General features: G+C 38.9%; 1 protein-coding gene across 1 annotated transcript; it reads right to left on the bottom strand.

Moving 5' to 3' along the window:
- Window positions 1-9445: 9445 nt before the first annotated feature.
- Window positions 9446-47226, bottom strand: Alkbh8 (alkB homolog 8, tRNA methyltransferase). Its single transcript, XM_027415214.2, has 12 exons — window positions 47077-47226; window positions 43900-44035; window positions 39774-40011; window positions 38646-38777; window positions 37265-37360; window positions 31550-31654; window positions 29893-29963; window positions 27671-27777; window positions 24290-24441; window positions 22315-22571; window positions 14291-14440; window positions 9446-10725 (listed from the first exon to the last, which is right to left on the bottom strand). Exons 2-12 carry the CDS (start codon window positions 44026-44028, stop codon window positions 10177-10179), a joined length of 1986 nt encoding a protein of 661 aa, XP_027271015.1. The 5' UTR covers window positions 44029-44035; window positions 47077-47226; the 3' UTR covers window positions 9446-10176.
- Between the last annotated feature and the right edge of the window lie 13722 nt (window positions 47227-60948).

The raw sequence follows: 60948 nt of genomic DNA, 5'->3' as shown, positions 1-60948 counted from the left end.
GGTATCCAGGGTCCCAGGCCACGACTTCGGTCACCCCAATCACCAGGCGGATTGGAGAGCTTGATGCAAACTGCACGAGGCTTTACTGTAATTTAACGAGCTAACCTCATGTTAGCTCGGGTCTTTCACCCACCCGCCATGGTGGATGGCTAGAAAAGACAGCTCCTAGGGCCTCTCAAGAGATCCTATAGGGCAGCGTAAGGGGAGTGTCTAGGGGTACGCACAGGCTCACTATTGGTGTGCCTCCAGGCTTGGAGGGCTTGCCCTGTGTTGATTGGTCAACTGGTTGTTATGGCCCATAGGCCCTCCCAGGGTGGTTGCTATGCTTTGTGCATCATTGCTGTGCACTTGTCCGTAAAGCACACCCAGGGTCGTAAAGCATAGCGCCACCAGCTAACTTCTGATTGGTTCCTTGTCACGGCATCTGACTTTCTAGTGACTAACTAACTTCTGATGGGTTCCTTGTCACAAGACAGGCATCTGACTTCTAAGTGACCAAGGCAAGCTTATGGCAAGCATGTGTTCGGCTGTTATGGCTGCCGAAAGTGGAGCTGGTCCCTTCATCTTAATGTTACTTGGGCTAGATTACTGTGACTAAACTACTATTTGTCTCTGTATTATTTCTTTTTAACCTCTGTCTCTGTAATAAACAAATTTGATGGAACTTGTAGATTACTAGAGAAACAATATAAGGGCATCCATTGTGTAGAGTATCAAGTCAGTCAATAAACTGTCCTACTGTTACAGGCTCAAAACAAATGTTGGGAAAAGAAACATAATCAATGTACTTAGTTTATCAGGTGGCAAGATCTATGATGAGGTAAAGATGTTACAAACAATTTTTTTATAAGTTTTCAAGGGGATCTTTATGTTTTCTTGAATTTTTCCTTCCTCCTGATCACTTACACTTTGCTGAGTGTAACCCACTGGAAGAAAGAAGAGGGGGTTAAAGTCAAAAGGAAAGGTTGATCCAAGTTTTCTTGCTACCTAACCTGATGTGGCTCTATTTATAGATTGTCAAAACCTTTACAAAAACAAAGAAAAGAAGAAAGGAAAAAAAGTAAGTGTGGATGTGAAAAAAAAACCAAAAATATAAGATGCCCTTTCACAAAAAATCTCTACTTTTGAAAAAAAGCAAGTGAAGGTTTCATTAATTAGTAAGACAGTAATTAATAAGAAATTAAAGAATGTCTACTCTTTTAGTCTCTAGAAAAGTAATTTTTTTTTTTTTTAGAAAATAAAAGATATGTTGGACTTGGCAGCACATATACAAAAATTCAAACAATACGGTCAAGATTATCATAGCCCTTGAGCAGGGATGGCACTCAAACCAGGAAGCATAATGAACTAAGGCCTCCCACAGGGCCTGCTCTCCAAAGTAGGTATTCAAAGTTCTCCCTTCAGATGCCTCGGGGTTTATTGATTACTCCCTTCCTTAAACTCTGTAACACATACAGTCTGCACCTCAGAATTTCAGGCTATGGATTGATTGTGTCCTTAATTGTTCATTATCACTCCATGTGTTTTGGTTTCACCAAGTTTTTCTGATGGCTGCTCCCAAACAGTACATGTCATTTTCCTCCTGCCTCAAGCTTCACCCCTCTTTAATTTTCTGCAATGCTGCCCAAGTGAGTTGCATAAAACCTAAAGATCTCTGACCTTAACTGAGCTCTGTAACTTCTAATTTTTAGCAATGGATCCTGTAAATAATATCCCATTCCTTTATTACTGTTGGTAGAACTATAACTGTTGGCTTCAATAGAGAAGAGCATGAAAGGATGTGGATTTGAAACAAGAAAAATTAATGTAGCAGTAGAAAAGGTAATGGAGACTATGCTCTACTTTAAAATTCAATTTAAACTAGTCACAGAGCCCTGGATGATGTAGTGTTTGGTCCTCTCTTCGAAGAATGTTACATATGCAAGTGTAGATTTCCTTATAAATGAAAAATCTGTTTGCCACCAGTTACACAACAACTCTCTTTATAAATGTATTGCCTTATTCACATTTATAATGCTTTGAAGGATACAATGACCAAGTCAATTCTTATAAAAGAAGACATTTAATTGGAGGACTGTCTGAAGGACCAAAAATTCAAATTAATAAAAGTTTATAAAGGAAAATTTAATCCCTTAAATCAGGAGTGCTAAGACTGACAACGCCTGATCACCTGCTCTCAGAGAAGCACCACCACTCCAGTTAACATTCCTTTGCTAATTGCTGGTTGTAAAGGTGCCCAGCTGGTTGTAAAGATTCCCCAGCCCAGGGAATAACTGACAGATTTCCCCCCCACCCCAACCCCATGCCCTGTCTTATCTCAGTCGAATGTATCTCCCTTAAAATGTATAGTTACTGATTAACTCTGTACTTTGTATGACCTTAAATAATTACAGAAACTCTGTAATTTGTGGCCTTCAACTGAAGGACCCCAGCCTAAGATGTTTTCTTTGCAGATTGCAGTTGGCCACCTGAAATGAGCTAATCAGAACTGTTATCCTTGCTCACCCCAGACCCCATCCGTTTGCAGTTTTTGCCTTTAAGAAGCCCCTAGCCTTAAGTTGGGGCCCAGCTCCTCTGCTCCTGTGCTGGGCCCTGAGGCACCAGTTACTGAATAACAAAGCCTCTTGCTGTTTGCATCAAGTTCTCTTCTCTGCCTGGTGTCTGAGGGGGGGGGGGTCACCGCTCCCAAGTGTTCACCCCGGGGTCCCACCCCAAGGGGGTCTTTCATGTCCACAGTTTCAGAGGGTAAGTTCAATATCATCTTGAAAAGGAATATGGCATAATGCATGCTAAGGTAGTAGTAACTGAGAGCTATATCTTTGTGTGTGTGTGTGTGTGTGTGTGTGTGTGTGTGTGTGTTACTAAAAAATCAAGCCATATCAGTTACCTATTTCCCTGCTGCCCACATGATTTGGAGTCTCTTAGCTTGTGTGTCTGTCTCAGTCTAATGGTTCCTAAAGAGGTTTGTGATCACAATTATTTCACTGTGTTCTGTTTATTTTCACACAGAGTGCACATCCAAATTTAAAGCAACTGTTGGTGTTGTTGGCAGATGCATTATCTGGAAGATAAGCTTGGGGCAGCACCATAGGAGACCCATGCCTGGTATCACAGAGGAGAAGAAAAAAAAAAAAGGATAAATCAAAACTGCATTTGGACTGAAGAATGGCAGCCCTAGGAAACAGAGTATAGGAACCACAGAGAAGTTCTACACATTAATGTGGGGAAATTGTGGGCCCCCTTTATTCTCTCACAACACATCCAACTCATCAGAAATTCTTGGCTTTCTATGTCCAAATCCATAACCCAAAGCATACTGTTCTCCTTATGTCCAATGCTAAAACATTGATGACTAGCGAACACTCACCTTTCATGGGATTTTTTAAAAGTTTCCTGACTGGCCCCTCTACTTTCACTCTTATCCCTTTACTGTCTAATCTTCACACAGCAGCCAGAATTCCCTTCAAAGTGAAGCTCAGAATGTCAATTGTTTCAAAGAGCTTGCAATCTCAGAATGATAGCCATCGATGTTTTGGCATATCCTACATTGTCCCTGAGCTTATCCCCAATTACAGGCAACCCTCAGTATCCATTCCTCAGTATCCATTCTCTCTCCTCTCTCTCTCTCTCTCTCTCTCTCTCTCTCTCTCTCTCTCTCTCTCTCTCTCTCTCTCTCTCTGTGTGTGTGTGTGTGTGTGTGTGTGTGTGTGTTTGATGGAGGTGGGGGGAAAGGCTGGTTCCAGGACCTTCAAAAGAGGTCAAAATCCAAATATACACAAGTCCATTATAAAAAGTAAAATTTGAATGTAACTTCTACTTGTAATACTTAACACAATATACATATGCTATGTATGTACGTGTTACACTGTTTCATTAATATATTAGATGTGTTCTCTAGAGTAATGTAACCAACAATAATATATATTTATTATAAAATGGGTATTTGTTAGATTGGTTTTTCTTGATAGGTGCTGGATGGATTAACTGACCATCTGCATACTGGAAAGGCAGAAAAACCATTAATTAGTTGCTCAGTCCATGAAGCAGACACAGCAATCCCTGGAGATTCACAAATTCAATCCACATTGGAAAGCAAAAGAAGCTGTCAGCAAGGAAGGCAACAGCAGTAACAGACACAAAGAAACAGGAAGGCATGTAGGTGAAACTGATTTTTCCTCAGACCTTGTTACATCTGGGCTGCCTACAGGAAGGTGCTGTCCATTCTGAGAATGTGTTCCCCCCATGACATGTACTCACAGACATAACCAAAAGTCTGTCTCTCAGTGATTCTAAATCCCTTCAAGACAGCAAGCACAACCAAACATTCATGGCTGCAGGAGGTATACTACAAGAGAATGAGTGTGCTTCCTCAGCCCAGATAAAATTATTCCTAATGTTTTTGGTCTACAGTTGGTTGAATCTGTGAACACATTTCTGTTTCAGCGACAGGTCTTCCTTATAGTTCATCATTTTGGCCTTTGCCTTAGAATTTTATACAGTATTTTTCCTCTATCAGAGGAAATTTTTCCTCTATTTCCCCATGTAAGTACATAATTAACTTCTCAACCTCAGTCACATTTAAATGTCATCTTAAAGAGAACCATCCACACCTTTTTAGAAGTTAAAATCTACCAGCTCTCTCACACTCTTAACTTCTTTATCTGCTCCACATCTTCTTTTCTCTATGAAGAAAAAAAAATGCCACTTCAGAACATGATGTACATTTATTGATTATGCTTATTGATTATGGTCTATTCTGAAATAGTTCATTGAGTATAATACACCACTCCCTCCAACAAGAACTATGCCCAAGGTGCAACAGGCAATCAGTAACAATGACAGAATCATAGAAGTACATTAACGAATGTCCATGCCAAATTGACTACACTCAAAAATCAGTGAGGAAAGATGGAAACTACATGGCTTCCAGGTGAACTGGTAGGGTAGGCAAAGAGGATGGAGCAAGCTGGTATTTACTATCTACTATGTAATAAGTACAATGTTTGAACTTATCATGCTCTCTCATGTAATGAATCCATCCAAAGAAAGTACAAGTGAGTATTATAATTTTCTCTCAGGTATATATTTGCCAAATTTTCACAGCTACTATGTGGTGATGTTCAGTTTTAAATACATCTAGCTTGAAAATATTGTCATAAAAATGTGTACTACATACTTTTTGTTGCAGTGATAAAATACCATGAAAAAAAAGGAATTTATGGGTGAGTTTATTTTGTCCTACAGTTTATTATGGCAGCAGGTGGCTGTAGTAGGGAGCTAAGGTATCATATCTCAGACACAAAAGAAGAGAGAATAAGCAGGAAATGGAGCAATAAATCCTTAAAGCCCTCTTCCAAACTTCCTCCAGCAAGGTTCCATAATGTAACTATTCCATAAGCCCCACCCCTACGCAAATAGCACCACCAACCTGGGACTAAGGAGTTAAATACATGTACATGTGTGGTGGGACATTTCTCTTTCAGACCACAAGACCTAACTAGACAAATTTACTTCAGGTCAGACATAGGCATGAAGGAGTGTATGAAGTCAGAAGCTAAAAAAGCAAAGAATGCTCACACCTGATACCAGATAATGACAACTTATATTTTCAAAACTTCAGTTAAAATTCTTCAAGTGTGTAAAACATGAATCAAATTGAATAGTACCATTATTGTTTCTTAGCCCTTTATCTCACAAGGTTCTGATTTGAACAGGCTACATCTAAAATCATAGTTTTAAAATTATATGCAGACAGCCAATATTTCTAATCAAATTATTGCTCCTCTCATCTCTCAGATACTTTCATTCAAAAGCTGATATACAGTAAAAGAATGATGATACACAATACATCACAGTATCTTGATATTCTCTTACGACTTGAAATCATTTTCTTCATTAACTAAAGAAAAAAATTCTTCAGGGATAGTTATAGTTTATATTTTCTCTTGCTTTATAACAATTTTTTTGTTTGTTTTTTTGTTTTTTCGAGACAGGGTTTCTCTGTGACTTTGGAGTCCTGTCCTGAAACTAGCTCTTGTAGGCCAGGCTGGTCTCAAACTCACAGAGATCCACCTGCCTCTGCCTCCTAGTGCTGGGATTAAAGGCGTGCGCCACCACCGCCCAGCATTATAACAATTGTTTTATGAAGAAATTAAAAAGTTGTTTACTAGAGACTTCAGGAGAAGGCTACCAAGACTTTCACACTAGCAGGTTTTTAGTCTCAAGGAAATGCCAGTCACAAAGGTAGAGGTAGGCAGCCTGAAGCTGCTGGAAGTAACAACAACAACAACAACAAAACAAAACAAAACAAAACAAAAAAACCCTATGAACACTTCTTATTCTATTGGTAGAAAACGTGCAGCAAGTTGCATTTAGGTCCTACAGAGACAATGGACTTACATTTTACTATACTCTTGACTGACACCCAAGGATGCCATTTCAAAGAAGAACTGATAAAAATGACACATAGAAGATATTTCTTTTGTTTTTCTGTTTTACAGGGTCTCACTACGTAACCATAGTCAGTTTTGACCTCTGTGGCTCAGACTTCTGAGAAGATGACACTATAAGTATGACCTTATGCCTGTCTTTAAGTTTCTTTCTAAAATATCGAAGACTAAAGAAATATTCAAATTAGCCTAAAGAGTCAATATATTCTAAGAAATTTTCTTCTTATGGTCAATCAGCATGGCTAACTTGTTTACCTCCAAACTTAAATTCACAAACAAAATATTCAAACTTTGATTTAGGACCAGCTAATGATGGAGGATGTCCTTCTGTATGCTGTGAATATGTCTCTCTTATTAGTTGATGAATAAAACACTGATTGGCCATTAGCTAGGCAGGAGTATAAGCAGGGCTACCAGATTAGGAGAATTCTGGGAAAAGAAAGGCAGAAAGGGGCCACCAGAGACACCATGTAGCCACTGAAGGAGTAATATGGGTAAGCCACATCCTCATGGCAGCCAAGGTAGCAGGAAGACTGGGCATCACCAGTAATCCTAAAACCATGTGCAAAGATATAGATTAAAAGATATGGGTTAATAATTAAGAGAAAGCTAGCCAATAAGAAGCCTAAGCCATCGGCCAAACAGTTTACTATTGATGTAAGCCTCTGTGTGTTTATTTGGGATTACAGGGCTGCAGGTCCTGGTGGGACAGGAACTCCATCTTTAAGTTAACATCTTTTTCTCTCTTTCTCATTTCTCCCTCCGTCCCTCCGTCCATCCCTCCCTTCTTCCATTCCTTGTTTTTTTGAGACAGGGTTTCTCTGTGTAGCTCTTGCTGTCCTGGAACTTGCTCTGTGGACCAGAATGCACTCAAACTTACAGAGATCCTCCTGCCTCTGCCTCCTGAGTGTTGGGATTAGAGGTATGAGCCAACACCACCTAGCTTTATATCTGTTTTTTAAAATGTATTTAGTCAAATCTGATGACACATGCATTTAATTACAGCATTTGACAGAGGAGGTCAGATCTCTATGGGTTTGAGACCAGCCTGATCATTTTAGCTAGTTTCATGATAGCCAGAATTACAAAGTGAGATCCCATCTCAAATATATAAAATAGTATGTATGCGTGTGTGTGTGTGTGTGTGTGTGTGTGTGTGTGTGTGTGTGTGTGTGTATGCGTATGTCTGTGTGTGTGTGGATACAAAGGTCAGAAGGCAACTTGTGGGAATCTGCTTTCATCTTCTATCATGTGGGTCCTGGGAACTGAACTCGGTATTAGGATTGGTGGCAAACGACTGTATCAACTAAGCATCTTACTGGTCCATATGTTCCTTTAATAGAGTAGTTCTCAACCTGCCTAATGATTCAGTTTTTAAATACCGTCCCTCATGTTGTAGTGACCCCCAACCATAAATTTATTTTCATTGCTACTTTGTAACTGCAATTTTGCTACTGTTTTGAATACTAAAGTAAATATCTGATATTTCTGATAGTCTTAGGGGACTCTTGTGAAAGTGTGGTTTGGTTGCTAAGGAGTCATGACCCACAGGTTAAAATCCTCTGCTTTAATATACAAGCAACATCTTAATTTTTCAATATATATATATATATATATATATATATATATATATCAAATTACACTTAGGCTACTGTGGTGGTACCTATAATCCCAGGTCTGGAGAGGTGAAAGCAGGAAAATCAGGTATATAGCAAGATTGAAGCCAACCTGGACTACCTGAGATCATCTCTAAAAAATACAAAAGAAAAAGAAGATTGTATATGCAAATAGAAGTCTCATTTGAAAGGGCCCTACTATAATTTTTTAATTATAAACATTTTTTAAACAAGTGATGGTCTTAAAACATGTACGTTATTTTTTCTTCCTTTTTTATTTAAATTAGAAACAAGCTTGTTTTACAAGTCAATTCCAGTTCCCTCTCCCTCCCCTCTTCTCCTACCTCCCACCAACTCCTATCCCATCCCCTTTCTGCTCCCCAGGGAGGGTGAGGCCTTCCATGTGGGATCTACAAAGTCTGTCATCATTTGCAGCAGGGCCTAGGCCCTCCCCTATGTGTCTAGGCTGAGAGAGTATCCCTCTGGGGAATGGGCTTCCAAAGCCCACTCGTATACTAGGGATAATACTGATCCACTGCCAGAGGCTCCATAGTTTGCCCAGGCCTCCTAACTGACACCCATGTGCAGGGGGCCTGGGTTGGTCCTATGCTGGTTTCCCAGCTATCAGACTGGTGTACATGAGCTCCCCTTTGTTCAGGTCAGCTGTTTCTGTAGGTTTCTCCAGTCTGGTCTTGACCCATTTGCTCATCACTTCTCCCTCTCTGCAACTGGATTCCAAGAGTTCAGCTCAGTGTTTAGCTGTGGGTGTCTACTTCTGCTTCCATCAGCTACTGGTTGAAGGCTCTAGGGTAGCATATAAGGTAGTCATCAATCTCATTATCAGGGAAGGGCGTTTAAGGTAGCCTCTCCACTCTTGCTTAGATTGTTAGTTGGGGTTATCCTTGTAGATCTCTGGACATTCCCTAGTGCCAGATTTCTCTTTAAACCTATAGGCTCCTCTATTACTCTATTAAAAATAAAGAGTACTTTTCTTTACTTTTAATTATGTTTTTTGAGTATAAAAATCATAAAAGTTTCTCCCTGGTCAGCTCACTCTGGCTAGATATTGATCCATCTTGTCAATACTTTCCAAGAACATGCTTTTGGTTTCATTTACTAGATAAAAATACCTCCATTCTTCCTGGATTGTGACAAAATATAAATAAGGAAAAATAGCCAATTGTGACTGAAAGAGCAAAGTCTGGTATGGCTGATAATATTTTAACTTTTGCAACTTAATTGTTAAAGGGAATTACTTCAGTTGTCTTCAGAGCTTAGACCAACAGATCAGAAATAGTAATTCCTTGTAATAAATAAGTCAGAATAGGTTAATATACCTTTCAGCCTGCAATTTACTTTTTTTTTACATGACATTTATGATTACCATGAACACAATATTTATTTATTTGTTTTGTCAACCTCCCTTTCTTGAAGGTAAGCATCCTAGGCATAAGGGTTTTGCTCTGCTGGTGTATGTGTTTGTGGTAATGGATATTAAATCCAGGGCTTCAATTAGAAACACACACTCTTTCAAAGAGCTACACCTCAACCTCCTTGTTCACAACTCCAATCCTAGTACATAATAGTAAACAATAGGCAATTCATGATTATCTGTTCAATGATGTTTCTCTGAAATCTCATAATCATCTGTCTAAAGTTTTACTGGGCATCCACAATGTTCTAGAAAGACGCAGTGAGAAAGTTACCATAATTTTTTTGGGAACAAGCAGTTGTAGATAAACTTCAGATAATTTCATTAAAAGGTTATATAATTGCTTCATTATGATCCTACATGGTTTAGGATCTTTATAAACACTTTATAGCAAAAGCTTATCTTCAAAATTCGGTACCCTTACACAGAGATCACAGACCTTTCACAAGTTAATGCTAATCACTTTTAAACACCATACTTGGAAGGCATGTAAGAGGAACACACATTTATGAAGTAAGCCAACAGTAGCAGACAGAATGTTACCTCAGTAAACTCTGCTCTTAGCTCTCCTTTGGTAATGTCCCCCCAAGTTTCCTTATTGATTAAAAGGATAATTTAGCCTCCTTCTAAAAAACAGATAGGCATTTTTTCTTTATACTTGATATGTTCAGATAAATGATCAGACCTTTTGAAGAACAACACACCAATTCCCTTGATCATAGTAGCTCTTCAGAATGCTAACATCACCCAGAGCCTGGCAGGAAGCCTCCAATTCTCCATCACAGAATACATGGTAGTAACGATGAAACACAGGACTTGGGTCAGGGCATCCTGCTAAGCCAAATGGCTCAACAGCTTTGTCTTTTCCAGGGTTTCCCTTGAGGTGCCAAGGAACCAGCACATCTTGGGAATGAAAACAAGTCCTGTTTGTATGAACAGGAAGCTCAACTTTCCTTGGCTTACATCCTTCCTCCTTGATGTTAACAGTGGAGGGGACAGATGATGCTAGGTCTTCACTGCCTCCATCAGGCATTTGATTTTCTAGCAGTTCTTCAGTCGATGTATCACTGTTTATCTCCTTTTTATCTTCATGGCTAGTTTTGCTCCCTCGAAGGTATGAGGACTTCTGATTTTTATATTCTTGTTCCATTGCCCAGACATATATGAGGGCCTGCCCTCCAGGTCTCAGGAGACGGGTAAGTTCTTGGAGAGCTGCCACTCTACGCTCCTAAAAGAAAATTTAAAATGAAATGGCCATCATTTATTAATCCAAGAAGACAGAGGCAGTGGAAAATATAATTAAATTTAGGACTGTTTGGAGGTGCCTCAAACTATACATAATATATTGCCTAAGGCACTGGCAAGCAAGCCTGAAAGCTAGATCTGAATAAAGTTAATTTACAGAGTGGGGAAATAGATTACAAGAGAAGAAAAAAAGATTCCCTGACCTGAAGACACCAAGAGCTGACTAAAAGGAAGTCAAAGAAGCTGGAATGTAGGGGACAGAATCACAGACAGACAAAGGAGGAAATGCAGGGAAATGCCTCCAATGCAAAGTCCTCCTAAGGCATCTTTCAGTTCCCAAGCTGCATGAGCACTGGGTGAAACTCAAGAACCTCAGCAGAGGTTGGAAAGCAAAGCAAAGGCTTCAGAAATCAAACAATGCTGGATACAGAAGATGACCTTAAGATGTTCAAGGTACATTGGCCCAGATATAAACCAAACTTACCTCAAAACCATAAGGAAGGGTAGAAATAATAGCTAAAAACTGGCCACAATAGAGCAGAAAGCCAATGCTTAAAGAATTAAATTAAAATCAGCTTATATGGACTTGTTGATCTTAATTTACTGCTCTATGGAAGAGGACAGAAGAATCTATACTATTAAATATAAAATGTCCAGAATGCAATAATAGTAATAATAATAATAATAATAATAATAATAATAATAATAATAATAATAATAAATGTGAGGAATATTAAAAGCAATCATGACCAAAGTGCAAAAGCCAGAGGCAAAGACAGACTAGAAAAATAAACCCCAAGCCAGGAGAAGGCACCAGGTGTCAATCTCTACCCCTTTCCACCATGCTCCCTTTAGACAAATGGTCCCTTGAAATTAAAGCTAGCTAGACTGCCTGTTAAACTGCCAGCCAGGAACCCCCAAATCCTCCTATCTCTGTCACCCTCAGCACTGGAGTTACAGGTGTGTGTGTGTGTGTGTGTGTGTGTGTGTGTGTGTGTGTGTGTGTGTGTGTGTGTGTACCATGCCTAGCTCTTTATGTGGGTGCTAGGATCTTAACGCTGGTCTTCATGCTTGCACAGAAAGTTTTCTGAACTACTGAATTACCTCTCTAGCACCAGGAGTATTATAGTATAAATAAAAGAAAGGGTATATAACTACTGACTCAAGAAGGGGGGGGGAGAGAGAGAGAGAGAGAGAGAGAGAGAGAGAGAAGAGAGAGAGAGAGAGAGAGAGAGAGAGACTGAGAGAGAGAGAGAGAACAATTTAAGAAATCCTTTCTCTTTTTTATCTGGATTCTTTGTACCTATCACTTCAAGAAATAGAAGGAAGTAGCAAAATCACATTAGTTTCAGACAGGCTGCCTGTCAAGGTCTGTTTTCAATTGAATACGTACGTATTCTCAGAAAATTTACCCTCAGTCTTTACAGACAGAAAAGGAGATATCTACTATTATTTTCATTAGACTTAGACACTTTCCTAACACCAGTTAATCATGAGGTATGGTCTTTGTCTATGCAGAGATACTCTGTTCACTACTCTCCGTCCTTATATAAAAGATGTAAAATTATATACTAAAACTTTCCAAATCCACACAGTGTTTCAAAAAGGGAACTGTTTCTACATTTGATTATTGAATTCAAGTTCAGTGAGTAGGCTCCATAGTAATTCCATCACTCAGGTATTTTAGTTTTTATATGGATTAAAACCAATATAACACAGTTAATAATGAGTTACTATTGATCTCATAAATTGTTTTCTAAGTTTCTCACATTTCTTCCAGTTGATTTGCTACTTGCTATAGTTTCTATTAATGCAAATAAAAACCAAGTGATGTACTACTTGGAAATGAGACTGGGTTTCCACAATTGTTTTCATCTTAATGTTTTATAGTTATTTTCCTTTATTTTCTACATATGAGACAAAGTTCAGCTAATCCAAATTAAAAATACTAGTTCTCTTATGTTATAGAAAAGCACAGTTATTTAAACCCAATGTAATTAAGAATTAAACATTGTATATCTTAGGATAGGGAGATGGCACAATAGGTAAAAGCTCTTGCCACTACCTGATGACCTGAATTCAATTCCCGGAACCCATATATTGGAAGGAGAAAATTCACTCTCAAAATTGTTCTCTGACCTACATATCAATCTACACCCCTGACATGCCTACTCGCACACGCTAAAGTAAATAAATTCATATAAAGTTAAAGATTTTATATATCATCATTCCAGTTACTTTGCAATGACTTAGATTATAAATTAATGTTAAAACAACTAGTGACATGTGTCTGGTCAAGAAAAAAAAACAAGAAAAGCCTTATTTTTCATTAAAAATTCAGTTTTCATTAAAAAAATGAATAACTAAAACCTCAAAGACTTTAAAATAACTAAGCTAATATGTCCACACAACTAGAAAAGAATTTCAATGAAGATATAAAATAAAATTTAGAATAGTACAAAACACATGAATTTAATAGTAAATTAGATATATTTCCACAGAGAATTACTGAGCTATAATTCAGGCCAGCATAAATTACCAACAATGAAGCAGAAATTAAAGAAAGGATAGCAAAATGGAGAAAGTATTATCAACTTAGAGTTCAAAATACAGTCAAAACAATATTTTTAAATAAACAGTTTGATTACACAAGAAGAGGATATGCTGCCAATATCTAAACACTTAATTCCTAAATAAATAAATATTTAAAGAAAAATAGCAAAGAGAATTAAAACAAAAGAAAGCTATTCTTTTAGAAACCTTTAAACATGCTTTAAAGAAGGAAGGCTAGAAAGAGTAAATATTGAAAAGTTCAAATAAATATCAAAAACTTAAAACAACAAAAATAATATAAAATAATACCACAATGGAAGTTAGAGAAGCTAAGTGTTATTCTGTTATCTTACATTGCTAAAAGGGCTAAGGAAAACAATACAAGGTAGATGTCATGGGTACATATTCAGCACCACCATGACCAGCAAACTAAGGGAAGAGGAAAAACTACATTAAGGCTATGAGGTAGTCTTTTTCACTGTGGTAAAATGCCTGAGGAAAACAATATTAGACAGAGATGTATTTTAGTTCACAGACTTTGAGTCCATGGCCATTTGACTACTTCTTCCTAGGGCTATGATGGACTCATCAGAGAAGGGGACATCCTGGTAGAGCTTCTCACCTGATGGCAGTCAGGTAGCAGAGAGAGGAAGGGAACCAGGAAGAAATATGCCATTCAAAGTCACTCTACTGGTAAGCTACTTACTTCAAATCAGGCCCCACCTCCTCATAGTCTATATAGCATAAAGTAATCAATGAATTAACACATTGATAGAGTTAGCACCCTCATGACACGGTCAATCAGTTTCCAAGAGAGCCACTAGCTTGGGTCCAAGCCTTCAACACAAGAAACCTTTTTATTTATTTTTGGAGGATACTATTACAGAAACTAGAAAAATAAAAAAATTAAAGAAAGGTTTATTTTTGACTCTCACACACAAACATTTCCTGCCACTACAGTTACAAGCTTTTACAGAGAGAAAAGCAATACTCACCACAGTTGAAAAATGGTGAATGACAGCAATGGAGATGCAAGCATCAAAACACCCACTTCGGAATGGAACTGACAGTGCATCACAGACTAAGGCCTGAAACTGCCTCTCTCTACAAATGTCTACAAGGTTCTGGCTACGATCACACCCAATCTGTGATAGGGAAAAAAAATATAACATTTAGCTTACATATCACAATAGGTTTATTTCATACCTTAGACTAATCACACAAGCTTCATATAAACAAGCGGAAAACACATTGCAAGTCATAATAGTACAGAGTCACGACTGTAGTCAGGAAAATCAGTCATTACCAAACAAAAAATAGCAAATAAAAAAGAGAATTTAGGCCAGATATGGTGGCACACACCATTAATCCAAGCATACTGGAGGCAGAGGCAGGCAAATCTCTAGGAATTCAAGACCAGCCAGTGTGACACAGTGAAACCCTGCTTGTTGTTGTGGTTGTTTTTTTTGGTGTTTAATTGTTGTTAAAGATTATTTCAATTTTTAAGGCTATTAAGACTTTTTCTGTTAAATCCCTAGCCTTACAAATAAAAAAGTGGCCAATTCACCGTTTTTAAAATTATGCTTGTTTAAACCTTTCTGTAAATGAAAACCATCCTGAAGGCAGCAAGCAGAGCAAACATTTCTACCTCCCCACACAGATAAAGCACATTGAGCCCCATGACCACCTCTAATTCTGTGAAAACGTCTAAGGGCTTCCCATTTTCAGTATGGCTTTGTTGTTTCTGTATAAGCTTTCCTGTTTAGCACCATATATATATTTATATATATGTATATAAACACTCAGCTATACATTTACACAATGGAGTACTACTCAGTGGAAAAAAAAAACAATGGAATCTTGAAATTCACAGGAAATGGATGGCACTAGAAGAAACCATCATGAGTGAGGTAACCCACTCACAAAAAGACAAACATGGTATGTACTCACTCATATATGGATTTTAGACATGGAACAGGGCATTGCCAGCCTACAATGCCACTGCCAGAGAGTCTGGGAAACTGGGGGGGGGAACCCTAAGAGAGACAAGCATGGTACCCCAGAGAAGGGGAATGGGACAAGATCTCCTGAGTTGATCTGGAGCATGGCGGGGGGGGGGGGGAGCTGAGAGAAAGACAAGGGGAGAAGAAATGGGAGACGAGGAAATGGGGGGGCAGGAAGGTTGAGTCAGAGGAGGAATAGAGGAGAGCAGGATGAGAGATATCATAACAGAGGGAGCCATTATAGGTTTGAGGAGAGTCTGGCACTAGGGAGATTTCCAGACATCTACAAGGATGACACTAACTGACAATCTAAGCAATAATTGAGAGGCTACCCTAAATGCCCTTCCCCTATAATGACACTGATGACTGCCTTATATGGCCTTCATCCAGTGGCTGATGGAAGCAGAGGCAGAAACCCACAGCTAAACACTGAACTGGACTCCTGGAACCCAGTTGCAGAGAGGGAGGAATGATGAGCAAAGGGGTCAAGACCAGGCTGGTGAAACCCAGAGAGACAGCTGACCTGAACAAGGGAGAGCTCATGGACCCCAGACTGATGGCTGAGAGGCCAGCATGGGACTGATCCAGACCCCCTGAACATGGGTGTCATTGAGGAGGCCTTGGCAATCTATGGGGCCTCCGGTAGTAGAACAGTATTTATCCCTGGTGCACAAATAGACTTTGGGAGTCTGTCCATTCCACATGGAGGGATGCTCTCTCAGCCTGGACACATGGGGGTGGCCTAGGCCCTGCCTGGGATGATATGACAGACTTGGGAGATTCCCCATGGAGGGCCTCACCCTCTCTGGGGAACAGAAGTGGGATGGGGTGGGGGCTTGGTGGGGTTGGTGGGGAGTGGAGGAGGAGGGGAGGGAGAGGGAGCTGGGATTGGCATGTGAAGCAAGCTTGTTGCTAATTTAAATAAACAAAACAACAACAAAAAAGATAAAAATAAGATTGCATCTAATTTAAATTTTAAAAAAGGGGGAAATAAACACTCAGCTACTAATGCACAATGTATATACACGTGTATAAACATGCATATCTATATAGATGTAACTGTGATGTGCACATGTAAGATACAGAAGACATAGAAAGGACTCAAGAAATGCTAACCAACCATTTAATAATTATTCCCAGACATTTCTTTATAATCCAACCCAATAATGAGCTATGACTTTCACTTTGTAAAAACTTGTAACTAGCCTTTATTCCCAGCACTCAGAAGGCAGAGGCTAGTGGATCTCTGTGAGTTCCAGGCCAGCCTGGTCTGTCTACAAACTGAGTACCAGTACAGCCAGAGCTGTTACACAGCAAAACCCTGTCTCAAAACACAAAAACAAAACAAAACAAAACCCCAAACAAAAAAATAAAAAATAAAAACCTCATAACTAAAGTGGCAGATTTAATCCAAAAACAGTGGCCAGTTTGAGCTCGTATTTACTCATTTCTTTTTTCATCATAATGAACAAACATTGATTTGAAAGTCTACTGTAGTCCTTCTGACAATAACAAATATGAATTTTCTCATCAAAACAATTCTTGGTTGAGTTAAACCACACTGACATCCCTGTTATATTTATTAAGTGTTCTTGATTCCCAATTGGTATTAAATGATATCTATATTCTATCTTTAGAGCTGCTTTAGTTTATGAAGTGTGATAAAGATTCCCAATTAGAGATAAAGTATAGTGATCTTTCCTAGGCATAATTCAATAAGGGAATGTTCCAAGGAGCTCTAATAGCAGCACTGGCACCATTCCTAACTCTTCCCTTTGTTTAACATCCATGCCTGGATGATCATACTTTTTATTTTCATCTACATTCCATACAACTCAGCCAGTAAGCACAAACTCAGAATGGAAACACCATTCAACTAATACAGAGAATTTTATGCTGCCCCATTTCCTTACACTTAATTCAGTTCTTTCTGAATTACAATCAGAAGCCATAAGTATGCCTAGTTGTGACTGAAGACTGAATCTTACTAAAAGTCAATAGAAAGATATCCAACTTTTAAAGTAGGGCTCAATGCTTATTCCGAAAAAGTTGCTAAGAACAAAGAAGAAAAGCAGAGTAATAGCCAAAATAAGAGGAAATGTCTCTCTCCTGTTGTCAGATGCTTTTGACAGTCTGGACATAGCATACCTTTTCACTAATGAGAAAACACAGGCAATGGGTCACACAAATCCCACTGATGGATTTTTTTGTTTTGTTTTTCTGGAGTCTTCCACAAACCATAGTTACATATCATGTTGTTTTATTTTTCTCTTCCTTTTATAAATATCAAGGATAGTATCATGTGTTTGAAATTCTTCATAAAAATTCCATACAATGTCCACAACACAGCAGAAAGATGGCCTATTTATAAGCAAAAACATGAGCTTAAGAACTCTTGAAAAGCTACTTATTTAATTGTGTTGGATGGAGATCAATGACATAAAAATCCACATTAGCCTTAAAAATATTTTCTTTGCTCTCTTTATGTATTTGTTATATGCATATATGTGTTCATGTTCATGTGCAGACTTGCTGCCATGCATGTGTGTTAATCCTTGAGCTCCACCTTGACTGACTCAGAATTTCTTGTTTTACTGGCATGTACACCAAGCTAGCTGACCCACAACCTTCCAAGAATTCTCCTGTCTCTACCTCTCATCTCATCAGAGGAGAGCATGAACTACCTGCTACCACATCTGGATTTGGTTTGTTCTGATTCCAAATCAGACCTGCTTGCTTGTATGACAAGTACTTTATCCATAGAATATCTCCCTGGCTGAAAGTTCTTAATTTTTAAAAATTTCAAAGAAAAATAAAACAAACTAAAATCCTCAACATGGGACTGTGGAAGTAGAAGTAAAACATAAAAGCAATCATTTAAATAAAGTTCCATTTTCAACTATTAAGCTATCAAAAACATAACTTTTAGAGCAAGCAAGTAATTGTTTACTTTAGCAGCTGAGACAGGGAAAAAAGAAAGACAGAGGGGGGAGGGAGGGGGAAAAGGAGGGAGGGAGAGAGGGAGGAAGGAAGGAAGGAAGTAAGCATACCCTCCAGAGGGAAAAGTGGACTGCACTGAGCAGGACTTCCCAACAGTTTGTAAACAAAATGTCTCATAGTGATGTCAGTGTGATAAAAATCTCTCCTTAGATAATGCTGTTGACAGTGCAAACTGGCATTTAAAAAGCAATTAGTCACATTATCTTTAATTATTATCATAAAAATGTCTACAACTTTTAGCTTAATAACCATTCTTCTAAAATGCATTTTTTAAAATAACATAAAATCTAGAAAAAGCTCACCAAGCCAAAAGCCACTGACCTGTTTGGAATTCCCCCAGGAAGATTCTCTGTAACATATTTTCTGTTACTTAGATTTCCACGATAGAGATGATGAAATTTCATGGCAAAGAAAGTTAGTGACGTGTCCAGAATAGACCACAGATTTAAAAACCTGATTGTCTTATCCACCAAATCTATATTTTTTTTTCTTGACACAATGTTGTTCCACATACATTTTGCATACAGTGAGAACTTTTTGTGTGTTTTTTATTACAGCATACATATTCAACAGGAAATCTACTCCTAACAAAACTAAGTGCACAATCGCTATTTTCATGCATGCATGCACATACTGCTGGAGGTGGAACCTAGAACCCAGAGCTCACACACTCGAAAGCACTGTTCCACTGAGCTAAGCCCCAGTCCTTTCGTCTCTTATAAGAGCACTAAACGTTTGAAAACAACCATTTACAGAGAAATGTCACCTAATATAAATAGTCTAAACTCTAGAAACTTTAAGAGACAATTAATGTAAAAATGAGAATAAGTGATGTGCATTATCAAATTACATAATATTTAAGGAAAAACAGTAAGAAATTATGCTTATTATAAACTGGTTTACTAGAGTAATAGGAATACAGGTAGGTGGATATCTTTCAGAAATATTCTGAATAGGGGCTGTGTTTTTCTTAAAAATACAAAATATTTGGGCTGCAAAAATGGTTCAGCATTTAAGAGCACTTACAACTCTTGCAGAGGACATGGATTTGATCTGCAGCACCCAATCATGGTGGCTAATTATCTGCTACATAACTCCAGTTCCTGGGAATCCAATTCCCATTACTGGGATTTGATAGCAACAGGTTTGCACACAGTACATATACATATACACAGGCAAAGCACAGACATACATAAAATAAGTAAATACCTTTTTAAAATAAATATATTTGCATATATACACACAATTTTTAAAACTATAAAGAAAATATTATAGCTAGAGAGATGATTCAGAGGTTAAGAGCACATAATACTCTTACAGAGGATGTGAATTCAGTTCCCAGCACCCTCATCAGATGGCTCAGAGATTCAATGTCTGAAAAGATTTGGTAGTGTTCCTTTACTTTCTATTTTGTAGAACAAAGTTATGAAGAATTAGTATGAGATTTTCCTTGAAAGTTTGATAGAATTCAACAGTGAATCTATCTGGTCCTGGGTGTTTCTTTCAGAGAAGACTTTTGATTATAGCTTTGAGTTTATCGACTGTAGTGAGTCTACAAAATCTTCTGGCACTAATTTGGTATGCATCTAGAAATTCTATTTTTTCTAGGCTTGCCAGTTCTTTAAATTATCAATTTTCATAGTAATTTCTTATAATATTCTGTATTTCATTGGAATATGTGGTAATGACACTCATAATTTCCATTTTTATAAATTGGTGTCACCTCCCTCTTTCTTTTTGTCAGAAAGCAGAGCCTATTCTGATACTTTTGAAGAAGCTTTTAGGAAGTTAACACCCTGCAAGCATGGTGAAACATGCATTTAATCCTAGCACTCAGGAGGCAGAGAGATCTCTGTGAATTTGAAGCCAGCCTAATCTACATAGCAAGTTCCAGAGCAACCAAGGATATGTAACACTTTGCTTTCCCTGTTTATTTTTTAGATTGTTTGCTATTGAGGTATCTCAAGTGCCCCATCAAGACTGGCTTCATTATCTTATTTTGAACTATAGGATGGGATTTTTATATGATACATCAAAAACCTACTTCTCAGTATGAGCAAACTTAGTCTGTTATTCACAAAATAAAAGTGATCTACATACATGACAACAATCCAGGGATTTCATGTTGTGTCTAGATGGAAAGCTACTTTCTTCTGCCTCTCAATGTCAGCTCTACATTCCCTTAATTGTAGGAGCAGTTTTTCCTTCGTATCAGTATAGAGTACCAAGGGTGGGGAGGAAGCCAAGATTCCAAGCAAGCTGAGCTATTTCAATAACTTGTATATAGACTTATTCATTCATTCATTCATTCATTCATTCATTCATTCATTCATTCTCTGTCTCCCTTTCCTCCCTACTACTTTGCGCTTCCCTTCTTCACTCTCAATCAAGAGAAACAAAAGCTCTAGTCATCACAGAGCAATGACAATATAAATATTTATAGCAAAGTCTACCACACAAAGAACTTTCTACATGAAGCAAGAAAAAGGTGGCTCAAAGAAACAAATGACAACAAATGAAAGCAGGCACTGGCAGAATTAGAAAAGGCTTCAGTATTGGGGCTGACATGGTAAATTTAGTAATTTTTAAATCTATGAGGCAATACTATGAATGAATGAGCACTGAGCACTGAGACTCAGAAGCCACAGGAACAAGTCTCTGCTATTCAGTGTAGGGGCTGTGCTGAAAATGCATCAATTGACATCCCATAATTCATCATCAGTTGTTTTTAGCATTTGGACTAGTTGCGGCTTTCTGTAAGTCTCCATCTACTGCAAAAAAGCCTTTTTGATGAGGTGCAAAAGATGTACTTATATCTGATGGTTTGGAACCAGGGTTTACTGTGTTTCTACCTTTGTGCTTCTTTTGGAGTGGTTCCTTGTCCTACTATATACTGTTAATTAGGCCACTGCAGACTAAAAATTAAGAAACAAGTCCAATCTTTTTTTTTCTTTGTGTGTGTGTGTGTGTGTGTGTGTGTGTGTGTGTGTTCACATGTGGGTAAACATGCATATGTTCATGCAAGTGTGAAGACATAGGTCGGCCTCAGGTGTCATTCCTCAAGAGCTACCCATCTTGTTTTTTGAGACAAAAATTTCTCAATGACACCTGGGGCTCACTGACACAGCTAGGCTGATTGGTTACTGAGCCTGAGAGATCCTCCTCCTTTCACTGCCTCCCCAATACGGGGACCACAATCACATGACACCATACCCAGCTTTTTATGTGGGTGCTTGGGGATTGAACTCACGTTCTCGTGTTTCGCACTATATGTAAAGAGGTATCACCCCAAGACTACTGCAATTCTTTTTTATTCACCTAGATATTTGTGAGCATTATATTCTTTGTAAGTTTTCCCTGTCTTTAGACTTTATAATGTGATCATCAATAAACTACTTTATGACTATAAACTATAGATTAGAAAGGAGTTTAGAGAGAGGTTTTCTATATTGGGGCCTCCTAAGAAGAGAAAGACAAAGTAGATGCATAAAGCAGGAAATTCATGGAAGGGGGCAGAAAGCCAGAGGAAAAAGATATCTGCTGTAAATCAGCACCTTCTGTATATGACAGGGATGCTACACCAATGGAATCTCAAAAACATGGCTAGACATGAACAATTGCAACACCTGACAGGCTAATGTGGATGGGAAAAATTTCACAAGGCCCCACCCCTACCTGAATAGGTATGGGCAACTGATGACTATTGAGAGAAGGAGAATCACTCTTATTCAGGGGGAAGTGACCTCATAGGTTATGTAATCTCAAGTCGTCATCCCTCAGCACACACACACACACACACACACACACACACACAAATACATTGGCTCAGCAAGCTGTATTTATATATACATATGTATATTTATGTGACAATAACAGTTAAGAGGCCATAAACTTAAGAAGGAAGGAAATGTTGGGAGAGTGAAGAGTGAAAATGATGTTAAATACAGTACTCATGTATGAACTACACCCATTTTTTTTTTTCTTCAAATTAAAAAAACAGGAGTAGCACTACTTGCCATATATAACTCCTTGTTGATGCCAAGGTACTTTCCATTTCCACATCCAATATCTGCCACTATAGAACCACTTGGCAAAGCTTTCAGGAACTCCACAATGCGCGGCCATGGGCTGTGTCTTGTGCTGCTGAAGTGCCTTGCAATCAAATCATACACACGATGGACATGTTCTCGCTCCAGCTGCCATGCTTCTTTACTGCTCTCTGGAAGGCAGGGAGGAGTGGCCTTCCTCTGTCTGTCACAGACCGAGGTGTAACCTAAATGAGAAAGAAAAGCTCTACATCCAGGTATGATGGCACATGACTATAACCTCACCACTTGTGAGTCTGAGGAGCAGGACCAACACTCTGTACTACACAGTGAGTTCCATGTTGCCTAGGTTTGCAGAGTAAAACCCATCTCAATCAATCACTCACTTAATCAATAATAAATAAACAATAAACCAAAAATAAATTTACTAAATAAAAAGTAAAGCAATGTTAACTTTTTATTTTTATGCAAAAGTAGGGTATCAAAAAAAATCCATATATGGAACAGGGCCTAGGGGTAGTTAATGGTTGATAAGGGAAAAGGTGTTATTTTCTTCAGTTTTGTAGCCACTGATAAATTGTCCATGCTCCAGAAAATAATTCTACACCACTCTCAAGCAAGAAATTCTAAGTAAACATAATGGGTCAGAAAACAAAAAAGTAAGGAGTGGCGGGTTTGTTGGGAGGAAGAGAATCAGTGGGAAAGCAGTAGTGAGTGAAAAATGACCAAAATTACTAAACATGTAAAAAAATTGTCATAGAAGAAAGAAGAGGAGGAAAGAAAAGGGGGGAAAATTCTGCAAATTGAATAAAAAGAGCAAGTGAAATGCTTTTAGTGTTTCACTTACAATTAGTAACTATCCACAACAAAGAAATATTTGCATAAGAAACCTAGCTTCTTTCTCCAACCGAATTTTTAAGTAGTTCGAGAACAGGAGCTTTCCTTTAGTTTCTATACCTTATAAGGCTGCCAGTAGTAGTGTGAGACTCAACAAATACCAAACATCAAGTTTTATAAACTCATTGACAACATTAGCAAAATAAGCAAAAACTCATTTTCAGTCTCACAAATACAATAATTTCAAGTTTTTTTTTTTTAACAAGATTGTCATCTTCAGATGTAAGAGGCTTTGTTCTTTAAGGTTTATTTGTATTTTTATCCATGTGTATGTCTCTGTGTGTATATGTCATGTGGGCGGCAGGTGCCTGTGGAGGCCAGAAGGTACCAGATCCTTTGGAATTGGAGTGACAGCCTAACAACATGGACACTGGGGAAGAAGTAAACTGAAGTACTCTGAAAGAACTATGCTGACCCATCTCTCCAGCCTTCAGATAAAAGATTTCTCATTTATTTATTTTTTAAGATTGCTGCTAAATATAATGGCTCTTGTTACAGCTACCCCAAATGGAAACACCTTGATATGAAAAGCATTCTCTGATTCCTGTCATTCCAAATTATGGAGTAATTATTACTTTTAGAAAACAGTAAAAGAATTTTCTGTTGAGTCCAAGAATTAAGTCTAGGGAGTAACACACTCATATAAACAAGTCAGAATAGCATCTTGTGTGTGCAGTTCTTTTTTAGATACTTCCATGTTTTCAAACCAATGAAACTATAAATCTCTACTTACTCCCCAAGATACAAACACACACACAATCTGTCATCTCCAACTTGTCTGTTGAGAATAAAAAAGAAAAATTAAAATCCTTTCCAACAAAACCCACTTCTGCACAAGTAATGTTTTATTGCCTTACAATCCTAACACTATTAGATGTTACTTCAAAAAATAAAACATTTTCTTGGCACTCAACAATGCTAAAGGACCAAATATCAAGTAAATTATTGACAAAAAGAGCACAGCAGATGCCATCGATGCACTGATGGCCTTAAAGAGTTTCCATACCACATCTACTCCATCGCAGAACAGATGAAATTAGCAACTTACTACAATTGCAGGGCACATGCCTCACTTTCCTAAACGTAAATGATGTTCGAATTCCACGCTTGCTTAAAGTCAAGTCTCCGATGTCACTGGTGATTATTCCACCTTTGAACTGCTCAGATGCTTGGACAGTATCAAATTTTCTGGGTGTAATTCTGAAGACAATAAGTAAAATAACTTCCTTGGCATTACAGTAAGAACAATATTTAGGGAACACAACAAATGCTGGAATTAGCAACATACCTTTTAAAATCCATGACAATCTACAAATTACAATGTACTTAGGAAAGAATGTACATATAGCTGGTTGGGATTTTGTTTTCCAGAAAAAAATATCAAAAGGTCTTTATCAAGTTGATTTCCCATGCCAGCATGCTTATTTCAATTTATTCTCCCTTTCACTAAAGATTTTAACAAGCATCTCAATAGTTAGTATACTGTTTGTTTTCTCTATCACTCTCTTCCCATCTCTGACTACCTCTACCTTTTCCTCCAACTCCACAGCACACAAATGTGCGTGCACGCGAGAGCGCGCGAGCACACACACACACACACACACACACACACACAGAGTTAGTAACTTTGCAGGTAATAAATGTTAACAGCAACCTTCAAAAATGAGATTTATTTTTCTTTCTCCTAAAAATATAACAAAGAATAATAGACAATCTTACACCAGCTTTAAACATTAGTATGACTTACAATACAAACTTTCAGAAATAACCACTGTTAATATTAGGATATAATATACTTTTAGTAAAAAAAATGTGTGATCAAAATGTCACCTGAGAAGTGTTATGGAATAATCTTTTGTACACTGTGAAGATGTGTTACTCTGGTTTAATAAAAAGCTGAATGGTCAATAGCTAAGCAGGATTTCTGGGCAGAGAGGATGATGGGAAGAAGAGGAGATGACAGGAGACTAGGAGGAAGCAACATGGGCAATACAGAGTAAAGATAACCAAGCCACATACAAGAACGTAGATTAAAAGACATGTGTTAAGTTAGAAGAGCTAGTTAGAAACAAGCCTAAAAGATATGGGTTAATTTAAATTATGAGCTAGTTACAAACAAGCCTGAGCTATAGGCCAAGCTTTTATAATTAATAATAGTCTCCATGTCATTATTTTGGAGTGACAGTCTCAACGACAAAGTGTGACTACAAAGAAGCCTAGCCATTTCCAAGAACAGATTAAATGTTTCACAATATATATGCAAAGTAACTCCTTATTTTGCACTTACTATAATGCCATTATTCTCAAAAGTTTAAGAATAAGTGACAACACAAAGAACCTGAACCCAAAAAGAAAACATGCTTATTCTTAAAATTCTATAAGAATACTTGAGAAAATGGATCAGATTGTATCTAAGTTTAAATATTTTAATGACCATGACAAATAATCAAAATCAGGCCATTTGTTTTTTATGATTCAAACTTAGGACAGGCTGCTTTTTGTTCCCCTAAACCCAGTCCTCAGGATAGCTGCTAGTGCTGCAACAAAAAAAGCAGCTGTAGTCTCTCTCCCCAATCCATGAATCCCACAGACCATACCTATCTGGCCTCCCCTCCTACCCTCTGCACTGTGTCCCAGGCCCCAACTTGTGCAGAAAATTCCAACTTGGGCAGACAATCCCTACTTGGGCAGACAGCCCTTACTCAATCACAGGCCACACCATGTTATCCAATCTCCCTGCTCCTCCAGACCCAATCCTCAGCGTCATCCACAGCTCTGCAATGTCGGGAGCCAAATCTCAGGGCTGGGCAAGAGGTCCTAGGCCATTCTTGGCCAACCACATAGTTGTATATTAACCTTTACATAGCAGCTCCTTAAATCCTCAGCTCAAGGAAAGAAACAACTTAACCCAGTCCTCCGCCCACAGGCTCAGTCACCTAGGCAACCCTTCCTGGACCTCTTACTCATGAACTCTTTACCCTGCCAAACATCATCTTTGTGGCTTCCTAATATCCTGCCTACACTAACCCCTGGTGCACAAACATTCTACCCTTCCCATATCTTGCTCTACTGACTATATAAGGTAGCCTGAGAAAAGTAAAGTTTGCCACTTGATCAGAATCCTGTCTTGTGGTCATTCTTTCTGCATCTCTTGTCCCCATTCCCTATCCCTGACTCTTTTGCCCCAGGCTGACATCCTGCAGGTCGGGACACTGCAACAGAACAAAAGCTGCAGACTCACCTTGCCCCTATCCATGCTTCCTGTGGGTCTCACAGACCATCCCCCTAAGGCCTCCCCTCTCCACCAGGATTCTCTGTCCCATCCCCAACTCGGGCAGTACCCCTTGCTCAACCACAGACTATGCCTGCAAAATGACCAGGTAGACTGCACGAGGACCTTCTCCATTCTCTCTGCTCTACCAGACCCAATACTCAAGGTCATCCCTAGCACTGCAACAGACCATCTCCCCCTGGCTTTTTCTTCCCCCAGCCTCTATTACCAGCAAGCATTCCCATTAAACACACCAGCCAAGCAGGCCAGAAAAACAGGCAAAACAGCCAACACACTCTCTGAAAATCCAGAGAGGAAACAGAAACCAAGACAAAAACAAAAACAGCAAACCTACACCTATAATCACCCCAACCCCAGATGCCTAAACGCCAGCACAAAAACAGAATTCGTAAGAGCCAGGGCAATATGTCTCCACTAAGGCCCACCTACCCTACTACAGCAGGCCCTGAATATTCCAACAGAAGATAAATTCTAGATCTGGGGGAGAGGAGAGGTGGGAAGGATCTGCGAGTAGTGGAGGGAGCATAAGAGAAGAATCTATCTTAAATAAATAGATAAATAAATAAAACTTAGGATGGGTTACTAATGTAATAACATGATCATTTTCTTGAATATTTGAACTGTTTCAGCAGAAAAGAATTCGTATAAAATTAAGCAATATTTTAATTATTAGTATATACACACATATGTACATACTTTATCTCACATACGCAAATTCTAAAAGCATAATGTTCTGTCCTCAAAAAACTAAAGATGCATTTCCACCAAAAGGAAGAAAAATCATGATGCTATAAGTTACTCTCAAATGATTAAGCAAAACCAATGACGATAATATGTGGAAACCGGTGAAAGATATAGCGAAGTGTTCATAACTGAGACTACGGGTGAAAGTGGGGGGGGAATTTCGTTCTATTACACTTAAACTTTTCCTTTAAATTTTAAATCTTTTCAGAACAAAAAGCTAATGTATCAAAAACAAAACAAACAAAAAACCTGCATATATCCTAGGAGGCTTGTACCCAAATGATTAGATTTGATGCGCAGACATAGGACATGGCTGTGGCAGCTCAGACAGAAAAGAATGAGAAATCTCACTGGAAGTTTCCCATCAGTCACTAAGGTCATCACAATACATACCCATGAGTCCAAAGATATCTAGATTCTCCTGTCATCACCAGCAAACTCCGACGAGGTAACATAACTTGTACTGTGACACCCTCTGGGTGCTTAAAATCCATAACAATCTTAGAGCAAAGACAAAAGTTGCATAGTTATCACCAAGAAGGATTAATACTGAGTCTTGTATCATACATTAAAGGTATTAGGGATGGTTTATTCATGCTGACCATATTTCTAGATTAATAGCTAAGTAAAGCTAAAACTTTCTCTAACATAGTAAGAATAGGTGACCCACTTGGGTAGTCTATTGAGAACCAGACTGGGCAAATATTAAGTGAAGTTCAGGAATATACATTTCTAAGAATCATCCCAGGAAAATATAAGGCAGGTAGTATGAGGACCACAGCATGGGAAACACTAAGGAATGTCCCACAGGAGTCTGAGCCATGTGTACTAGTCAGTTAGCCTTTCTCTGCCCTGGTTTTCTTAACCCTAACAGGATTACCGAATGAATTACATAATTAATACAGGATGGTTGGCACATAGCAAATACAGAAAAACATATTTTCACTATCCATAGAAAGCTAATAAGCAATAATCTAAGGGGAAAGTAGTTATTAGATTCTGAGTCTCAGTTAAACCCCTCTGGTACTCTGACAGCCATACAACACACTAGAATTAGATACTAACGGATGGCCACGAAAACAGAACAACTTTTCTTGACTTACATTCAAATATTCTAAATGGCCCTTCAAAAAAACACAATTCCCAAGAAGATATTCTGTCTTAGGAATGCATCAAATATTACAGACAGCAGCATCTGATAAATGGGAGTTTGAAGGGCACAGCACAGAAAACAGTATTTTTTTTTTTTGAGTGAACAAACCAACCTATTTTAAAAATAAATGTGAGCAGGGTGGTGACAGCAGACGTCTTTAATCCCAGCTCTCGGGAGCAGAGGCAGGCACATTTCTCTTTGAGACCAACCTAGTCTACGGGGCAAGTTCCAGAACAATCAAGGTTACACAGAGAAACCATGTGTCTTAGTTTTGGTTTTTATTGCTATGAAGAGACACAATGACCATGGTAATTCTTATAAAGAAAACATTTGATTGGGCTGACTCACAGTTTCAGAGGTTCAGTTCATTATCATCATAAAGGGGAGCATGGCAGCATGCAGGAGGGTGGTTGCCTCCACTTGAGAGAGAAGCAGCAAAGACCTGAACAGGAGGCAGGCTTTATATAGGGTTTTTTTAGGAGGAGAACCTTTCCAGGGTGACCAGATCTCGGGCAAACTCAGGACATAGTGGGATTTTGTGGCCTAATTTTAGGATTTTTTTTTTCTTCTTTCTGTAGGGTAGAGCTTGGCCACTTGTATCTCCAGGTGGCAATGCTCATTAAAATTATTAGAGGCTGGGCCACGTGCCTCAAGGGGCTAAGGTCTGGCTGTAGGAGGTCTGGGGTTGGAGCTTACATTCACCATATTAAAACATGGTTCTGCATGTTCAGCAGTTCAAGCAAAGTACAACTACAGAAATCAAGCCCTGAATAAACACGGGCCTTTCCTTCACCTGGACAGACAGAAATAATCCTCTGCTGAAGTTTCTGAAAGTCTGACTCAAGTTACCTAAATAAAAATGTCTATGCTGTGGCTGGGTGTGGTGGCACATGTTTTTAATCCTAGCACTCAGGAGGCAGAGGCAGGTGGATCTTTGTAAGTTCCAGACCAGTCTGCTCTATATAAGGAGCTCAAAGCCAAAGAAACTACATCTAAAAGACACCAGCCAAATTAATTAATCAATTAATTAAATAAGTAAAATTCCCAGGCCTGTGTATTTCAGTTGTCATTATTTCATTATCCTACTTCATGTACTGACTATCTTTTGCCACCAGGTGGCAATGCAACAAAGGTAGGTGAAAAATTGGCCAAACTACACCAGTGAAAATCTGTATTTTACCCAACTGCTAATTGAAATGAATAAATAAATGTATAGGCATTTCCTGGCATCTGATAAACTACAAGGTAAAACTTCAGACATACAAAAGAGAGGGGTGATACCTACCTACTCTTGTAGGAACCAACATGCTAACAAAGCCCATTAAAATCTTAGGACATTATAATAGAAATGTGGATAGTCCCTTGGGTGAAACAAAGCATTGTGCAAGGTAAAATATGTGAAAGGCTGATTAAAAAAAAAAAAAAAAAAAAAAAAAAGGAAAAGCAATGCTTCAGCACTTACCTCTGACCCCAAACTGAGAGAAATGATCTCATCCTCAAAGGCAGAATGTGTGTCAATATGGGCAGGAATTCCTGAGATAGAAAACATGACAATATCACTTCATCGGGCCTCCTAGATTTAGACTATGAACGAATGCAGTCTTACATAATTACAGTGAAAAGGTTGTTTGGTTCTTAAGAAGATTAAAGGGAAAGAGAATAAAAGAATAAATATACCTCAATAAAACTAAAACTAAAACAAGATAACTCAGTTTCAAAATAAAATGACATTTAGCTTTGACTAAACAAAGTCTCAGGTGTCACTGCTTAAATAGGACACTTACCATTCATACCCCAAGAAATCAATGTGGAAGACTAATACAGTCATTTTTTCCAATAAACACCAGGCTTCTCAAGGACTTGGGGAGCAGAGGCTGTTAATACACTAAAGGTTTAGTATATTAATAAATAAACTATTTATTCTTCTTCTATTCATCAGTCTGGTAAATGAGTAGACATTGGTAAAGAAACTGTAACTCAGAGAAAAGATCCAAAGAAGAAAGATACATCCTATTCAAGGATGTATAGACTAGTGGAAAGCCAGGCAGGAAAATACAAGATTCTGACACTTAGAATGTGGACACAGAAGCATGTATCTGCAGTCCTAGCCCTGGGGTGGTTGGGAAGGGAACAGCTCAAGTCTGTCCCAGTCTTGGGGGCTGGAAATGTAACATGGTAACAGGGATCCTGACTAGCAGGTACTAGGCTGTGGTGATATATTGTTTGTGCTCTAATAAGTACAGCTTGCCTGGAGATCAGTGTGCTGATCACTAGTTAGCCACAGAGGCCAAGCAGTGGAGGCACACACCTTTAATCTCAGCACTTGGGAGGAGGAAAAAGGAAGTGATATGGCTGGGCGGAGACAGGAAGTAATAAGGCAGGACAGAGACATGAGCTTGGCCCTTTTTAGCTGAGAAGTTAGCTACAGAAGAGGTAACTGTGGCTTGCTCCGTTGTCTCTCTGAACTTTCTTTCAGCATTTAGCCGGTTATCTGACTCTGGGTTTTTATTAGAATTTGTGCTACACTAGGCCCTAAGTTTAATCCTCAGCACCATAATAAAACAATAAAAAAATAAAGTAAAGCATGCCATGATAAAAGCAGTGAGAAAAAAAATCCTTGGGGAGAAAAAAATCACTTAACTACAAATATCAAGTGAAATGCTACTAGTAACCTATCTGTGCCTAAGATTTTCATGGACACATACTCCTAGAATTATGCATTCTAAAACATGAGGAGAAAAATCATCCAACCAGTTAGCCTTCTTCCATTCTGCAGATAACTTGCGTCTTCTATTATACATTTTTTGTGTTCCAAGCTACCAACTCCCTCTCTAACATGTTAAGAGAGGAACAACAACAAGCAAAAACCACAAACAGCAATGTATATCCATTTAATTATTTTATAATGGAAGCTCATCAAGGTTAGAGGTACAGACTGCAAGTAATAAGAAGTAATACAGATACTGAATATAAATAAGCAAAGCAGCCTAAAAATTAAATTTAGCTAAAACATAAACACATGTGATTCACAGACATGCATGTAGGCAAAACACTCACACACATAAAAGAAAGAGATAACCTAAAAGGAAAGAAAATGTTTTTAACAAAGAAATGCCTACCATGTCCAGGTTCATACTGATTTATGGTCAACTGATCAGGTTTATGTTTAATGTAACCTTCTTTCAACCATTTCTCCAAAATGCTGTTGCAAATGTCAGGAAGACCTAAAGTCAGTAACCAGAAAAGTGAAACACAATCAAATATCTTCATGTATAACAGAAACTATAAAGTAACACTATGATAGCAATCAGAGCTTTTAGTGTTGCAGTCAAAGTGAAAAAGATGATAAATTCACAGGAAAAACAAATTAAAAAATAGACCTGTAAGAATCTTTTAAGGTTATTACACCATTTACCGTATCAAATAAAAAGCATAAAATCATAATTACACTAATAAAACTTTGACATTTTATAAATTGCTAACAAATGTAGTATATATTGAATTGCCCTTATCTAGATTCACTGATGTTTCATATATAACTTACACAACAGGATGAGGGTAATTTTATATTTTATTTTTGATGTGCTTCTGTTTTGACTATGATACATCCCAGAGGCTTAGATATGGGTACTTTCCACTGGTAGCATCATATTTGCTCTCAAAAACCTTCAGATTTAAGAGAAATATGAATTTTATATTTTCATATTAGGGAAGCTCAATCTGTAGATTTATGTTAAATATTAAATGGAATACATTCTGAATTTTTAAAAGTATTCCACTTACTACAAAGATTTTAAATTAAAATTTATATTAATTTTAAATTTTAAAAAACATACCTTTCAAAGTGAAACTTTCATTGTGTAGTTTCACCAGGAATGAAAGCCTTAAACATAATCAAGGTCATAAAAAAATAAATTTTTGGCTTGGCCCCCCTCTACCCTCCACCCTCTGTTTGAGGTGAGTGTGGGCTCTCCTCCAGCCCCAACTTCTGCCATCACCCCCTCCTTGGATCTTCCTGGGCCTGCTCCTCGAGTACAGTGGATGCACCCAGGCAGGGAGGACCACCTTAACTCTAGCCACACCTCACTCTTGGCCAGCCCTCTGCCCTCTATTTGAGGGGAAAGGCCAGACCACCCAGAGGTGCAGACACTGAAATCTTGGCACACATACGACACGCCACCAGGAGGCTAGAGGGAGGGAAAGACCCCACCTGCAACCCATTCAAAGAAGAAATGGGAAGACTACAGTATAAGAACACACTCAACAACAGAAAGACCTATATGACACCACCAGAATCTAGGAACTACACACCAGTAAGACCTGAAAAGCCCAAAGCAGAGGAAGAAGAAGACACAGACCTTAAAAACTATCTTATGAAGATGATAGAGACCCTTAAAGATGAAATGAGAAAAATCCCTTAAAGAAATAGAAGAAAAATCAAACAAAATAATGCACGAAATGGAGGAAAAGACAAGCCAAAAATTTCAAAAATAAACAAATCTCTTTAAGAATCTAAAGAAAGCCAAGAAAAAACAACCAAACAAGAGAAGGAAACAATTCAGCTTAAGGCTTGAAAGCAGAAATAGAAACAACAAAGAAAACACAGAATGAGGGGATGCTTGAAATAGAAAAGCTGGGTAAACAATCAGGAACTACAAATGTAAGTATAACCAACAGAATACAAGAGATAGAATCTCTGAGAGAATCTCAGGTGTTGAAGAACCACTACAGGATATACAGTCATCTAACAAAGGAAATCTCAAGTCCAACAAATTCCTAACACAAAATATCCAGGAAATATGAGACACTATGAAAAGGCCAAACCTAAGAATAAAGGTACAGAAGGTGAAGAAATACAGCTCAAATGTACAGAGAACATATTTAACATAATCATAGAAGAAAACTTCCCCAACCTAAAGAAGGATATGCCTATGAAAGTACAAGAAGCTTACAGAACACCAAATAGACTGGACCACAAAAAGAAGTCCCCTAACTATAATAATCAAAACACCAAACTTACAGAATAATGAAAAATATTAAGAGCAGCAAAAGAAAAAGGCCAGAACTATAAAGGCAGAACTATTTGAATTACACCCAAATACTCAATGGAAACTTTGAAAGCCAGAAGGTCCTGGATAGATGTTCTACAAACACTAAGGGAACATGAATGTCAGCCCAGACTACTGTATCCAGCAAAGCTTTCAATAACTATAGATGGAGAAAATGAGATATTCCATGACAAAACCAGAATTAAACAATACATATCCACAAATCCAGCCCTACAGAAAATACCAGAAGGAAAACTCCAACCCAACGAAGATAACTATACTCACAAATACATAGGCAAAAGATGATCCCACTTTACCAAACACCAAAAGAAAAAGAAGGGGGGAGATTCCACACATAATAACACCACCACCAACAAATCCAAAACAAACAAGAATCAACAATCAATGGTGATTAATATCCCTCACTGTCAATGGTCTTAACTTGCCTATAAAAAAGATACAGGGAACAGAATGGATACAAAGAAAGAATCCATCCTTCTGCTCAATATAAGAAACACATCTCAATGTCAAAGACAGACGTTATCTCAGAGTAAAGAGTTGGGAAAAGATTTTCTAAACAGATGGACCCAAGAAATAAGATGTGGTAGAGATCCTAACAAATTTGACTTCAAACTAAAATCAAAAGAGATGAAGAAGGTCATTTCATATTCATCACAGGAAAAGCCCATCAGAATGAAGTCTCAATTCTGAACATCTATGATCCAAATACAAAGGAATGCACATTCATAAAAGAAACATACTAAAACTCAAACCACACATTAACCCCACACACTTATAGTGGGAGACTTCAACACCTCACTCTCACCACTAGACAGGACTACTAGACAGAAGCTTAACAAAGAAAGAAAGGAACTAACATAAGTTATGACCCAATTGAGATTAATAGACATCTATAGAACATTCCATCCAAACACAAAAGAATATACCTTCTTCTCAGCGCCACATGGAACCTTCTCTAAAGTCAATCACATACTCAGCAACATAGCAAACCTCCACAGATACAAAAACTTGGATAAACCCCTGTATCTTATCAGACCACCATGCTTTAAAGTTAGAATTCAACAACAACAAAGTTGCAGAAACCCTACAAACTCATGGAAATTGAATAATGCGAAATTGCACCATTCCTGGGTTGAGGAAGAAATAAAAAAGGAAATTAAAGGCTTCCTAGAATTCAATGACAATGAGGACACAACATACCCAAACTTATGGGACGCGTTGAAAGCAGTGCTAAGAGGAAAGTTCATAGCACTAAGTGCTCACATGAAGAAACGAGAGAATAGTCACACTACAGAATTAACGGCACAACTAAAATTCTAGAACAAAAAGAAGCAAACTCACCCTGGAGGAGTGGAAACCAGGAAATAATCAAATTGAGGTCTGCAATCAATAAAGTAGAAACTAGGAAAACATTACAAAGAATCAATGAAACAAAGAGTTGGTTCTTCAAGAAAATCAAGAAGTCAGACAAACCTCTAACCAAATTAAACAACAGGCAGAAAGAGATCATGCTAAGTAACAAAATCAGAAATGAAAAGGGGAACATAACAACAGACACTGAGGAAATCCAGAGAATCATCAGGTCATGCTTTCAAATCTTGTACTCCACAAAATTCGAAAATCTAAAGGAAATGGACAATTTTCTGGATAGATATCACTTACCAAATTTAATCAAGAACAACGGACGAGCAATTTATGTAGACCTATAACCCCTAATGAAGTAGAAGCAATCATCAAAAGTCTCTCAAACAAAAAAGGTCCAGGGCCAGATGGTTTCAATGTAGAATTCTACCAGACATTCAAAGAAGACCTAATAACAATACTCTTCAAATTGTTCCACACAAAAAAAGCAGAAGGGACATTGTCAAACTCTTCTAACCAGGCTACAATTACCTTGGTACCCAAGACACAACTAAAAAAGAAAACTACAGACCAATATCCTTCATGAACATTGATGCAAAAATACTCAACAAAATGCTGGCAAATCGAATCCAAGAACTCATCAGAAAAATCATCCACCATGATCAAGTAGTCTTCATACCAGGGATGCAGTGATGGTTTAACATATGAAAATCTATCAATGTAATCCACCATATAAACAAACTGAAAAAGAAAAACCACATGATCATCTCCCCAGATGCTGAAAAAGCCTTTGAAAAAACCCAATATCCCTTCATGATAAAGGTGTGGGAGAGATCAGGAATAACAGGAACATACTTAACATGTTAAAAGCAATATACAGCAAACCAACAGCCAACATCAAACTAAATGGTGAGAACATCAACACAATTCCTCTAAAATCAGGACCAAGACAAGGCTCTCCACACCTCTTCAATATTGTACTTGAAATTCTAGCTAGAGCAATTAGACAACAAAAGGAGAAAGTGCCTTAGCCATCATGGAAATGCAACTCAAAACAACTGAGAGATACCATCTTACTCCTATCAGAATGGCTAAAATGGAGGTGGGAAGGGAAGAAGGATGGGGAAGGAGAACAAGAGGACTAAGACAGGGGAGGAATAGAGGAGAGCAAGATAAGAGATACCTTGAGAGAGGGAGACAGTACAGGTTTAGAGAGAGGTCTGGTAAAGGGGAATTGTTAGGGGATCAACAAGGATGAGCCCAATTAAGAATCTAGGCGGTGGTGGAGAGGCTGCCTTTGATGCCCTTCCCCTATAATGACAATGATGACTACCTTGGTTAAAATTCCTAGAGCCTTCATCCAGCAGCTGATCCAAGCACAAACAAGCACCCACAGCTCAACACTGAGCCATACTCCGGGAATTCAGTTGTGGAGAGGGAGAGAGCTTACTCCTCCTGACAGTGCCTGAAGCACCAGGACCCAGAGGCTGAGTAGCCCCAGAGACCTAGGATAGAACCAAACATGGCTGAAGAAAAAGATGTCAATGTAATGATGCCTAATGATATTCTGGTGTACACACAGATTGATGCCTAACCTACTAGTCATCATAGAGGCTTCATTCAGTCCCTGGTAGAAACAGATGAAGAAACCCACTTTAAAACATTAGGCCAAGCTTGGGGATTCCTGCTGAAGAGAGGAAGGATTGTAGGAGCCAGAGGGGTCAAGGACATCATGAGAAAACTCACAGAATTAACTAAGCTGGGCTGCTAGATGCTCAGAGACTGAACCGGCAACCAGGGAGCCTGAATGTGACTGACCTACACACTCTGCATATACATGACAGTTGTCTAGCCTGGTCTTCTTGTGGGACTAACAGTGGGAGAAGGGGCTGTCTCTGACTCTTCTGCTGGCTTTTGGGATCCTATATATCATACTAGGTTGTCTGGCTCTAGTCTTAATAGAAGGAGAGGTATTTAGTCTTACTGCAACTTGATATGCCAGGTTTTGTCGATATTCATGGCAGGCCTAGATGGGGGAAACAGAGGGGAAGTGGGGGAAGAGGCTGGGATGAGAGGATGGTGAAGAAACTACGATCAGGCTGCAAAAAAGATAGATGATAGATAGATAGATAGATAGATAGATAGATAGATAGATAGATAGATAGATAGACAAATGAACAAATGAATGAAGGAAGGAATAGAAGTAGAAAGGAGTTTTGACTTCATCTGTATATCTGAACTTTTAAAACTAAACCAAGCCAATTACTGAATTAAAATGCTCAAAATTTAACCAGTCATCTCAAAAATTTACCTACAGATGACATGCACCTCAATTACTATAAACTTCTAACGTATAACATCATTCTTCCTATGCCAGCACTTACGGTATTAATATGTACTTACCCCCAGGTAAAGGCTTATCCTTATCCACAGTGTTGTTCTCATAGTGGAATTCATAACCAAAATGTTTAACTCTTCTATGTTTTAAGGATTTCTGAACTGTATAAAGAAAACAAACTGCTTGAAAGAAAAGGACAGTAACACTTCATATTTCACTCATCATTATAAGGAGTTGTTAGGTAATGACAACTTCTCCTAATTACTAAATTACTGAGCCAATGAGCCATTTTGTTCATATAATTTGTTTTGTTGTGCTTAAAACACTTAAAGAGTTTCACCTATTAACGTGTGTATATTCTGCCACCCACAAGGCTGCTAATGATCTGGGAAGAGGTGAACCAGCTCTCATTGTAGATTCATTCTCACGGGATGTCCTGGACTACTGAGTGCTTGAAGGAATCCTCAGGACAGAGAATAAATGTTGGGAGCCAGGCCAACCTACAGCTTTTTCAGAGACCCTGATGAAAGGACAAAAAGAACACTAGCTCCGTGTCCTTGCTTAGGGGCAGACCTGGCAAAATCAGAGTATAGGACTGAGGCCAGGTCGTTGAAGAAGATAAGCTTTCAGATTCTGGGAACCTGACTTTTCCCCCTTGAAGAGACTCTAGTTATTAGTCCCAGAGCCACTGAGTGCTCAGGCTGTGACACATGAGATATCCTGTGTTCCCTTGTGCAACACTGCTTGTTAAACGTTCTGGTAACTCTGCTCTGTTTTGCCCCTCTAAATTGTATATTATATGCTGTACTTCATTTTTTTTTTTTTTGAGTTTTTTGTTTGTTTGTTTGTTTGTTTTTTGTTTTGTTTTTTATAGACAGGGTTTCTCTGTGTAGCTTTGGCGCCTATCCTGGCACTCACTCTGGAGACCAGGCTGGCCTCGAACTCACAGACATCCGCCTGCCTCTGCCTCCGGAGTGCTGGGATTAAAGGTGTGTGCCACCAACGCCCGGCGATGCTGAACTTCTTAATAGCTTGTTTGGCATAAGACATAACTTGCACAGGACCTCCTGACCCAAACTTTCCTGTCTTTATTATTTGTGATTCTCTGGTCAACTCCCTCACAAACTTGCCATTGAACAACCTGCTGGTCAGGTTAAGAAGTGAACAAGATTTTAAACAGTGAAAGGTCTGGTAAAAGCTATGTTAACATTCCCCAGCCTCAAGTTTAGAACTGGTCACTAGACAAATGTTATGTACAACAGTACTATATATAAAACTGTTCCTAAGAACTGTTAGTGTGGCTTGCCTACTACCAAGTCCAAACTACTTCCAGTGATCTTGAGGAAACAGTAGAATGCCAGTAAACCTATGGTGTTCAAGGACAGCAAGAGCAGAAACAGGATATTATTCAAAAACCTAATTTATAGACCTTGAAATTTTACTTACAATTCTGATTGTCTGTGTCTCCTGTCCAATTAACACTTTCCAAAAGCATTTTCTCATCCTCAGAAGAAATAATTTCTTCTACCACCAAGAGGCCTGGAGGTAAGGCTTGAAGTCCCAACTTTTTCCATTGTGCTACAGAAAAACAAGTTAAAATATTCATATAGAAAACCTGAACTCCTTTATAAAATAAATTCTTCCCCAGAGCCACATTTTGCAAGGCTCTTAATTGTCACTTTGAGAACTAGGAATGCTGAAAGGCCCACACAAAATGCAAAAATAAAGACTAAGATCAGAGTTGTACTGTGCTTTACTATCTACAGTTCCCTTCAGCAAAGAATGACACTCAAGTCTTCTGTTTGTAAATGGTTAAGTCACTTTCTAAACCTCATCTGAAGACAAGGCTTCTCATATACTTATTGCATAAACTGCCATTAAAACAAAGGGTAAAAGAGTACAATATGGGGTCAGAAACAACACTGAGTAAATTGTTACTCAATTCAAAAAAGGCTTTGCAAAGTACAACAATCTCTGAAGATACAATCTCTGAAGAATTAGAAAGTACCATACCTAGCATATAAAGGCTATATATAAGAAACCCATAAACAATTATGTTAAACAGGGGAAAATCGAAGGTATTCCCTCTAATTTCAGGACAGCAATGAGACAAAGGTGTCCTCTCTCCACTAGGATCAATAAGAGGAAGAAACAGAAGGGGTTCACCTAGAGAAAGAAGGCAAGGTATCCACATCTGTGTCTAACGTCTTTACCCAACACACAAGAAAACATTAAAATTCTTTTGGGTACATAACAAGGAGAAGAATAACTGTATCATATGAAAATGCTGTCCACATTCTTACCACCAGTGAGTAAGGGCTCCTCTCTTCCTCCATCAGCCTTTGACCCCAACAGGTATAGCACAAGCAAACACACCAGCACATATATGTACACACACACACAACAGCACACACCAGCACACACAGGTATGCACACACACACCAGCACATACATGTGTACACACACACACCAGCGTACACCAGCACACACTACCATCCTTGCACACACAAAGAATAATTGATAGAGACTCCATAAGAAGAAAACTCACACAGAAAGTACATAACTTCATGATACCTTTTTCCACAAAATTCAAGTACAGAATGATCTTCTGCCCCAAATCATCAATGATTTCTTTTCCATTGAGAGCAGCATAGGCTTTCTTGGACTCTTCAATAGTTTTGAATACTACAAATGCATAAGGCTTACTAGGTGGCATCAGGAGAGCTTCCATGGGCCCACATTTCTCTAAAGCCAAAAGCAGTTGCTTCCTACTCACACCATTCCCAAGACCACCATTGGCAACAACCAGGCTCTTAAAGAAAAGAAAGGGGAGGGAAGTAAAAAGCAATTGATATGACCTATTATTTGACAATAAAATGAAATCACATTATTTCAGAATAACGTAATTAAAAAGCTTTCTTTTTGCCGGGTGGTGGTGGCTCTCACCTTTAAACCCAGCACTCGGGAGACAGAGACAGGTGGATCTGTGAGTTCGAGACCAGCCTGGTCTACAAGAGCTAGTTCCAGGACAGCCTCCAAAGCCACAGAGAAACCCTGTCTGGGGGGGGGAGGGGGCTTTCTTTTCTTTGGTTATTTGGTTCTCTAGCTTCATACAAAGTACATAAATTAATTTAATGAATATTTCAGAAGAAAAGTTTTCCTAAGCTATAAACATTTATTTTTAAATAGCTTATAATGATATATGCATTTCTTCATAACCAGAAATGAAGGCTAAAGTATAACTTCCTATTATGTTCAGAAATACAAATTAACAAAATTAAAGGAAGGAATGAAGAATGGAGAGAAATATGGAGTCAGCAGTCACATGATACATTTTACCGAACAATGAGTGTTCTACATTGATTTAGCATAGTCTTTACAACAAAGTAAACTTATTTGTGTAATCTAAGCCCCACTTTATAGAGCAAGAAACTATTGAGCAGAAAACTGGGTTAAGTAAATAAGTGAGCACTATTGTTATTAGTCTTCTGGAACCCATACTGTGGATATAAAAGTAAACGTCAAGGAACTGGACCAAAAAAAAAACTTAATTGCAGGTTCATAAACCATGAAAAGTTTCCTGCTCGTGAAAAACAATTCAGTCGAAGTAATTTAGTCAGATCGCAAGCAAACTCTTTTCCTTTATGGGTTTCAAGCTTACTTCCCGTAGACTGCTAGGCTCTACTCATGGGATGTCGGGAAGTGAGGGAATTTTCTTTTCCTTATTTTGAAGTTTATAGTCTAGTACCCTTATAGTACTATACTTAAAAACCACCACTTATCACCCATTATTTCTGAATCTTACTTTAGTGTGGGGGTGGGAGGGGACAGGGGAATGTGTATGAGGGTATGTGTGAGGACATGCATGTGCCACAGCACCCATGGTAAGGTTAAAGGAGAACTTTCTGGGGATATTCCTCTCCTTCCACCACACTGGGTTCAAGGACAGAACTGTAATCCCAGCACACAGGAGGTAGAGGCAGGTGAATCTCTGTGAGTTCCAGGACAGCCTGCCCACAGAGAGGGTACCAAGATAGCCAGGATTCTTTCACAGAGATCCTGTCTCCAAAAAACAAGCAAAAAACCCCAAAAGCCTCTTACCAATTTCATCAATTATACCAGGTGTTGAAAATATTCTTAAAACAATATTTCAAAGAGATATAGGTCATACAAGTTTCTGAAACAGCCTCAATTTTGTTTATTGAATGTGCTATTAAAATGTGAAACCCATTTTTTGCTCACAAGACATGTTTGCTCTGAGTACAATAGTTTACTGACTCCACGAGTTGTACTAAGGTCAAAATAAGTAAATTAATGTTTGTTTTATCACACAATATGAAGATATGTATAACATTCCTTGAAAAGGGTGTAATAGAATTATCAATAAATTGGATAATAATATAAAACTCTTCCCCACTGGACAGCCAAATACATTTGTTCACATAAGTATAAGGATACACATAAGCCAGGTGGTGGTGGTGCAAGCCTTTAGTCCCAGTACTTGGGAGGCAGAGTCAGGCAGATCTCTGTGAATTCTAGGCCAGCCTGGTCTACAGAGCGAATTCCAGGACAGGCTCCAAAGCAACACAGGGAAATCCTGTCTCCAAAAAAAACCACACACACAAAAAAAAGGGAAATAAACTCATTACTACAATACTATGTTAAGCAGCATAAAATTTATGCTCATATTGCTTTATCATTGATATCATTCAATAATTAAGGTGTTTTCATTAAAACACCATAACAATTTAGTTTATGTGGCCACCATTACAAAAAACCCTCCCATTTCCCTAAACCTGAGTAGGACACACAAAGGAAAAACAATACTTTTTCTTATTCTCATCCACCTAAGGCAACAGGATTAAGAAGACCAGCCACCAATTAATTCTTGGAAGATTCTGCAGCAGGCTAGCTAAGTGTCATGCAATTGTCTCTAGTCAAAATCAATTAAATCTAACACTAGTTACCTAGTAAGAAAATCAGAGCCCACAGGCTCAGCCCTGCAAACCTGCCCCCATCAACAAGAAACTATCAGCCAAACTTCTGACAGAATAGCCATAACTCAGTTCCTGAGATTCCCTCCTCAGAGCAGCTCACAGGACTCAGGAAACACTGTTCATGGCCACACATTCATTATAGAGGTTACTGAAAGGCATCATCAATACACTACCCTCCCTGAGGACATCACCTTCCAGCAAATTCCATGTGCTCCAATATCCAGAAGCTCTCAATTCTATCTTCTTAGGGTTTTATAGCACCTTCCACACAGGCATGACTAAATACATCATGGGCCACTGGCTGTTATGGTTTATATGTAAGATGTCCCTTACAGTCTCAAGTGTTTGGATACCTGATCCTCATTGGATGGCACTGTTTGGGAGGTTATGATTATATATAGCCTAGTTGGCTAATATTGGGTAATTGAATTGTGATAAAAAAAAATTTTCCTTCCTCCCTACTCTGTCAGATACTCTGTTGTAGTGATAAGAAAAGTAATTAACATGGTGATCAACTCAACTTCCCTTCCATGAAGAAAGCATGGCTAAGGTCCAATTCTCCAATTATGCCTTGGTGTCTACTAGAGGCCACTCAGAATCGATTGGTCACTTCCTTAATAAATCAAAGACAACTAGATATGTTACTGAGAGTCTGTAGTATGAGTTTTAGATATAATATGTCCAGCTTAGAAATAAGGCAAGGTCAAAAATAATGTTTCTATCTAAATTAGGAAAAAAGAGAGTTCCATTCAGTTGTAATTTAAAGCCCAGGAAAGCTTACAGTAGCTCATATCATCTCCCTTAATTATTTCCAACAGACATGAAAAGGTTTTATAAGTAAGGACTAGTAGAAACAGTTTATATTATATAACCAATATATTTTGTATCATAGGAAAGGTAAGAAAAGAAGATTATATTAGGATATAGTAGATCTACCTTCAAATTTCTATTCAATCACTTACTAGCTTATATTGAGGGAAGTTAACCTCTCAAGACAATGTTTTCCCATCCAATTTATATAGACTTTAAGAGAATTAAACAAAATAATGAATGTTAAATTTGCTTTATCAACTAAAAAGATTCATACAATGTTATCATTAATATGTAATTACAACATGCTCTAGTTCAGTGGTTCTCAATTTGCTGGTCACAACCATCAGAAAACCCATACTTCTTATGGTCTTGGGAACTGAAACACCACTCAGTGGCACACTAACAGTTATGAAGTGTCAATGAAAATCAATTTATGGCCGGGTGTTGGTGGCGCACGCCTTTAATCCCAGCACTCGGGAGGCAGAGGTAGGTGGATCGCTGTGAGTTCAAGGCCAGCCTGGTCTCCAGAGCGAGTGCCAGGATAGGCTCCAAAGCTACACAGAGAAACCCTGTCTCGAAAAAACAAAAACAAAACAAAACAAAAAATCAATTTATGGTTGGGGTTCCTAAGACCACCAGAAATATCTGTTTTCCTATAGTTGTGAGTTAGGTGTTGAGAATCACTCTATTTCAACCCACACTAACAATATGAATTTAAGGTACAGACTAGGTTACCATACAAATGGAAAACAAGGACATCCTATCACATGTATATTTAATACAGGTGCAACATATCATTGACCAATTACAGCTTTGACCTATACTTTATAATATTAACATTACAATATCGATACAGGTACATTCAAGTGATAATAAGAGTTTAAGGCCACCTGAGTGGGATAAGACACTGCCTGGATGCCTTCATGTTTCAGCAACACATGTCTGGCTTTACTCTGTTTCCTTAAGAACTTCTTCTCCATTTTATTAAGTTTTAGGCCATCTTTATGATTGATGTTCATAGTAATACTGTAAAGAAAAAGTAAAAAAAAAGTGTAAATCTTCAAAGTCCTGAAGGAACAATTATGTTATTCATATATTCTACTTTATAAAAATTTGTGTTTTGTAAAAGTCCTTAGTTTCCTTTCAACAACCTAGAAAAGTGAAAGCAAATAAAAAAATAAAATTCTTCAGAACATAACACAAAGTCAAGACAATTCATCTGTTAGCTTAAGTCCTCCATCATGATGTAAACTCTGGAAGAGCAGGAATGCCAGCATACAGTATATACCCTGGAAATATGTGGAAAGAATAAATGAATGGTAAGTGAGTGAGTATGTATGCCTATTATGGCCTTACTGCCATGAGCATACAACTAGAACACAGTGCATGTCTTTGTGTAAACGTATAAGTTAGTTGAGAAAAACAAACACATCCAAGAAAAAAAAAGAAAGAAAAACCTGAAAAAAATTTGACATATCTTCATGTAATTTACTGCTAATAGAATTGTTGGTGGTGGTGGCATAACTACCAAAACTAAAAAATTCAATGTTAACTGCCAAAAATTGAGATTTCCAATTAGAAGGATCAGAACAACGTAAAGATTTTAAAAAGGAGGTATTCAGTGATATAATAAAAAGCAAAGGGTAAACAGACATGTCCACCAATAGTAGTGTAATATATGTATAATTTGAGGAGTTTTTTTCTTTTGTTGTTGTTTTGATTTGAAACAGGGTCCCATATATCCCAGGCTGGTCTCCAACTTGCTACAAGGCTGAGGATGACCTTGAACTTCGATATTCCTACCCTGTGCCTCCCAAGTGCTGGCAATACGGGTGTGCATCCCACAAGCCCCGTTTATGATTATTTTTTTATTTACTGAGACAGTTACTCAGTGTGCAGCCCTAGCTGATGCCTGGCTCACAAAGGTTATCCTGCCTCAGCATTTGTGTGCTAGTATCACAAATGTGCACCACCATGCCCAGCTGGCATAATATTTTTAACAGCAAGTGTTTACTGAAACTCTACGTGAGTCCTACACACTTCAAAGTTAACAAATGAAATAATCTCAAATAAAATTACATTTCAATCTGGGCAGTGGTGGTGCACACCTTTAATCTCAGCATTCCAAAAGCAGAGGCTAGCAGGTCTCTGCAAATTCAAGGCCAGCCTAGTCTACAGAGTGGGAGTTCCAGGACAGGTGCCAAAGCTACACAGCAAAACCCTATCTTGACAAAAACAAAAACAACAACAACAACAAATTACATTTCAAAACAACTGGGGCATAGTCAAAACTCTATATACTAGATTTAATTTAAGGACAGAAGAAAAGTGGCATTAACTCAGTTTCCTAGCACACGGAGCACATTAGGAGGTAAAGTCAGGAAGGCAGGCCAGTTGGAGAGCAAGGTGGGATAGTAATTAGAAGACCTGCAACATCCCACCTGTGGTGAGCAGAAATGCTAACCTGATTTACACTGGAGGCATAGAAGGAAAGGAAACAGGAGAAGAGAGGGAGGAAAGAAAAGTTCCAGAAGATGAACAGGCCCTGGTGATTATTCAGATGTGAAGAAGAGAGGAATCAAGACAACTGCACAATTGCTTGGATGCACCTTACATGTGACAGGAGTAAGGTAACTAAGATACTAGCCATGACAGTATTTCAGTTCCCTCCAGCCTGAGCACGTTCTCTGTTGGTAAGGGGAGTACAGAGACATGAAGCCTCTGTCACTAGCTAACGCCCAGTACATCTTTTTGGATACTATACCAAGTAGCAACTGTACTGTGTCCATGCCTGAGTCAGAAGACAGACAGCCATGGCTGGAGAGATGGCTCAGTGCTTATAAACACTGACAGCTTTTCCAGACGACCTGGGTTCAAGTCCTAGCACCAACATCGTAAGCTCACAACTAGGAGTGAGCTACCAGCTCAAGTTCCAGAAGATCTGCCTGTCTCTTCTGGCCTCCTTGGACATCAGGCATGCAAGTGTATACACATACACATGCACACAGCATACATATACCTAAAATAAAAATAATCTTTAAAAAAAAAAGCTTATCAAGCAACACAGATAAAGTGAATCTTCTGATTGAGTATAACATACTTACTAGCAAACACTAGAAAGAACACTAAATTCCTATCAAACAGAGCTTCACATATATGTTTTTAAAATATGAGAAACCAGTGATATGAGTTGGCTCTAGGAAAGAGAAGTAGGTAGATAAGTAAGTAGGGATAGCCTTATGACTTTTGAATTTATAAGCTACCCAAATTGTATTATCTATTTAAAAAGAACGAAATTAAAAAAAATTTTACCCTGTTTTTTTTTTTTTTATCACACGCCTTCGTAACATTCTGAGTTACACATTCTATGTTGTTGTTTTTCCTTACATTTGTCGTTTATTTTCTTTTCCTATATGTGCGTACAAAATTAACTGTATGAACTAGTGATTCACCGGGTAGCACTCAGCACATCCTTAAACAGGATGTGATACCCAGTAGAGGCTCATTTTTTTTTTTTTTAATAAACCTAAGTAGATTTGCCATTTTAGCTCCTAAACTCTAGAATTCTGCTTTGGGCAGCCATCTTCCATAACACCGGATGTGTATCCCCATTACCTTAATGCATTGGACTCAGAAAGACTCTCACCTATATAGTCTTGGATACCTGATATACAGCTTGCAACAAACGTTCAAATGAAATCGACCAAAATCACAGGCTGACACCACCCCTACCCAGAGGCGGGACTGATGAAGGAAGACAGGAAGAGTGAAAGAAGACGCAGATTCGTGGACCTTTGCTTCACAGAATTGATTAGGGCTGGAAAGGAATTAGTAGCGGCTAACACAGACACCCCTGGGCACCCATCCCACGCCAAACACACGAACACTAGACCCCATCAGGGCTTCCAACACCCAGGCATCCCTCGGCTCAGAGACTGCATCCTACGCAGCCTGGTTCAGCCAGTGCTGGCCAGGACAGCAGACAAGGAGCTGCCAGGAGTAAGCTATGGTTTGCGACCGTCCGTCGCCACTAAAAACAGGCACCATACACTTCTGTCTCTCCTTACCAGAGCTTTTCACCTCCCGGATGCTCTCCCTATGGTCAGCCAGCCGCGCTCCAGCCTAGACGACTGTGCAAGCGCCCCCGACTACCCTCACCTGGGCGCCGCCATATTGCAGACAATCGCACTACATTTCCCATGAGTCCAAGGGACTACTACAGCGTTCCCACAATCCCCTCTCCCGCACCAAGTCTTTGCTGACACTTTCTCCGCCAAGTGTCTGCAAACAGTTCTGTAGAATAGAAAATTCTGCCACTTTATGTAAGTGAATACTAATGGTTGGAGGAGCACTACGCCTGCCATGCTACTAAGCCAGCGGACTCCCTAACTGCATGCTAAGGATTTGACCCTATACCTACACTTTATTAAGGAAATTTATTCTTGTAAAAGACGGCGACCATTATATAAAACCACAACCAATCAAAACGCAGAGTTGAGGAGCCTGCTGTCAACTGTCATCTACGAGACAGTTCCTGTACCTAAAGCTCGGAACTCTGAGGAGGAAATAGACGCAGAGCGATGGGGCGCTTACTGGGGATTGTGTCTAAGAAGAGCGTCAGAAGCCACACCCATAGTCTCACTAGCATGACTGTCTAAATATGACCTGAACAAAAACAATGAAAAAAAGACGTACTTCTGTGGTCATGCAGGAAGTTCAGGAGGCCTTAACTTTACACAAAGAACAAGGCGAACAAGGAATTCTGGGAGCAAGAGAAATAGTCTTCCCCAGGGAAGAGTACACCAGTTGTTATCCAATAATGAATGTTCAGCCCTGAAGCCACTTAAATACAAGTAACATAATACAAAGTGAGAAATTTTGTACTAATTGTATATATGTACAATTAATAATAAGAGGTCATGAGTTTGAAAGACAGTAAGGGGGAGCGGTATAGGAGAGGGTTTTGAGGGAGGAAATGCAATGCATAAACGACATAATTGTATTATAACCTAAAATATTAGGAACTCTGAAAAAAAAAGAAATTGCATCTACTTTATGAAAGATATTCCAAACTGAATTTTAAATGGTAGAAAAATTAATCAAATTAAGAAAAAATATGTCCCTATTATGAGGGTTGACTCATGAATAAAAAAGTAACATTTTAATTTGTATATTTTTAATCCAACTCCACATTGCTATTCCTCAAAGAAACCCAGGACAAATAGCTAACCCAAGAGCCTAGTAACCTATCACAGCAGATGCTGGCCAGTTCTCCCTGCATCACTGCGTGCCTGTTGTTCCTCCCTAGCACCCATCTACCCTAACCCTCTCCTTCACAGACACCGGGCTTCTGCTTCCCTCTCCCTCAGCGCTTCTGATCCCTATATAATGCAGCCATTTTGGATACTCCATCTCTAGGCCTCTTGGATTCTGGCTCCACTCTTGGATTTCTCTTGGTCCACTTGCTCCACTCTTTTCTCTCTCAGCCTACATGCACACGCACATGGTTCATGGTCTGGCAGTCTGCCGGCCATATTTAGTCTAAACTCTCCCAGTTGCCTCTGGCTGTTCTCTTTCTCATATTTACAATAAACATTCTCAAAACATACCTTGGAGCAGTCATGCCCTCATTTTATTTTCATTCATGTGGTGCAGAAACCATGGGGGTGGCAAAAATGATTTCCTTTCAAAGGAACCTGCACTCACCAAACCAAGCCTCTGATTTGACTCCCTTAAGGTATATATGGGTCATTTGTTTCTTCTGGCTTCTGCCACCCACCATATTTGTCTTCAAATTCTAGAGTCCAATTCTTCAGCTGCTCTTCCTGTAAGGATTCAGGCACTATCCTGGCCTGGCCCTATCACCTGGCAGAATGCACTCAGGCAGTTCCCTGGTAAACCCAGGGTTCCATGGATAAGTATTCTGCCCACAGATGCAAAGGACCGTTTAAGAGAAAGACTCCCCACACATCAATGTGCTCTCTCTCTCTCTCTCTCTCTCTCTCTCTCTCTCTCTCTCTCTCTCTCTCTCTCTCTCTCCCCTGATATTACCCTGGAACAGATAGGACTTTTTTTTCAGATAGGACTTTTTTGCTTCCCTCTTGTCTTCTGTTCCCTCTCTGTCTCTGTGTCTCTTTACCTTATTTTCTTTCCTCCCCTCAATAAAACTTTCAGTTTGAGTCACATCTATAGGTCTCTGTTTCCCAATCTGTCAACCGTCCATCACCCACCCTCAATCCTCATGGTCCCAAGGACCATGGGACCAGGAACCTGCCACCTGCTGTCCCAACCTGGCTGCATTATTCCTAATACTTCCTCCACCTGCTCTAACTATCTGACTTTCCTTGACCACTTGGTAAGTGTCTCTCTGGCTCCTGGAACCACTACATCTGTTTGTGCATCTATGCCCAAACTCTACTGGCTAAGTAAACCCCTGGAGCTGTCTGCATTGTCTACCATTACTACAAAACCCTTGGTGTGACAGCAAGCTCCTCTATCCCTACTGGGCCCCTAGTGATGAGGAAAGGGATGCCTCTCCTCGGCGATTTGGGACAAATCTTTCAGTCCATTGGGGATTAAAATTCTTGTCCACTCAATACTTCCCTTTGCTCTCAGCTCCTTCTTAGAGCTTCCCTTCATTTCCCCATAGGAGCTGCCTGAAATTCTATAGCTTCTCTAAGCCAGTCTGGGATACTGCACTATCTCTCAGCTCTCCTTTGGAGCTTATAGGAATTCACCCAACCGCAGATGCCTTAGAGTTCTGTTTCATGTCCTTTACTCTTTTCCTTCCCAGACTCAGATTTAATTAAGGCCTAGCTGTTTTGCCACAAGTGGATTTGCCTCAGTACACCTCCATGACTAAAGATTAGCACCAGTGTGTGATATTTTGATCACATTCTGACAATAAAGGTTGATTTGAATCAGAGTGTGGACTTAGCCACTAGATAAGCAAAATTAACCATAGAGGGTTTGGAGAACTGAACAGATAGAAAGTAAGTAGTAAGGCAGGGTTTACAGAGGATCTCAGGCCTTTTGGATGGAGGATAGGAAGAGATAGGAAACTGGTGGTTTCTTCAACACTTCTCTCATCATTCATGTTCTTACACCAGCTTGTGATTCCCTATTTTTTATTAATAAAGAATAATCAGGTAGATACACCATCTGGTATCCAACTCAGCATGAAATCACTAGATAGCTGCTCGACCCTGGCTTTTCAACCTGCTGGAGCAATAGCTGCCTGGATTTTTCTTCCTTGTCCCAGTCCTCCAAACAAGTCTGGAATATTCCTGTTGCAGCCTCCCTTCAAAAGCCTTTAGCTGATGCCCAAACTCCACAGGCCCCAAATGCCACAGGTACCGGGGCACAAAATGCCAGAGTTAGCCACCCATGACTGGCTGGCTCTGCCTTCAGGCAGATCCACACTCTCGCTTCCTGCCACACATGCTTTTTCCACATGTACCCTTGGGTTTGGTTTTCAGATGGCTGACTCCTACTCCCTGTAAGTTACAGGCTTTCCCTGGATCCGTTCCTGATGTTGCTGCCTCACTAGGTCATCCACTCTGACAACTATTCAGCCTTCTATTGCTGCTGTGGGCACCATACACTCTCAGGTCACAGCTTCAGGTGAGCAGCTGCAGCTGCCCTTAGCCAGGCTATGTATCATCTGTGTTCTCTGCCCAACCCAGCTATGCAGCAACAGTCAGTGTCACACTTCACTGTCATCATCAGCAGATCTGGTTAAACAACTGGGAATTCTTAAGGGGTGAAATTAGTTTTTTTAAAAAAAACAGTTTTTTTTCACATTAAAGATGGAAAACAATATTATGATGGATAGAGTAAACTGTATGATTCCACAATGGATGTTTTGAACATGGAAAAATTAAACTAAGGCATAAGAAACTTAGCTGGGATTTACATAATGTCAATTATAATCATTAACTGTTAGGTAATTGATGTTTTATTCCTAATAATGTTGTTTGATATCAGTGTCAAATATAAGAAATTGACTGATAAGACATAATCCTTAGACATACTAGTGAAACTAAGAAAAATATTTACACAGAGACACAGGAGTTCAGAGCAGAAAGCACCACACCATTGCATTGTGAAACTGGAGAGGAGTGCCCCATGGTTATTAGAAAACCAACCTTAATTCCAGTTACCATTCAAGAAAGACCACCATGCGATAGTCATCCCCAAGGCTATTGAGAAGTTAACAGGAATCTTATAGAAATGTTAGATTTGAAAACATTTAAGGAAGCAATAATTTCCATTATGCATTTGCATTCATATTTTGTGAAGCAGACATTAAATTCATGGGCCACTTGAAACAGAATTATTCAACAAGACTAGAAAGATTTAGTTACAGCATTATTGGAAGCTGGTCCTCAGATATGGTGGAGAATATGTTGGAGAGATTAAGCTAGGGTTATTGAACAAACAGGTAGGGCTAGAACTTATGAGATTTAATGCTCAGTGAAGGCAACTATGCTGACATGGAAAGACAGATTACAGCAGCTTTGAATGGTTGGGACAAGATTGAAGAATCAGGAAAGAGGACAGAGTCATTTACTACAATTATACAAGGCCCAAAAGAATCCTTCACTGATTAATTTGTATGATTGACTTCAGCTGTAAATAGAATGATATGAGGTCCAGAAGTTATATAAATATTAATTGAGTCTTTGCTTTTGAAAATGCTACTTCAGAATGTAAAAGAGTGATCAGGCCTTTAAAGTAAAGAACATCATGCATAGATGAATGGATTAGAAATATAGCTGATATTGGATCTCATGCTTATGATGATACTTGGATAGAGGTGACTTCTAATATTTTAAGAAATGTCAAATGGTAGATGTTTTAATTGTGGTAAATACAAAAGGGACTGTAGGCAAGCTGTTCCTAGGAACAATGATTTTTCTGGAGAGAATCCAAACAGAAGGCCTGATACTTCTGGAATATACAGAAGGTGTGGCAAAGGATAACTTTGACTAATGCAGATCAACATGGAAGAGGCAAAGTAACCCTTGGCCATTGGGAAATGCCACTGGAGGGGCCTCTGGCAGGCCCCTGTGTCAAATTTGGTTCTATCATTTCCTGTCAGCATTGAGAAAACTACTCCACAGAGCAATTAAAAGACTTAATGCCTATTATGGAAAACCATTCTGCTCTGGATGACAAAATAGCTTTAGAAGATGAAACAAAATTTTCAGAAGAAACCATAAATATTTTGGCAAACATCTATAAATGATCAAAGACGAAAGTTAAAAATTATGAATAAATGGCATAGTACTTGCGGGTTTGGTGAACACAGGTACAGACGTAACAATAATTGCACCGAAATCTTGGCTTCCAAATTGGCCTCTTCAGAAGATAAATGTTCAACTTTTAAGGATTGGAACTTTATCTCAGGTAACACAAAGTGCAAGATGGGTCAAATGTATAGGGCCAGAAGGACAGAGGGGAAAATAAAGCCATATGTGGCTAATAAAATAGTGAATTTGTGGGGACATGATTTGCTACAGCAATGGAATACCCAGATTAAACATTCCTCCAAACTGATAAACAAACCATAAACTACCATATGTTCCTGAAAAAATATTAAAAGGTATTATAACTGACCATTCTGGTTGTACATAAACAGTCACTGACCATTCTGGTTGTACATAAACAGGGAACAACAGCTGCTGTTCTCAAAGGTATCAACAGGACTATATTTTTTATTAGTTCAAGCTAGGAACAAGCTTGCTTCACACGTCAATCCCCTCTCCCTCCCCTCGCCCCCAATCCTCCTTCCCCAGCCCCGACCTCCCCCCCACCCCATCCGCCCTCCACTCCCCAGGCAGGGCATGGCCCCCAATGGGGGCTCTGCAAAGTCCACCACATCTTCCTGGACCGGGCCTGGGCCCTTCCCCATGTGTCCAGGGCAAGAGAGCATCCCTTCACGTGGGATGGGCTCCCAAAGTCCCCCCTATACCAGCGAAAAACACTAATCCACCACCAGGGGCTCCCTGGAGTACAGAGGCCTCCTCATTGACATCCATGTTTAGGCATCTGGATCAGTCCCATACTGGCCTCCCAGACAGCATCTGGGATCTATGTGCTCCCCCTTGTTCAGGCCAGCTGTTTCCGTGGGTCTCCCCAACCTGGAACCAACCCCTTCAATCCCCACTCTTCCCTCTCTTCAACTAAGTTCCAGAGTTCAGTCCAGTGTATATCTGTGGATGCAGGAGTATTTTTTATTAAAAATATTTTTCATTTTGCATACCAATCCCAGTTCCCCCTCTCTCCCTTTCTTCTGTCCCCCACAGTGGCCAGTAGTTATGTTAAAGAGAACAATGTAGCGCTAAGGAAAGGAGATGGTCAGCTGTGTCATCATTGAAACAGGCCTATCTCTAAAATGGTTAGCTGACTAACTTCTATGGGTGGAAAAATTACAGATGCCATTAGAGAAATTACAGGCATTAGACAGCTGGCACAGGAACAGCTTAATGCTCAAAATATTGTAGAATTGACCAGTCTTTGGATTTCTATATTTGTCATTTAAAAAAAATATAGAAAATGGTGAATGGTAACAGATCTAAGAAGTATTTATTAATAAGGTTATTCAGCCAATGGGACATTTACCATTTGGAATTTCCTTGCTTTCCCTTTTAGCTAAATGATGGTCTATTATAGTGATTGGTTTAAAAGATTGATTTTTTTCACTATACCTTTGCAAGAAAAGGATAGAGAAAATTTACTTCCCAGTGCCTACTTATAATAACCCCCAGACTGTAAAAAGATATCAGTGGAAAATTCTTCCACAAGGAATATTAAACAGCCCTAGATTGTGTCAATATTTTCAACAACAGCCAATGGAAATAATTCAGAATCAGCTTCCTCTATCTATAATTTATCATTAGAGGATACCTTACTAGCAGAATGAGATGCAGACACATTAGAGAAAATGTTTGAAGAAGTAAAGAAAAATTTGCATTGTTGGGGATTACAAACTGCTCCTGAAAAAATATGAACAAAAGATTCTATTAATTACCTAGGGTATAAGATAGGTTCACAAAAATCCAACAACAGAAAGACATATCACAAAGGATCACTTACAAACTAACTCAATGATTTTTAAAAATTGCTGGGAGTTATTAACTGGTTATGGCCCACAACTGGATTGACAATTCAAGAACCAAGTATTTATTTACAAACTTACAAGATGATAATGACTTTAATAGTCCAAGAAAACTATCAGCTGAGACTGAGAGAGAGACTTGGTAGAAAAGAAATTACAGGATGCACAAGTAGATCAGTTGGATCTAGAGCTTGATTGTTTTTCTTTCTTTCCTTTTGACCTTCTATGCATTCTTCTACAGGAATTCTAGTGCCAAGAGAAGATAGTATGAGGTGTAAATCTAATTGGCCTTATCAATAAACACTGGGAGTCAGCTATTGAGTTAAATGCTGAAAGATTAGAGAAGAAAAGGAACAGCCACAGTCACTTCTTGCCTCTCTGAATTCTCCCACCAAAAGGTCCACGATCTTGTGTATGTCCTGGCTAATCACTTCCTGTCTCCACCCTGCATTGTCATTTCCTCTCTCCTGTCTGTACAGACATCCAGACCTCTATGGTTAACAAGTACATAGCTCCACCCACTGATCTCCAGGAAAGCTTTATTTGTCAAAACGCAAACAAAATATCACACAATACTGTATTAAAATGGATATTTTTACCAGACAAACAGAGCAAAAAAACTAAAGATCTATGTAGAAAAGATTTCTAAGTTTATTCTGAAATGAAAATAAAGACTTCATCAATTAGTAGAAACAGACCCAGCAGATACCTTTTACTAATGCTGAATTTTCCTCATTAACAGAAAATGAACATTGGCAAAAATCTTGCAGTAATTTTTAAAGAGAGATTAGGAGAGATTAAGGAGAGATTATGGGAACAAATATCCCATAAGCAAGAGACTTCAGTTTATAAAGAGAACTAATTGGTTCCTTCCTCAAAATGTAAAGAAAACACCAATTTCTGGAACACATACATTCTATATTGCTGCTGTTAGACCCCCGAAAACTCAAGTATCTGGGGTCTCAGGCCAGGTTCGCGGTCACCCCAAACACCAGGCGGATTCGAGAGCTTGCTGCAAACTGCATGAGGCTTTATTGTAATTTAACGAACTAACCCCATGTTAGCTCGGGTCTTTCACCCACCTGCCATGGCGGACGGCTAGCAAAGACGGCTCCAACGGGCTCCCAAAAGATCTTATAGGGCAGCGTAAGGGGAGTGTCTAGGGGTACGCACAGGCTTACGCACAGGCTCATGATTGGTGTGCCTCCAGGCTTGGAGGGCTTGCCCTGTGTTGATTGGTCAACTGGTTGTTATGGCCCATAGGCCCTCCCAGGGTGGTTGCTATGCCCTCTACGTCATTGTCGTGCGCTTGTCCGTAAAGCACACCCAGGGTCATAAAGCATAGCGCCACCAGATAACTTCTGATTGGTTCCTTGTCACAAGACAGGCATCTGACCTCTACGTGACCAAGGCAGGTTTATGGCAAGCACGTGTTCGGCTGTTATGGCTGCCAAAAGGAAGCTGGTTCCTTCACTGCAAACAAATCAGGAAAGGCAGGTTATAAGTCAGGAAATTCAAGTAAATTGCCTCAAAGTCCTTATGTTCAGTTGAAAAGTCAGAATTCTAAGCTTTTCTCAAGATATTATTAGATTTTTCAGACCCTCTTAATATATTTACTCACTTTCAATATGCAGAAAGAGTTCCTTTACATATTGAACCTGCTGAGCTTATGCCAGATAAGTCAGAATTATCTTTGTTATTTATTAAACAAAAGAAATAATCAGAAATAAAAATCTTTTCTTGTATATAACACATATCAGATCACATATAGGTTTATGACGTCCTCTAGCACAAGGTACTAAAGAAATAGGTCAGCTATTAGTATGAAATGTGCCAAAATCCTCAGAATTTCATAAAAAGGCCATATTAATAACAAGGATTTGAAAATAGAATTTTCTACCACCTGTCAGCAAACCAAAGAAATGTCATACTTGTTCTTTATACAACCAAACTCCATTATCTGCAGGAAGTTACCCAAAGGATACTCAAAGGAATGAAATCTGGAAGATGAGTATGTTCATTTTGTAGAATTTGGAATTAAAATAGGTTTGCCACATAGATACATATTCATGATTTCAATGCACAAGTGCTTTAAGTTCTGAAAAGGCTGATTCTGTAATTACATATTTGTTAGAAGTTATAGCCATCATGGGATACCTGTACAAAATAAGACCTCCGATGATCCAGCATAGGTCTCTACCAAAATGAAAAAAGGTTTTTGCATGTTACAACATAAAGCATGTGACTGTACACCACACAGTCCTACAGGAAAAGGAGTTCTAGAGAGAGATAATCATACTCTAAAAGATATGACAAAGGGGTAATAAAGATCGCCAGAGACAGATTGCACAATTCTTTATTAATTTTGAATTTTTGAATTCTGAATGAGAAAGAAATAACAGCTTTGAAGAGATATTGGATAATAGAAAACAACTGCTGAATTAAATCAGCCTATATAGTTTAAAGATATGCTGATCTCAGAACAGAAAGTACATTATATGTTACATTGGAGAGGAAGTTCGGCTTTAGTTTCCATAGGAGAAGAAAATATATGGGTATTATCAAAATTAATAAAGAATTGATTTGAATAAAAGAGACTTCTTGATTAAAAGTGATGATAGATCATCAAATAGTGTGACCATTCAATCTATACTAAAATAAAAGACCTGCCTTCCTTTTATTTGAACAGATATAACCTGTCAAAAATAGAAAGTTCCCAAAGTAAGGTTGGGGCAGGATTTTGTTTTTGTCTTTCCAAGAAAAGGAAGCCATCCTATTAAAGAATCTGAAAACCATTGGATAAATAAGACATCTGATGAAAAACGATGAATCTTCCAGAGAGAATGTTCCAAGAAAAAGAGTAAATTGGCCTGATGGAATAACACATTTCCAATAGGATAAACATTCATAGATCTTCCCAAGTGTTTGTTTCTGCTGTTCTCTACAGACATAAATGGTCTTTTTGTTGGCCAAGTTCAATTGAAAATAGCTGGCTTTGGAATTGAATAGTGGATCTCTCCTTCCCTAAATCTAAGAAGGTTGGTTAAAGGAAATTCTAAAATCTCTGTCTCATATCAGAAGACCTACCTGGTATGGAACAGAAGAAAACTAAAATTAAGGGACTATACTTTTTTTCCATTTTTTATTATTTGAATTGGAAACAAGATTGTTTTACATGTCAATCCCACTTCCCGCTACATCCCTCCTCCCCTACCACACATCCAACAAAAACTCTACCTATCACATAATCTTTCTGCTCCCCAGGGAGAGTAAATCCTTCTACAGGGGTTCTTCGGGGTCTGTCATTTACTTTGGGATAGGGCCTAGGCCCACCCATGTGTGTCTTGACTCAGGGAGTATCCCTCTCTGTGGAATTGGCTTCCAAAGTCCACACATATACAGATCTACTACAGGAGGCCCCATGGATTTCTGAGGTCTCATCACTGACACCCATATTCCTGGGGTCTGAGTCACTCTTGTGCTGGTTTCTCAGCTATCAGTCTGGGGACTATGATCTCCCCCTTGTTCAGGTCAGCTGTTTCTGTGGGTTTCACCAGTCTGGTCTTGATCCCTTTGCTCATCAATCCTCTTTCTCTGCAACTGGATTACAGGTCAGTTCAGTGTTTAGCTGTGTATCTCTGCTTCTACTTCCATTAGCTGCTGGATGAAGGCTCAAGGATGGTATATAAGTTGGTCATCAATCTCATTATCAGGGGAGGGCATTTAATGTATCCTCTCCTCTGTAGCTTAGATTGTTAGTTGGTGTCATCTTTGTAGATCTATGGTCATTTTCCTACTGCCTGTTTTATCTTTAAACCTATAATGGCTCCCTCTGTTATGGTATCTCCTATCTTGCTCTCCTCTATTCTTCCCCCAACTCAAACTTCCTGCTCTCTCATATACTCCTCACACCTCCTCTTCTCCCCTTCTCACTCTCCAATCTCCTTTTCCTCTTACCCCATGCTCCCAATTTGCAAAAGAGATCTTGTCCCTTTCCCCTTCTCCAGGGGACCATGTATGTCTCTCTTAGAGTCCTCCTTGTATCCTAGCTTCTCTGGTGGTGTGAATTGTAGTCTAATAATCCTTTGCTCTATGTATAAATTCCATGCATGAGTGAGTACATACCCTGTTTGTCTTTTGTGACTGGGTTACCTCACTCAGGATGGTTTGTTTCAAGATTCCATTGTTTTATTTTTCCACTGAGTAGTACTCCATGGTGTAAATGTACCACATTTTATGTATCCATTCTTCCGATGAAGGGCATCCACGTTGCATCCAGCTTCTGGCTATTACAAATAATGCTGCTTTGAACATAGTTGAACAGATGTCCTTGTTGTATGAATGTGCTTCTTTTGGGTATACACCTAAGAGTGGAATTGCTGGATCTTGTGTAGACTGATTCACATTCCCTGAGGAATGTCCATACTGATTTCCAAAGTGGCTGTACCAGTTGGCACTCCCACCAGCAGTGGAGGAGTGTTAACCTTTTTCCACATCCTCTCCAGAACAAACTGTCATTGGTGTTTTTGATTTTAGCAATTCTGACAGGATTAAGATGGTATCTTAGAGTTGTTATGATTTGCATTTCCCTCATGGCTAAGGATATTGGGCACATTCTTATGTGTCTTTCAGCCATTTTAGATTCCTCTATTGAGAATTCCCTGTTTAATTTTGTACCCCACTTCATAATTGGTTTATTTGGTGTTTTGGAGACTAGGTTCTTGAGGTCTTTTTAAATTTTAGAGATCAACCCTCTGTCTGATGTGGGGTTGGTGAATATCTTTTTTCATTCGGTGGGCTGCTGTTTTGTTTTGTTGTTTGCATCCTTTGCCTTACAGAAACTTCTCAGTTTCAGGAGGTCCCATTTATTAATTGTCAATATCAGTGTCTATGCTACTGGTGTTATGTTCAGGAAGCATTCTCCTGTACCAATTCAATAAGGGTACTTCCCAATTTCCCTTCTAATACATTCAGTGTGGCTGGATTTATGTTGAGGTCTTACATCCATTTGGACTTAAGTTTGGTACATGGAGATAGACATGGATCTATTTGCAGTCTTCTGCATGCTAGAATCCAGTTATGCCAGCACCATTTGTTGAAGATGCTTTCTTTATTCCGTTATATAACTTTAGGTTCTTTGTCAAAATCAGATGTTCATAGGTGTGTGAGTTAAAACCAGGGTTTTCAATTCCATTCCATTGGCCTATCTATCTGTTTTGGTGCCAATACCAAGCTGTTTTCAGAACTATACCTCTATAAGAGTGCTTAAAGTCAGGGATGGTGATGCCTCCAGAAGTTCCTTTATTGTACAGGGTTGTGTTGGCTATCCAGGGTCTTTTCTTTCACCATATAAAGTTGAGTATTATTCTTTCAAGGTCTGTGAAGAATTGTGCTGGGATTTTGATGTGGATTGCATTGAATCTGTAGAATGCTTTTGTCAAGATTGCCATTTTGACTATGTTTATCCTACCAATCCAAGAGCACGGGAGTTCTTTCCATTTCATGGCATCTTCTTTAATTTCTTTCTTTAAACACTCAAAATTCTTATGATATGGTCTTTCACTTTTTTGGTTGGCATTATCCCAAGGTATTTTATGTTGTTCATGGCAATTGTAAAGGGTGATGCTTTTCTGATTTCATTCTTAGCATATTTATCATCTGTAGAAAATAGGGCTACTGATTTTTTGAGTTAATCTTGTATTCTGCCATTTTGCTGAAGGTGTTTATCAACTGTAGGAGTTCCCTGGTAGAGTTTTTTGGTCACTTATGTAGACTATCATATCATCTGCAAATAGTGAAAGTTTGACTTCTTCCTTTCCAATGTGTGTCCCCTTGGTCTCCTTTTGTTGTCTTATTGCTCTAGCTAGAATTTCAAGGACAATATTGAAGAGTTATGGAGACAGTGGACAGCCTTGTCTTGTTCCTGATTTTGGGGAAATCACATTGAGTTTTTCTCTATTTAGTTTGATGTTGGCTGTTGGTTTACTATATATTGCCTTTATTATATTTAGGTATGTTCCTGTTATCCCTGATCTTTCCAAGACCTCTATCATGAATGGGTGCTGGATTTTGTCAAAGGCTTTTGTGGCATCTACTGAGAATATCATATGGTTTTTCTTTTTCAGTCTGTTTATATTGTGGATTACATTGATGTATTTTTGTATGTTGAACTATCCTTGCATTGCTGGGATAAAGCCTACTTGATCATGGTGGACGATTTCTCTGATGTGTTATTGGATTTGTTTTGCCAGTATTTTATTGAGCATTTTTGCATCAAAGTTCATAATGGATATTGGTCTGTAGTTCTCTTTCTTAGTTGTGTCTTAGTGTAGTTTGTTTACCAAGGCTATTGAAACCTCGTAAAAAGAGTTCGGTAATAACCCTTCTTCTATCATGTGGAATACTTTGAGGAGAATTGGTATTAGATGTTCCTTGAATTTCTGGTAGAATTCTGCACTGAAACCATTTGGTCCTGGGCTTTTTTTTGGTTGGGAGACTTTTGATGACCACTTCTATTTCATTAGGGGTTATAGCTCTATTTAAATTGCTTATTTGTTCCTGATTTAATTTTGGTAACTGAAGTCTATCCAGAAAATTGTCCACCCATTCTGATGCCAGTCAGCCAGAGTAGCTCTCTGTTCCCTGCCTTTTTCAGCACCAACAACACATTGGGGATGGCAGCTTCCAACATAGAGTTGGAACAGAAACCACTATCTAATTTGACCCTCTTGCTAAAAGGTAGCTTATGCCAATCTTTAGGGATAGCCACCGGTGAGGGCAAGCCAGACTGAAGGGCACCCATAGGCTGCATTGTTGC

Source organism: Cricetulus griseus, chromosome 4, assembly GCF_003668045.3.
Source record: "Cricetulus griseus strain 17A/GY chromosome 4, alternate assembly CriGri-PICRH-1.0, whole genome shotgun sequence".
Classification (NCBI taxonomy): Eukaryota; Metazoa; Chordata; class Mammalia; order Rodentia; family Cricetidae; genus Cricetulus; species Cricetulus griseus.
The sequence above is the reverse complement of the archived record's forward strand: the minus strand, read 5'-3'. Positions and strand labels throughout refer to the sequence as shown.

Bases quoted from the DNA above. Each gene is read 5' to 3' on its own strand.
- Alkbh8 (XM_027415214.2), bottom strand. From the start codon at position 44,028: ATGAACATCAATCATAAAGATGGCCTAAAACTTAATAAAATGGAGAAG. The intron at 27,778-29,892 runs GTAAGTGCTGAA...CTTTGCTCTAAG, and splicing joins CTCTCAGTTTGGGGTCAGAG to ATTGTTATGGATTTTAAGCA. The intron at 10,726-14,290 runs GTGAGTATTGCT...ATTTTCTTTTAG, and splicing joins TTCACCATTTTTCAACTGTG to GAGCGTAGAGTGGCAGCTCT.